General features: G+C 31.0%; 4 protein-coding genes across 12 annotated transcripts; 2 read left to right on the plus strand and 2 right to left on the minus strand.

Moving 5' to 3' along the window:
* The first annotated feature begins 3,028 nt into the window (after positions 1–3,028).
* Positions 3,029–7,720, plus strand: LOC113873413 (protein NRT1/ PTR FAMILY 5.2-like). Its single transcript, XM_027511520.1, has 4 exons — positions 3,029–3,143; positions 5,696–5,913; positions 6,188–6,753; positions 6,841–7,720. Exons 1-4 carry the CDS (start codon positions 3,029–3,031, stop codon positions 7,718–7,720), a joined length of 1,779 nt encoding a protein of 592 aa, XP_027367321.1.
* Positions 7,721–9,993: 2,273 nt separating this feature from the next.
* LOC113872396 (NADH dehydrogenase [ubiquinone] flavoprotein 1, mitochondrial) lies at positions 9,994–14,931 on the minus strand. 4 transcript variants are annotated; one of them, XR_003505870.1, is made up of 5 exons: positions 14,748–14,886; positions 12,737–14,211; positions 12,589–12,649; positions 12,440–12,488; positions 10,185–10,430 (listed from the first exon to the last, which is right to left on the minus strand). XR_003505870.1 is itself a non-coding variant. In XM_027509923.1 (3 exons), the coding sequence occupies exon 2, from the start codon at positions 14,198–14,200 to the stop codon at positions 12,749–12,751; it is 1,452 nt and encodes a 483-aa protein (XP_027365724.1). In that variant the 5' UTR covers positions 14,201–14,211; positions 14,748–14,931; the 3' UTR covers positions 9,994–10,430; positions 12,737–12,748. The 4 variants fall into 4 exon arrangements, 3 of the variants coding, with proteins under 3 accessions (XP_027365724.1, XP_027365725.1, XP_027365726.1); XM_027509923.1 differs by lacking the exons at positions 12,440–12,488; positions 12,589–12,649 and having other exon boundaries at positions 9,994–10,430; positions 14,748–14,931; XM_027509924.1 differs by lacking the exons at positions 12,440–12,488; positions 12,589–12,649 and having other exon boundaries at positions 10,120–10,744.
* Positions 14,932–27,785: 12,854 nt separating this feature from the next.
* On the plus strand, positions 27,786–37,902 carry LOC113873761 (casein kinase 1-like protein 10). 5 transcript variants are annotated; one of them, XM_027512065.1, is made up of 14 exons: positions 27,786–28,553; positions 28,678–28,718; positions 29,999–30,068; positions 31,461–31,609; positions 31,702–31,797; positions 34,363–34,433; positions 35,394–35,455; positions 35,555–35,618; positions 35,702–35,786; positions 36,057–36,183; positions 36,274–36,347; positions 36,468–36,528; positions 36,778–36,890; positions 37,057–37,699. In XM_027512065.1, the coding sequence occupies exons 1-14, from the start codon at positions 28,502–28,504 to the stop codon at positions 37,333–37,335; spliced, it is 1,344 nt and encodes a 447-aa protein (XP_027367866.1). In that variant the 5' UTR covers positions 27,786–28,501; the 3' UTR covers positions 37,336–37,699. The 5 variants fall into 5 exon arrangements, with proteins under 5 accessions (XP_027367866.1, XP_027367865.1, XP_027367864.1 ...); XM_027512064.1 differs by having other exon boundaries at positions 27,787–28,580; XM_027512063.1 differs by having other exon boundaries at positions 27,788–28,580; positions 36,778–36,908.
* Positions 37,903–45,395: 7,493 nt separating this feature from the next.
* LOC113871232 (serine/threonine-protein kinase tricorner-like) lies at positions 45,396–57,662 on the minus strand. Of its 2 annotated transcripts, XM_027508186.1 has the most exons (14): positions 57,442–57,662; positions 56,248–56,625; positions 55,762–55,936; positions 54,881–54,964; positions 54,567–54,808; positions 54,202–54,421; positions 51,274–51,353; positions 51,072–51,156; positions 50,305–50,436; positions 50,101–50,214; positions 49,956–50,003; positions 48,912–48,996; positions 48,336–48,392; positions 45,396–46,050 (listed from the first exon to the last, which is right to left on the minus strand). In XM_027508186.1, the coding sequence occupies exons 2-14, from the start codon at positions 56,466–56,468 to the stop codon at positions 45,950–45,952; spliced, it is 1,644 nt and encodes a 547-aa protein (XP_027363987.1). In that variant the 5' UTR covers positions 56,469–56,625; positions 57,442–57,662; the 3' UTR covers positions 45,396–45,949. The 2 variants fall into 2 exon arrangements, with proteins under 2 accessions (XP_027363987.1, XP_027363988.1); XM_027508187.1 differs by lacking the exon at positions 57,442–57,662 and adding an exon at positions 57,173–57,210 and having other exon boundaries at positions 45,478–46,050; positions 55,762–56,625.
* Between the last annotated feature and the right edge of the window lie 9,215 nt (positions 57,663–66,877).

The following is a 66,877-nucleotide window of genomic DNA, read 5'->3' on the forward strand; positions in this document are numbered from 1 at the left end:
TAAGAAGAGGAATAAGGTGTGTAGAGAAGTCGAAGTATCTCAAGTGTGGAGCATAAGGCCTCTTTATATAGATTGTGCCCTAAGTTTCCAGTCAGTTGAGCTCTATCTTTTCAAATCAGTTTTATCCATAATTAGAATCGCTCTAAATCTTCATATCTAAGTTTAAATTTTAAATTCAAAATTCAAACTCAACTTCACATAGCACTCCCAAGGACTAAAAATATCTAATTTTTATCCGGAATATTTCCATAATGCACTAATAATAACTTCCAGCTAAATTGCAATAATTAATAACATAATTAGTGTAAATATATATAAAATAGAGTTTAAGTGTATAAATATAAGTTATAAACTATATCAAAATACGAACTTATCAGCGAACATTTCTTACTCACCTTGACCTAAATACATGGAAGAAACCCATGAAAACCCAAGAAAATCGAGAAATCAGAGGATGCAGATGAGAAACCAAAACCCTAACCATTCAAACTCACCTCCAAGCGTTCTCTATACAAATCTAACCTTCAATCTTGCTCCCAAGCGGCTTGGAGGCAATTTAATCAGTGAAATAGGATTTGGGAGTGAGAGAATTGAAGAAATCTCAAAGGGAAAGTGAGAAATGAAACTTCTCCAAACCCTAACCCCTTTAAATCCTTTTCTAGTTTCGACACTCTCGCTACAATAAGATATTCTCGCTGCAACGACACTCCTTATCGCTACAGTGAAAATATCAGAGAAAATTACACCCTGGTTTCTGCATATTCTTGCTACAGCGAGACTAGCTATAGCAACAAGGCGACAATTTCACCCCTTTCTCCCAGTGTCTTCTCGCTACAGCAAGAACGACACAGTTTCATGCCTCATGCCTAGAACTCTCTCAGTACAGCGATAATCCTCTCGCTACAGCTAGAATGCCCTACAGCAGCATCCGCACTTAGCCTGTATAATACACACACACACACACACACACACATATATATATATATATATATATATATATCATCCTCATGTCAATTAACACACCTCATAGGGCAAATTGACACACCAATATATATACTTTAATAATTAAACAATATTACAAAATTTGGGACGTTACATTGCACCGGCGATGACTCTCCACCCTCGTTTAGAAGCCTGCCAGGAGCCGCTCATTATTCGTGCCACAATGCATTGGCGATCACTCCCCACCCTCGCCTAGCGACTAGATATTACACTTGAGGGCTTAGATCTCCTCACTATTAGGTAATAGAAACTTTAGAAAAGAGAAATTAAAGAAATAAGAAGTTGAGTTGGAGAAATCCCAAAAACTCACCTAGATCCGCACTAAATAGAGGTTCCTACTTGGATCGGGAAGAAGTATCGCCTTGAGAAAGTTTTCTCTAAGGGAAGAAGGTGAGAGAATAGAGAGAAAATGAGAATAGAAGGTTGTCTGGTGAGAAATGAATGTTTTTCTACGTTGGGGATCCTTAAATACCTCTCCAGGTCCCCGCGCTTTTGCTTAAGCGAGCCCTACTCTCACTTGGACAAAAAAACCAAATATTGAAACTACCTAATTTTCTACTATTCTCGCATGAGCAAGAGACATCTCGCTTGAGTAAGAAGCATTCTCGCCTGAGTGAGATTAAGTATAGAAAGCTACCTATTTTTCCTGTGACTCCTTACCTACACAAGCTGCTCTTACCTGAGCGAAGTCGCTTCTCACCTAAGCAAGATCCCTTTTTTTCCTGGGTGAGAGGACAGCTAGGTAGGTCTTATCATGTCTCGCTTGAGCGAGATTAATCTTGGTTGAATGAGAATACTCCAAAATATCCAATTCAGCACAATTCAATCTTGCTTGAGCACACTTGCATCCAAAACTCGTGATTCTTCCAAGAATGAGGCAATACAAGTCCTGGCTATAATTCTTAGGTTATCATTCACATATCACACCTAATGGTTGATCTCAAATCCTCACAACTAACTATATCAAACATAGCAACCTCTCAACACTGCAAATACACAGCTCACACATACATAATCCAAGTCATTTCATAATGTTATTAACATACTACATCACATTCAACATACACCTAATGCTCGATTCTATTAAGTATCGTTCTTAGAAGTGGCTCACAACAGGACCTTTGAAAGCTTGATTGTGCATGTGAATTAGATTTACGATCCCTTAATATGTCTTATTAATTCTTTTTAGAAATGTAATAGGTTAGAGTACCTTTGTATTCTAATTTTATCTTTAATAAACATTAATAAATGTTAATGTTTAATTAAAAAAATAATACATATAGACTACTAACTAATATAATTTAATTTTGATGCACTTTCAATATAAAGATTTTCATATTGTTAACCAATTAGAATATATCTTAGATGTAATCAATATTTATATTATAAATAAGCTATCAAAAGTATTTGGTATAATTACTATCTTAATTAAGATTAACAGTGAATAATTTTACTGTAATGATTTCATTTTTATTTATTTTTTAAATTTTAAAAATAAAAATTATTATTTAAATTTCTTTATTATTTTATCTAAACTTTCATATTATTTATGAAAGTTTATGTTTATATTTATAAAATTTATGTTATTACTTTATATAAACTTTCAATTTTTTGCATAAAAATTTATGTTTACATTTATAAATTCATAATATTTAATGTATTACTTATTATACTCACTAAAAACTATAATAAGTAATATTCATAATATTAAATATTATTTATTTAATGTATTACTTAATGTTGGTATTCAATTTAATATAAATAAAAGAATAAATTAAAAAAATATCACCATCAATTTGGGGAAAAACATTTGTCATAAATGCTATTTTACTTTATATATATAAAAATGTATTGGTGGATAAGAGCAAAGCTTGACATATGGAATAGAAAATTTGAGAACTAAAACATGAGGCCTTCTCTATTAAAGGTGGGTTATTTGGATAATTTGAAAGGAGAGAGGAATAGCATTAGCATAGTTGTTTTGGGTGAGAAATCAAATTGCTTGCTTTATTAATTGGTGCTCTCAATGGAAGAGGGAAGGGTGGTGAGTGAGTACACTCAAGATGGCACTGTGGATCTCAAAGGGAAACCCATTCTCAAATCCAAAAGCGGTGGTTGGAAAGCTTGCTCTTTTCTTCTTGGTACCCTTTCTCTCTCTCTCTCTCTCTCCCATGGTTTCTCTTTCTCAAATCCCATTCTCAATTATTTGTTCTCTAATAATCTTTGTGAAAGAGAGGATTCATCAATCTTTGTATATATATATATATATATATAATCACGATAAGATCAATTCCTTTCATATGCCAAATTCTGTAAAATGATATTTTAAAAAAATAAAAATTTTAATCTACTAATTAATTTATAAAATTGTTTAATATTTCATTGTATCACCTTATTTAATTTTTGTAATATATAAGTAGACTTTTTATTATTAAATTATATATTTATAAATACTTAAATTATTTAAAACTTCGTATAAATAATTATTAAAATACTATAACATGACACGATTAAATATTTAATGAATAAAATTTAACATATTTAATAAGTTCTTAAAGGTATTATTTTATAAACATTAATTAATAATATTTCATTTTTATATATTGTTTTCTGATGGCTGTAGTTCTGAATATTGCATAGGTATTAACCCATTTTGTTACAAGAGTAAAGCAAACTTGTTTATTAATTGAGCCTCGTTATTTTATCTTTTAAAATTGGTTTTTTTTTTTCTTTGGGTGTTCCTTATATTTAGTGTCACAAATTAGTCAACTCTTTGTCATTAATGTGTTTGGCGCTGAGTATTTATTTATAGTAAGGTTATCTAACTTTTGCACTTATTCACATATAATAAATAAATAAATTTTAACTCTTTTCTTTCAAAAAATAAGGTTTGACTAGAAGTCTAGAATATTGAAATAAGGGATTGAAATAAAATTTTAATTTTAACAAGAGAAAAATAAAAAAAAATTATAATATAATACTGTATTAAATTTGGTCAATAATAATAATTTTTCTTTTCCTTGAAAGATAACAAAGATATACAAGTGGGGGGGAAAAAAAGTCAAACATACACAAGTTTATTATATATATACATTCGTTCATGCAAAAATCATATTATAATATACTAGTACATTCAATAAAAGAAATCAAAATAAGGTTCATAGCATAATATTCATCGTAGTCTTATTTATGCATTTAATTACACATAGTAAAACTCAAAATCAAAAGAGAAAATATTTCTTAACTTGTATTATGCAAGAGTTAAATATATATTTATATGTAATTAATATATAATAAATATATTTAATAAAAGTAATATAAAACTAAAAGTGTATTTTATATTAAATATTATTTTATGTGCAATATATTTTTAGTGATATTAATATTTTTATGGAACCTATATATTAATGTTTATACGTAAAGATTTTATTTTCATGATTATTAATTTATTTTACGTGTAAGCTTTTCATTACTTATGACACAAATTTATGCTAATAAATTTTGTAAGAATTTTATTTTAATGAAATATAAATAGTTATATTAGTAATTAAGTATTAATATATTTTTAATTATGATCCAATATAGGTAAAGTTTTAAGAAATTTTTATAAAAAAAAAAAGTATAAAAATAAATATATTTTTGATAAATTAGATATAATTTATATTTTTTTACGTTTTTAATAATATTTCTTATTAACTTTTCTAAATTTTGCAAAAATAAGTTATTTTTAACTTAAGAGAAAATTTTATTTATTTTTATATTAATTTTATAAAAAATTCTTTAAAATTTACTCAAACTAAACGAAATTTCACATTTATGATATTTATATATTTTTTCCTGAATTAAATGTGCTCGATATAAATTTTTATATTGAGCGCATTTATATCACAAATGCTTTGGTGATTTCTAACTTTATAATGCAGTTATTAATATATTATAATTTTAATTTATATTGAAAGGTCCGCTTTACGTGTGCTTTGATTAAATGTTTGTATTGCTATATTATATAAATATTAATATTAATGTCTAAAATATTAATATAATGTTATGTAAAGTTTTTATGCATGCGTAGTATAAATATTTTCTCTTCTAAAATTCAGTTAAAGAATTCATAATTTATTTAAATTTCTATATATAAATTTTAAAAACTTGTAAAGTTTAAAAATTATGATTAATTTTTAATATTATTTTTTCCTAATTTCTAATTTAAATAAAGGAAAATTTTCAGTTTCCAACAAAAATATTTGGATTTTTTAAAATATAAAAAAAAAATTCTAAGTTTTCACATATTTTATGAATCGTACTTGTAATAAAATAGTGATTATATATGAATGTAAAGTGATCACATCTCTCATTTAGATGACAATACCATTTATTAATATGGTTAACTTTATAAAAATTTTGGTCAATATATATAAAAATATCTACATCTTTTTAAAAACTTATGAATCTAAATATTATAAAATAAACATTTTATAATGAATAAATAATAAAGGAAAAAGGGTTAATAAATTTTATTTGAATGAATAGTAAATTGGGTGAATAAAATAATAAAAAAGAGGAAAAAATATAATTTAACTTTAATGAATAATGATTCTTGAAGTTTTCCTTTACAAATAATAGATTTCTCACAAGGTTGTGAATATGTACTTGATTGGATTGAATAAATTCATGGCATGCATATTTCATGCAGTATATGAGGTATTTGATAGAATGAATTATTATGGGATTTCATCAAATTTGGTGCTGTATCTTACAAAGAAGCTTCACCAAGGCACTGTGACTTCTTCTGACAATGTCAACAACTGGGGTGGCACCATTTGGATTGCTCCCATATTAGGTGCTTATGTTGCTGATGCTCACCTTGGCCGCTATTGGACTTTTGTCATTGCTTCTTTTATCTATCTATTGGTATGTCTTTCTACACATTTCAATTCTCCCATTGTGATTGTAGTTTGTTTCTTGTCACATTGGTAAGGATATGGTTATCATATCAATTAAGACTATTTACATTAATAGAATATTACAACTATTTTTTTAAAAAAAATTATTTATTTATTATAATAAATAAATTTTTAGGAGTCCAATAATCTTGAATTGTGTATTGTTAGGGATGAGTTGTGATGTTAAGTTGTTAATCCTTTTAGATTGGTTGAAAAGTTTACGAGTACACTGGCATTGGCAGGGTATGTGTCTGCTTACACTGTCAGTTTCTCTTCCAAGCCTAAAGCCACCAGAGTGCCATGAAACGGATGTGACAAAATGCAAGAAAGCCTCCACACTGCAGCTAGCTGTGTTCTATGGTGCACTCTACATCTTAGCAGTGGGAACCGGTGGAACCAAGCCCAACATTTCCACCATTGGTGCTGACCAGTTTGATGATTTTGACCCCAAGGAGAAGGCACATAAGCTTTCATTCTTCAACTGGTGGTTTTCCAGCATCTTCATAGGGACCATATTTTCATTCACAGTACTAGTTTATATACAAGATAATGTGAGTTGGAGCCTTGGTTATGGAATTCCAACTATTGGCCTAGCAATATCAATCATCATATTCCTGGCAGGCACACCCCTCTATAGACACAAATTGGTCTCAGGGAGTCCCTTCACTAGAATGGCCAAGGTCATAGTGGCTGCTTTAAGGAAAAGGAAGGTAACTATTCCTAAGGACCCTACAGAACTATATGAGGTTGATCTTGAAGAGCATACAAATAAAAGGAAATTCAGGATTAACTCCACTCCCACATTGAGGTACTAATTCTATTCTAGCCTATTTTCTCATCCATTTGATGTGTGATTTTACAATGAAATGATGTTTGATACAAAATACATATGCAGGTTCCTCAACAAGGCTTGTGTCAAAACTGGTTCAAGTACTAGTGAATGGATGTTATGCTCAGTTACTCAAGTGGAGGAAACTAAACAAATCCTACGGATGATCCCCATCTGGGTTGCTACATTTATTCCGAGTACAATGCTTGCTCAGATAAATACCCTTTTTGTAAAACAAGGAGTTACTCTTGATAGACGCATTGGCAGCTTCAATATTCCCCCAGCAAGTTTAATTGCATTTACAGCTTTGACCATGCTTATCTGTGTTATACTCTATGACCGTCTCTTTGTCAAGATTATGCAGAGATTGACTAACAATCCAAGAGGGATCACACTTCTTCAAAGAATGAGCTTGGGATTCATTACTCATCTTGTGATTATGATAGTGGCATTTTTTACTGAAAGATATAGACTTAAAGTGGCCAAAGAACATGGGGTAGTTGAAAATGGAGGACAAGTTCCTTTGACCATATTCATCTTGCTTCCTCAATTTGTGCTTATGGGAATAGGCGAAGCCTTCTTAGAGGTTGCCAAAATTGAGTTTTTCTATGATCAAGCCCCAGAAAGCATGAAGAGCCTTGGCACTTCATATTCCATGACTACAGTAGGGATTGGGAGTTTCATCAGCACTTTTCTTCTCTCCACAGTTTCACACATCACTGAGAAACATGGTCACAAAGGGTGGATTTTGAACAACCTCAATGCTTCTCATCTTGACTACTACTACGCATTTTTGGCTGTACTAAACTCTCTGAACTTCATCTTCTTCATGATTGCTACAAAGTACTTCGTGTATAGGGCTGAAATTTCAGATTCCATGAATGTTCTTGCGGAAGAACTGAAGAAGACAGCCAATGTGTCAAATCAAACGAATCTAAGGGACTAATTGAATAGAAATTGGTAAGTGAATGAAGATATAATAGCTATGTATCATAACTGATATAAAACTGTGGGATTGGTTGTGGGCTTTTAACCCATGTTGACAGATCTAGCGATCATTTTACTTTGCCCTATCACTCCTTGAGAAATGTTAACATTCGTATTGACAGGAGAATAAAATTGTATAAAGAAATATATCTTAATGAATTTGTGTATGAAATTTTTTATCATGAAATCTGGGGTAAAATTTTATCATCCCCCATCTGCTCCATGCAAGGAAAAACAATTTAAATCAGTGATGAAAGTGGCTTTAGATCTTAGTAGGAACTAAATTTTCGAGCCAACGATGACTTGAGCATCACCAAGTGTTTGTGTTTGATTCCTTGACTGAATCTGAATCCCAGTTAGGCCTCCTTTGTAACAACACCCTGGTCTACGGGGAAAGAGAGAAGCAAAACCTTGTTTAATGCACCTGAATATTCGAAGATAATTTGTAATGTTTCATTCAAAATAGTTGGCTAAATTGCACTTTTGATCTTCCAACTACTGTGTTTGATCAATTTTAGTCCTCGTATTTTTTTAATTTAGCAAATTTCATCTTCTTTTAGGTTAGGATCTAATTTTGACGGAACTGTCTCTATCCGTAGTTGGATAGATTCCGCTGTTACTATCAGAGCTCTACTTCCTTCTCTCTTTCTTGCGGTACTTTGTCAGTCTTCTTTTCCTTTCTCCAAAAGCTGGATTCCGTCATTGACATACGGTCTTCTTCCTCGTTCTCCCTCATTCTCCCTCACCAGAACTCTACTATGCCTTCTTCTTCCTCCTCTCTCACTCACCGGATCCAATGGCAGATGTTTGACTCATCTTCCAAAGCGTTCGTTTTGTTGCAAATGCTCTGGCCGCCGAGAGTGTGCGCCTCATCATCCACAAAACACGTTTAATTCTCACGTGGGCACTCCTCAAATTTCACAGACTCGAAGAAGCAGAACAATTCATGAACACCCACATGCACATCACCGAATCTTCCATGTGAGATTCTCTCATCTAAGGTCTCCGTGTGACCATGGTGTGTTACCCTCTCCGAAAGCGCACTCAAGGGACCATGGTGTGTTACGCTCTTCCTTCACTTTCTGTTCCATTGTTCACAAATTGAGGTGTTGGAGTTGATAGCTGAGGATGGTGTTAAGTACCCTTTTGATGATTTTGTGTAGTTTTACGATTTCTGGGTTTTGCAGGATTGAAAAACCGAAACTTTCTTTGGGGTTCTTCCAGAATGCTAATGTTTCTGGCTTGTTGAGGCCCAATGTAGTGACTTGCACGGCTCTTGTGGATGCTCTTTGTAAATTGTGAAGGGTTGATGGTGAAGTGTGTGATTTGGTTCAATGGATGGAGAAGGGTTGGGTTTGGATGTTGTTTTGTATTGTGCTTGGGCTTATGGCTATGTTGAAGAGAAGGTTCTGGTGGAGCTTTGCAGGAGAATGAGAGAAATGATAGACAAGGGTATTGATCATGATGTTGAGTTATGGCATACTATAGATGGGTTTTCCAAGTTAGGTGATGTGGAAAAGTTTACTTTCTGCGGTAGGAAAAGCTCTTAAACTTAGTCATGGAGGAGTGGGGGCAATAAAGAAAGAGTAGAGGAGGGAGGTAACCGAAGAGGGAATGTATGGGCAGCAATGCAGAAACTCGGCCACCAACGGTAAACTCCGGCCAAAGAGATAAGAGGAAGAGGAAAATCATACAGTCCTCGTTAGGGACAAAATTTGTTAAATAAAGAAAATATAGAAATTAAAATCTGCACAATTTTAATTGAGAGACTACAATTGAACAAACACTGAAATAAAAATGTAATTGAGTAGTTCTTCACTCTAAATACCCATACCTTGAATCAAATCAATACAAACAATTTCACATTATAGCTTATCAAAAGTTATCTTTGCTTTACAATCTTGACGTTTAAAGTGACATTTTTGCTTGTTTTCGGTTGACAGCATCAAAGGCCGAGACAGCCAAATTAGGAATAGGAAAAAAAAAATGTTGCCACACAATAATCATGGGCGGTCAATAATATTTTACGAGAAAAAAACAAGATAAGAAGAATTTTGGCTGCTACTGAAATATAGAATAGCAAGAATGCAAGATCTTGGTGAGGTATTCAGGATAAAACCTACATTAGATGAAGTATTCAGGGAAGGGGCGGGAGAAACTAATGAAATTGGAAGTACACTAACAGAAACTTCTTGGAAGGCAAACTTGCTTGGTGCCAGGATACTAACTCCAGCTGAAAATTATGAAGGTTCTATCATTTATTCATGAAAATGTTTTAGCGCATGCATGGTTCAACAACAGACTTCATATAAGCAAGTTGAGGCTGGTTGTCGAACAGTGACATTCAAAAAAGTTGATCCAAATGAATCATATAATCATAGATCATAGTATCCCTCATCATTCATTGACAACAACTAGGGAATTGTTTTTCAAAATTAAGAACAGTATACAGATATTATTAACAAATTGCAAGAAAATGTGCCAAATAACAAGCAGGTACACAGTTTAAACTCGCCCAAATGGCTTCTCAGGTATGGTCCAGCCATAGTTGCTACAGCATAAAGTAAATAAGAGTAGCGATAAAGCTACAGCAACCTGTGTCTCCATCTTACAAAATGACTGGCACTGTCTTATTGTGATTCTCGCTATCCACCAGTTCCGTCACACCCCTACAATAATACAGTTCAAATGTAAAGAACGATCAGACGTTATACAATCAAACACCTTCCATTGCAAAGATGAAAATTTTCTGCCTTGTTAAACATGTTGACGTTGATATTTGAGTTTCATATTGTAGGGGTGTGACGTTGATATTTGAGTTTCATATATGTATAGTTTCATGTTGACGTTGATAGATGAAACCAGTCTAACCAAATGCCAATTGCAAATATGCTAATATTTTGAAAAATAATGAATGAACCTAGCATTATTTTCAGGTTAAATTTTCTGGTCAATAAGCTTCTCAATCTCGCATATAAAAAGACTGCACAACATAAATAGTAGTATCAATCTTGGTTAGTGACCAATGCCAAAAAATGCTAGTAGACTAGCACATTGCGAGATTACCACTATTTAGATATTTTACATCCAAATTAAATAATTTATACTATACATATAAATGCTTCTAAAATATACTCCAAATTCATGACATATTCATAATTAATAAAATGTCATAGGTTTTAAGCAAAACATACAAGTAAATAACAATAAAAGTTGTAAAAACAAAATGATGTTGCTACTTGCAGTGTGGGTGTTGCACAACAGATAGAACCATGGGAAACTATATCCTATTATGGGTTTTTAAATTCTGAAAAGGGAGAAGGAAATATCAATGTTGCCCAAAAAAATCCCCAAAACAATGCTTTTTTCAGAGCAAAAATGATTTTTTTTAAGTTTTACTTCAGCACTGCTATGACTGATATTTTGGCCACTATTTGAAAATGCTTCACTCGGCTATAGCCTGCTATCGCTAATTGTGAATAGTAACAAAGAGCTTAGAAAAGGCACCTATAATGAACTCAAGTATAGGGAAAAAAAAAAATGAAATCATAATGGTATTAGGCTCCTCTTAATGTGAGAAAATGCATAAAGTGAAAAAGGGTGTGCCAACCCTTGTTATAAAGTCGGTTGAGTTTACAAAGTTTTTTTAATTCAAGTCAAGGAGATATACACCCTTACCTCCTCAATTTACACATTTCCTATGTTATATGAGGCAAATCCATCATAATGTACTATATATGCTATCCTCAAATAACTTCTGATATCAGAATTCATATTCCTACTAAAGAATATGACAAACATAATTCTTTTAGCAACATATTTCAATGAGAAGTGAGAACTGAATGTTGCACAAATCAAAGCTAAGAAAAACAAATATCCAACCTAAATATCAAAAATAGACCCACATGCAAGTAGTAAGAAATCCAAGCCTCTAAATAAAGGAAATTTGTCATCAATTCCAAATGAGTTCATTAGAATTTCATGTTATAATAAGCAATAATCATAAAAATAGTCCATAAAAAAAGGGAAAATTACAAAGTCCTCTTTGGAGAGATGAAACGTATTATACTTTAGTCCATTTTAGTGTAAACAAGCCACTTAGCCATGGTAAGCAACTACAAATGAGCCTCCCAACAACAATTTCACTGTCTCTACAACTTTCAACGTCACTCTCAACTAGTTTTTAACATCATATTAATTATTTCAGGACTTTTAGAAGATGAGATGAAGTTTTAAACGTTCCTCTGTTAATGGCTTTGAAACTACACAAAATTTTCCTTTCATCTTCTAAAGTCCCAAAGTTGACAGTAGTGATTCTAAACTTGTCAATAATGTGGATAATCACAGAAACAGAAAAAAAAATCCATAATCTTTCTCATATTAAAATGAAGTGTAGTGCATACTAGTCTCTCACGGATAGGGAGTGCAATTTACCCAAAAAAAGTTTCAGGTACAACTCTCAAAATCACAATTCGAATTCACCAATTACAATTAACAATTAACACACTAAAGCATATGATTAAAAAAGTTTCAGGCACAACTTTCCACTTTTTCTGACAAATCTTTGATTTTATCAAATTATTTTACCCATAAGAAATGTATTCATTAGTCAGACACCAACTTTCTCTAAGCTATTTAATTTAACAAGCAGCATCCATAAAAGTGGTTTCAACTATACCTAAATATTCAGCAATCAGCATCAATCACTTTGTTTGAATAACATACTACCAAAGTTTAACACTCTGAAACCTGGTTATGTAGTTTCATACTACCTCTGAAATTTAAGTTTTCCAAACATGTCTCTCTCATAACTCTTTAAATGTCTAATATATTCGTGTCCAACATTTTATTCATCTACTTCACTTATGTTTACTGACTGTTTTCAAGCCTGATCAGATGTAAAATCAGGCAGGTCCAATAAAAATTCTTTAAATGATTAAAAAGTAAAATGAGAGTACATATTTCGAGAAACAACCTTAGTATAAGCCTAACCAGTGGCCTGCAGCAACTCCCTTTCCGCATGCTCTCTAATTCTTCTCTCAAGCTCAGGCCTGAAATGCCTGATAAGACCCTGCACTGGCCATGCGGCAGCATCACCCAAGGCACAAATTGTATGCCCTTCAATTTGCTTAGTCAACTCCTGAAGCATATCAATTTCTTCTAGCTTGGCATTCCCAACTTTTAATCTTTCCATGACCATCCAAAGCCATCCCGTTCCCTCCCTGCATGGAGTGCACTGCCCACAGCTTTCATGCTTGTAAAAGTAGGAGAGCCTTGCAATAGCATCCACAACATCAGTTGATTTATCCATCACAATTACAGCTGCAGTCCCCAACCCTGACTGGACAGCCTTTAATGCATCATAATCCATCATAACATCATCACATATATGCTTTGGAAGCAGAGGAACAGATGATCCTCCTGGAATCACTGCAAGTAAATTATCCCATCCTCCTCTAACACCTCCACAGTGCCTCTCTATCAACTCCTTCAGTGGTATACTCATTTCCTCCTCAACAGTGCAAGGCTTGTTCACATGCCCAGACACACAAAACAACTTTGTCCCGGAATTGTTCTTCCTACCAAAACTGGCAAACCATTCAGGCCCACGCCTTAGAATGGTTGGAGAGACAGCCACAGTTTCCACATTTGTTACAGTGGTAGGACAGCCATACAGCCCTGCATTGGCAGGGAAAGGTGGCTTTAGTCTCGGTTTACCTTGTTTCCCTTCAAGGCTCTCCAAGAGGGCTGTTTCCTCTCCACAAATATAAGCTCCAGCACCATAGTGGATATGAACATCAAAATCATAGCCTGAGCCACAAGCATTCTTACCCAATAAACCAGCTGCATAAGCCTCTTGCCTAGCCTTTTCAAGATTCTTACGTTCATTCACATATTCACCCCTGATGTAGATGTAAGCAGCACTAGCCCTCATTCCCACTCCAGCAATCAAGCAACCTTCTAACAATTTATGCGGGTCATGCCGCATAATTTCCCTGTCTTTGCACGTTCCAGGTTCACTTTCATCAGCATTAACAACAAGATAAGAAGGGCGGCCGTCAGATACTTTTGGCATGAAAGACCATTTAAGGCCAGAAGGAAAACCAGCACCCCCACGCCCACGAAGGCCAGACTTCTTCATTTCATTCACAATCCAATCAGCACCCTTGAGTACCAAATCTTTAGTCCGATACCAATCACCACGCTTCATGGCACCTTTCAGAAAAGGATCATGCAGGCCATATAAGTTAGTAAATATCCTGTCCTCATCCTTAAGACCACCAAAATGGGTTTTCTCAGGAGGAGGAGGGGGTGGTGGAGGCTGTGGTGTACTAGCAGTTGAAGCACCTTGAGTGCTAAACAATCTCAAACCAAGGCCCCACTTCTCACTATGATGATGAACCAAGGCTGCCCTCCTTAAAGAAAGAATGCCCCTCATGGTTGCCTTACCTAGAAACAGCAATTCCAAGTTTTAGAATAAAAAATTTTGGTTTAATCAAATTGTCCATAACTAGATATCATCAAATAAAATCGGCAATTAACTTTGGCACTAACGATTAACACAGAAGTATATGAATCAAAACTCAAAATCACGATTCCAAATTACCAATTACAATTAACCGTAATCGAACCCTATTCAAATGCAATCAAATATAAACAAAACAAAAAACCACACACACACACACACAAAAAAAATCAATTTAGTGTTCATCACAATGTCCACACAATAATTTCATCCATAAAAAAAATAGCGTTTCGGAAAATTGTAGAAAACCCTATAAAAACTAAGATGCGTGATTGGTCTCACGCATCTGCAAATCTGGGAAAAAAGAAATGGCGGGTGAGATTGCATTGCACGCGAATCGTAACCCAGAGTGTGTTCGGAGGTAAAATTGAAGTAAAAGTAAATTAGGGCACAGATTTGAGGAGGTATGATAAGGATGGATTTAGAAGAAGAGAAAAGAGGGAAACGGAAAAGAACGTACCAGTGGCGACGCAATTGATCAGTGGGATCTGGTGAGTGTTGAAAATGGATCACCTTCTCCTGCTGCTTCTGTTGTGGGTGTGCTTATTGAGCTGAGCTTCTTCTTCTTCTTCTTTTTTTCTTAATTCTCAATTTATTTTTTTGGTACAAACAATTTGGGTTACACTACGGGCTTTTGTGTAGCCACGTTGCATTTTAGGAAAAGAGAATTTATGGTTGAAACTACATCGAGCACTAGTTGTGACGAAAACGAAATTCTGCCCTAACTTTCTTTCTTCTGTATGGAATTAGACAAAATTCAAAAGATAAAATTATGATTTCCTTATAAAACATTTATATTACTAATGAAAAATTAATAATTTAATTTTACTAGACATTTTTTTACTCTTATATCCTATCACATTCTCATTTATTAATTTTTTAAATTAATGATTATAAATAGATTTTTAACGCGATACACTATATACTCTAAGTGTGTCTGAAAATATTTTTAAAAAATTATAAATATAAATTAAATGTAAAAATTCACTATTAATGATATTTTAGTAAATTTGAATCCATATGTGAATATTTCATTATTTTTTCTTATCATTACATGTGTTTAGTATAAGTATATATATTATGTGAATATTCTTTGACATACGTCTTTTTGATAAGGAAAATATTTTAGTAAATTTATTTATTATATGTTATATTTTGTTAATTTATTTTATTTATTTTACTTAAGTTATTTGTGGTGATTGATGATTGAAATATTTCATAATAAATGATAGGAAGATTAGAAAAAAATACTTATTATATTTTTATTATAATTTACACTCATAATAGAATTTTGATGGTTTATCTTTTTTAAAAAATTATTTATAAAAAAATATATACTTATAATACATATTGTTTCATGTGTCTTATCTTTGTGAAAGTTAAGTAACATACTATTAGTTTATAAGAATTCTTACAAGTATTTTTTTTCTTCTCTAAAAATGAGTGATTAACCTAAATTCATGCACTTTTACAATCCCAATTCCCATAAGCATCTACTTATGTTACTTTGTTTTAAATTTAAATCCAATTCAAGTAATTTAAGTGTATGAAAAATGTATCCCTTATTCCTGCATATAAAGTGGTCATGTTCATCTTCGTTCTTATTTTTGCTTATTATCCCAACATGGCTATTTCCTTTCTTTTGCCCTCCTTCCTCACTTCACCTTCACTTAGAGCATGTGGAATACATAACATCTTTGTTTTTATATTTATTATTATAGCATTGAATGTTGGTTGTAATTATGAAGTTATTTGAATTTTAGAGAGTTTAAATTATGTAAGTTGTAGGATGTAACGAGATATCTCTCGCTGTGGCGAGAAAAAGCGTCCAGAATCAGGCTCTCTGATACTCTCTCACTAATGTTCTTGCTGTAGCGAGGAGCTCTCGCTGTAACTAGAATGACAAACAGCAAAGTAAAATTTTGTCTGATTTTTCACTACAGCGAGAGAAAGGTGATGAACAAAAGATTGTCGCGAATCCTCGTCAAAATATAAACAAAAATTAATGTAATACTAGGGTGCTAACCTAAGTCATCCTTTTTTGAATCATTGAGTATGTGACTAAATATCAAACATTTGGTGTGCAGTGTATTTAGAAAACAAGTAAAAAGGGAGAGTTTTGTGATTTCAAGTTCAATACAAAAAGCATGCAAGAATTCGTATATGCTTTCAATTATCTGTGTGTCTATTTTATTGATTGTTGAATCCATATATATACATGGCTGAATTATTCTAAATACAGAAAGGAGGGAAAAACATATAAACAATAGCTACCTAAAATAAGAAAGGAAAACTAGCTGCATATTTGTCCTAACAAATCTACTCAATCATTAATTAGAATAATCCTTGATTATAGCTTTGATATGATTGGATTTGCGCCTGATATGGAGAGGATTCCGTATTACCCCCCTCAAGTTGGAGTGGGTAAGTTGTGAACACCCAGCTTGGCTAGAAGGGAGTTAAACTATTTACATCCAAGGGATTTAGTAAAGATATCTGCCAGCTGAGTATGAGTGGGAACATAAGTGGTAAGAATAAGATTCTGAAGGAGAGCATCTCGAACCAGGTGGCAGTCGACTTTGATGTGCTTAGTTCGTTCATGAAATACCGAGTTTTTGGCAATGTGGAGCGCTACCTGGCTGTCACATGAGAGGCGCACAGGCTGTTTCAAAGGAATGTCAACGTCAGAGAGAAGTGGTTTTAACCATTGAATTTCACAAGTGGTTTAGCCATGGAACGATATTCCGCCTCAGCCAAGGAGCGAGACACAGTATGTTGTTTCTTTGTCTTCCACGATATCGATGAGTTGCCAAGATAGATAAACCAACCCGTGATGGATCTGCGAGTAAGGGGGCAGCTTGCCCAATCGGAGTCACACCAACTATGGAGTATGAGGCAATTATCCCTTCTTAACATAATACCTTGGCTAGGTTTCCCTTTCAAGTAGCGAACAACTCAGATAGCTGTCTGCAAGTGTTCTTCTCTCGGTTGCTGCATAAATTGTGACAGAACGTGTACATTGTATGATAGCTCTGGCCGAGTAAAACACAAGTATATCAACCTCCCCACAAGTCGGCAATACTGACTAGGATCAGACAACAGTGGACCGTCTGCCAGAGCTAGTTGATGATTCTCTTTTAGAGGTGTTGAGGCTGGCCTTGATCCTAGAAGCCCAGTTTCCATGATAATGTCCAAAGCATATTTATGTTGGTTAAGAAACAGTCTAGTGGGAGATCGAGCCACCTCCACTCCTAAGAAGTACGTGAGTTTTCCCAAATCTTTCATATGAAAGCATGTGTAAAGATAGTCTTTGAATTATTGAGTAGCGGAAGCATTATTACTACCAATAATGAGATCGTCAACATACACACAAACAACAAGCTGTTTGTGTTGGTGACTGAGCACGAACATGGAATGATTTGAGGTAGATTGCCGAAAGCCATATTGAAGAAGGGCAGTTGAGAGTTTGGCAAACCAGCAATGTGGAGCTTGGCGCAATCCATAAAGTGATTTTATTAGTTTGCACACCATTCCTTGGTGTTGAACAGCGAAACCAGGGGATAATTTCATGTATACTTCCTCGGCAAGATCACCGTGTAAGAATGCATTGTGAATGTCCATTTGGTGGAGATCCTAGTCTTTGGCAACAGCCACTGCTAACACTATGTGAATGGTAGCCATTTTCGCCACTGGTGCAAATGTTTCATTGAAATACATTCCCTCTACTTAATGATTTTCAAGCACAACTAAGCGAGCTTTGAATCGTTCAATGCTCTCATCCGAGTTGTACTTAATTCGATAAATCCACTTGCATCCCAATGCTTTCTTTTCGGGAGGCAAGATGGTGACATCCCATGTCCTATTGTCTTGCAGAGTCTAAATTTTGTTTGCCATAGCTGCTCGCCATCGAGAGTCCAGAACGGCTTGTTTAAAATGTATAGGTTCTTGTTCAGCTTCTATTGCTACAAGGAAAGCACAGTGGTTTCCAGAGAATTTATCATAAGCAATGTAATTATCTAATGAATAGAACTTACCTGAGGATCGTTGCGGAGAGAGAGAATGGATGGAAGGGCTTGTTGATCTGATGGCATTAGTCACATACTCTCTAAGACATATGGATGGGTGCTTCACTCGGTGCCCTCTGCCCAATAGAGTTTCGGGCGGTTCTTCGGCGATGTGGAAGGTGGAAGCATCATCAACATGAGGTGGAGATGTCACGATGTCTTCGGTTGCAGCAGGTGGATTGCCATCACTTGAGTTTTCTTCATTATGGGCCAAGAAGGGACCCCCCTGTCAAGTGAGGTGTAGTCCTGAGGAGATGCATTGTCCTCAAAAATCAAGTCAGCAGTAGTTTGAGTGATAACTGGACCCGAATCCGGTGAGATGGGTTGAGAAAGAAATGGAAATTCATGTTCCATGAACCTAACATCTCGGGAAATTAAAAAAAAAACATTATTTTCTAAATGATATAATCTCCATCCCTTCTTTCGAAAAGAATACCCCACAAAGACACACTTTCTAGATCTGCTTTCAAATTTGTCTCCCTTTATGAGTTGATTGTGTACGTAGCAGAGAAAGCCAAACACCCATAGATGGTCATAGCTAGGGGGCTTTCCATATACCATTTCATATGGAGTTTTCCCTTGAAGAATAGATGAGGGTGTTAAATTAATTAGGTGTTCGGCGGTCAAGATACATTCTCCCCAAAAACTGATTGGCAGACCTCTTTGAAATCTAAGAGCTCTGGCCACATTTAGAATATGTCTACGTTTCCGTTTCACCCTTCCATTTTGTTGGGGTGTTCCAACATGTGATGTTTGATGAATGATACCGTGTTGGATGAAATAAGACTCTAAACACATAAACTCTGTTCCATTATCACTTCATACCCTTTCGACAAATTTGTTGAATTGGCGCTCAATGAAAGCAAAGAAATTAATGAGACTTTTTGAAACTTCTTTCTTTTCACGCAACAGATATATCCATACTGATCGAGAATAATCATCCACTATTGTTAAGAAATATGAAGCTCCACAAAATGAGAGAGTTTTGTAAGGTCCCCATAAATCACAATGTATTAAATCAAAAATAGATGCAGCATGATAATTGCTTAAAGGAAATTTTCTCTTGTTTGTTTTAACCTCTCATACACTTCACATAATTTATCCAGGTTTTCAACTTTACAATCATTAGATATACTAGGTAGCATTCGAACAACTTTGTGAGATGGATGCCCCAGCCGCTTATGCCAAAGAACAAATTGATTTTCCACACTGATTTGACATGCTATATGAGGTCCTCGAAATAAATAAAGTCTATCCTTCCACTCACCCGCTCCAATCAGCATCCTCAAAGTGAGGTTCTGCATTGCATAAAACCTATTAGTAAATAACACCACACAATCCACTTCATCAATTTTAATTGTGATACTGAAATAAAATTGCATTGCAATTTTGGGATATATAACACATTCTGCAATTTCAGACCCCCTTCAAGTATCATAGTTCCTTCTTTATTGGCAAGAACTTGTTCTCCGTTTGGCAATCCCACTGCATATGCTGCCATACTGTGCACATCTTGCAAATTTCTTGAGTTTCCTGCCATGTGATTAGAAGCTCCATTATCGATAATCCACATTGTCCCTTACCAGTCATTCTTTCTGATTCCTTTCCTTTGTTGCCATTAATTAGTTCGATCAGAGTCTGCCATTACTCATCACTGAGTCTTGTCATGGCATTACGACGTTCTCCTCCTTTATTACTGCACACTTCAGTAGTGATGCACGCTGTGTTCGCACGTGTTGTCTCGGCCTTTCCACAGTTGTTCTATTTTTTAGCACCTTTCTCATTGGTTCTTTCACCTTGTGGGCGATCGCCCCACCACTCTGGATATCCCACCAGCTGGAAACATCCTTTTATATCATGCCCAGACCTGCCACAGTGAGAACAAACCAGCTATTTGGTTTCAGTCCATCCCTTGTTTTTGTACGTCGTCTATACTGACAACCCCATCACCACTCCCTTTTCTTCCTTTGCTTTTGTAATTACGTTCATCCTTTCTTCTTGCACCAAAGTGGCATAGACTTTGTTGAGAGAAGGCAGTGGATCAGTGGCCAAGATGCTTGATCGGACAGTCCCATATCCAGCTTCATCCAGACCCATCAGGAACTGATGAACTTTTTCTTCTTCTCTCCTCTTTTCTAACTTTAATCCAATGCCGCACTTGCATCCTTTGCATGTGCATATTGGGATTTGTTCATAGTTCGCCAATTCATCCCAAAGGGTTTTCAGATTTCCATAGTACGTGACCATGGCTATTCCCTGTTGCTTGCATTCCGCCAGTTCAGCCTTCAGGTGCTGAATCTGAGGCCCATTGACTATGGAAAAATGTTCTTTGATGTATTCCCATAGATCCTTCGCATTTTCTGCATAAGAAATGGTGGATCGCAGGGTTAGTTCAACAGTGTTCAAAATCCATGAGATGATCATGGATTGCACGGTCCACCAGTCTTCAATTTCGCTCGTGCTTTCATCTGGCTTTTTATAGGTTCCATCGAGGAACCCCCATTTTCTTCTGGTACGAAGTGAGACCTTCACAGTTCGTGCCCATTCCTCATAATTTTCTCCACGGAGTTGTACTTAGATTGTCACTTGCATTCAGATCATAAGGTGACGGGTCCTTCTTGCTCCCATCCCTTTTTCCTTCCTCTGTCTGAGGTGTCTCATCTCCATCTGCCATTGCTGCAGTGGATGTTTTCTTGTGTACATTGTTTCTCAGAGCCAGAAGTTAACCCGCTCTGATACCATACAAGAATTCGTATATGCTTTCAATTATCTATGTGTCTATTTTATTGATTGTTGAATCCATATATATATACATGGCTTAATGATTCTAAATACAACAACTATCTATATACAGAAAGGAGGGAAAAACATATTAACAGCAGTTACCTAAAATAAGAAAGGAAAACTAGCTGCATATTTGTCCTAACAAATCTGCTCAATCATCAATTAGAATAATCCTTGATTATAGCTTTGATATGATTGGATTTGCGCCTGATAAGGAGAGGATTCCGTATTAGAGCAAGAAACAAAATTATAAAGTCCAATTAATAAAATATAGTAACCCCTGGTTCATTCATGTAAACTTTATCCCTATTCCTCTCAAGATTTAATATTTTTCCCCTTCTCCCAGAATTAGGTTAATTTAACAAGCGAAAATTAACTTTATGTTTTCATACCAATTAAGCAATTCAATGGACTCTAATTTCTTATCCCAAGATTACATAACCTTAGAAATAAACCCAAAATTAAGCAATTCAAGTTAAGAATCTCATTAAAATGAATTAGGATTAATTAAGTATGGTCCCCCTCATTCAACTATTAATTCAATTCAAGAAATTAGGAAGAAGAAATTCATGAAAGAAAAGAAATTATATTAACATTCAAAATTAAGAATTTAAGAATCTAAATGAACTCACTTGGGATTACAAAAAGTTTAGCCCTCCATGAGGATGGGTCTCATAATTATAAAATAAAAGTAAAGAAAAATCAATAACATTAAGATGAAAAATCAAAGAAAAGTGAAGAAGAAATAAAATTCAAACCCTAAGTTGGACCCTTGACTGCACCCAAGGCCACCCTAGGCTCTCCAAAAGTATCCTAAAACCCTAAAAAATCTAAAAGAAAAAGTTCTGCAAAAGTTCCTAATCCTAAATGGTAAAAATCTATATATAAAAAAGTTGACTTGACTAGAGTAACTACTATCGTATGTGATAATAGCTATGTGCAGCTTCCAGAATTTTCCTTCCTTTCTGTAGTTGTCACTATTACAGGTGATAGTAGCTACACGTGCTCCATAATAACTATTATCGTTTACGATAGTAGCTACGCGCAGGTTTGCAGCATTCTGGGCTTCTGTAGTATCCATTATCGCTACTGAAAGTGGTCACTTTGATCTTCCTTTTAGGATTAGCTTGTTGTAGTGGTCACTATCACTTCTGAAAGTAGTTATTTTCACCTCAAATTTTCTCAAAGGCTAAAAATTCATAGAATAAGTCTTGAAATTCCTGCACAATTATTCAAATGATCAAAATTGCAAAGTATATCTATGTAAATCAATGTGAGTTAAACAAAAATTAAGAAACCTATGATATTTGACCTAAATAGAATTTTCTTATTTACACTTTCTAAGTATACTTTTTATATTAAAGAACACTAAAAAGGCTAGTAAAAATTCAATAAAATATAGATTCATCAAAAGGCTCGCTGTAGTGAAAGATGGCTTGTTGTAGTGAGAATATTGTGAGTCAAGGGGTATTTAAGGGTTTTCAAGTTAGAAAACTTAGATTACAATCCAAGTTTCGAGTTCTCCCCTGTTCTCTTGACCTCTAACCCTCTTTTCTCAGAAAAATTTTCCCAAAATCTTAACTCTCCTTCAAATCCAAGCTTGGAAATTACATCAATTAACTTCAAGTAAGTTCTTAGAGATTTGTTCTCTCTTTTTGGTTATTTTCTATGTCTTCCCCTTCTCAAAATGTTCACTTTTGTGATATCTAGGAAGATCTTGGTTCTTTCACCAAAATCCTTCACAAACCTTCTTTCAAAACTTCGTTTAAAGGTAAGAAGGACTCTATTTTGTGATTTTAAGCATAATAAATATTTTGCACCCATGAGAGTATTTTATGTATGTGTTCTTGTATGATTTTCATGATTGATTAACATTGGATTGTTGTGAAAGTATGTTTGATTGATTTTGAGTGTTAATGATATGTTCGAGTAGTATACTTGCTTGGAGCTTAGTCCGAAAGTGCTTTACGAAGAACGATCTTTTACTTGAGCAATAGATTTAGTATGAAAGAGAATATGAGATAAGTGCAAAAAGCTAAATGGATCTAGTATGAATACTTACAGAGATACACTACGGGTATAGAGTCCGGAGATGATGGAAAATCTAGAGGAAACGTTGGGTAGTTAGCGGCATTCACGCATGTGTACACATTCTTTCTAAGAACGAATGTGTCACATGGCCTTACACTCGTTTCCTGACTAGACTCCTGACTATAACTTTACTAAGGGGCCCGTTATTGTATATATTGTATCTGTATGCATGAGCTAACCGGCGACTATTTACCTAGTTGTGTAAGATCTCAACAATTGGTGGAAGCATCCTATATTTGTGATCATAGTGCACTGGGAGTGCGTATATGAAAAGAGAATATAATGATTTATAATGGAATATATGTGTATATAATACATTGTTGTTGAAATTGATGTTATCTTTGTTCCATAGTTATGGTTATGCTGCAATGTTAGTCTTTAAATTAATGTTATGTTTAAATGATAAAATAAAAGCTCATCTTTATTAGCATTTTCAGGGAATAAGGATGATGGAACATCTGGAAAGAATTAAGCTAATAGATAGTTCAAAACATAATAGACTTAATTATATATTTAATAAATATCAAAGAACTTGTTATTTTAAGTTTGTTGTCCTTGTTAAAGATATACTTAGGAGTTTTATCATGTTAAAGATGGATTTCTTTTATAGTATTCCTTTTGATTTTTTTATTGGTAGAATACATCATATCCTATGTATCCATATCTATAGAAGTATTGTTAGAACTCCAGCAGCCTTCACATATCTATTTACATACCACAACCATCTCAAAAAATGGTCTAGATGGACTTTTGAATAAGTTACTGACACAAAGGTTATGACTGATTCAGTTGATCATTATCTTGGATCAGACAATGATATTGACTCTAAAGATCAAGCAGAGATTGAGAGTTGGCATGAGAATCAATAGTATCAAGTTCTCATTGTTGGAACGTATTTTGGGGCTGCTCTGGGACTTCAATTGCTTTTTGTGATGTAATTATTTTAGTTATGTAAATATTATTTTAAGTCTCACCTATTTTGACAAACAGTTTGTAAATTATTTTATGAAATATGTATAAATGTAGGCCTTGTACCAATGTATTTAAAAATTTATTTTGGGTAATTATCACTTATGTTTATTGCTATTTACTTATTATCTCTCGGATTGGCAAACTTTGTAAACAACCTTATTCACAAACAAATATTTTATCTATTTATACTTATAATATTTGCCATATACGAAAATTTTATGCATTATGTCGAGCTTGTATAAGTGGAATAAGCAACTTTTAAAATTTAAAAATTTAAGATGTTACAAAATATTCATTCCTCTTCCTCAAAAGTAAAGAAAAATTGAGATTCATCACCCCAAGGAAGCCAATAAAACTTAAGGTTGACACTTTCCCTTTATAGTTTTCTTTATGGATTTGGAGTTGTTCTTTGTTATTCTTTGCAAGTTTGATGGGTTTAAGTTCTCATACTATGTATAGGCATTTATGCATATGATGTATTAGTTCAAACTCTTCCATTTTTCTTTCTTAATTGAATTTGCACCACTTTCTCTCTCTAAGTAGTCCATGTCTATTGATTTTCTTTTCCTTGGATATATTGATGCATGTTACATGCAAAATTAGATTTATGATTTAGATTGCTCAAGCTTTGTAACACATCCTTCTAATTATAAATTGTTTATTCTATTAAGATAGTTCTTACTTTCTCTCTCTTCATGAATGTCTTTGAATATGATTTTTTCACAAAATGTGTATTATTTAAAAGATATATGTTTTGAGACCTTTAATAATTTATTTGGACTTTGTCATATCTTTCCCCTTCTTTCTACATGTTTTGAAATATTGTTTAAGGGAAACGATATATTTTAAACAATAGATAAAAAAAGAAAATGATCAAAATGAGATTTGTCTTATTCTATATGTCTAACTAATATATATTAGAAGACATTTGTAAGAATATTTTTCTAACTATCTTACTAAATTTTGAAACTCAAGTGATTAGTTTTTATATAGTTTTTATATATTCACCTTAGTGAAGGATACCTAAATTTTATAATTGTGCTTTTATACATACAAGCTTGAGTTTGAAGTTAGATTTTAAAAGTAACTAATGTATATGTTGTTTTGAGATTTGTGTTTTCGTCGTTAAAAATTTGATGTTTAAACACATGGTTGTGGATTTGATGTTTGCTTAAAAGATTTCCAAATGTCCTAGTTTGATTTTTGTCAAAATAAATTTGCGCATTGAGACATATGCGTAACCATACATGCTAGTGGTTAGAAATATGAAAATAGTGGTGATATATTAGTGATAGTGAAATGTAAAGTCTGACATCAATATATACAAGTGTGTGAATCTATCTTTGAAATGATTTTGAATTTTTAAAGTATTTTAACTAGTTCAAAATCTATGGTTAATGTTTAATTATGCTATTCAATAAAAAAAAATATATAAGTATTACTATTATTTTGATTCTTTAACATAAAATTGTGAAAAATTAAGAAAAAATAATCAATGAGAATAATACTTGTGATTGAGTATCTACTATAAGATTATGAGAGAAGTGTTACATTTATATAAATGATTGGTTTTTACTAACCTATCTTGAATGTTAAAATATTATATTGATTTTTCTTTAGCAAAAGAAAAACATCTTCATTTTCTATTTTAGTGTAGTGTGTTTTTGCTTATATAAGTGATTATATAAATTCTTCTTTGTAAAAATAAAATTAGGGTGTTCACCTTTTTTTACTTAACATTAAACCCATAATATGATTTATTCTCACTCTATATAAATGCAAACTATCAACTTACATCTTATCTGCATCACCAAATGCATAGTTTCTAGGCAGCAAGTGGGCATAATGTACAAGAGTTAATTTATGTTTGTGAGATTCTTCAAAAATCACAACTTTTCACGTTGAAGTCTTATAATTTACATGATCTTGAAACTTGGCTTTGCAATTGGTTCGAGTCGTAGGCTTGTATACTCTAACTCAACCCACTCTCTCGAGTTTCTTTTTTTTTTTATCCTTCAAGTCCTCTTTATTGCAAACCAATTGTCGCATGATAATTTTGCCTCTAGAATCATGATCATTATCATTCTTTCTAGTAACAAATCCATGATATTTTGCATAATTCTAATGAAATTCACATAATTTAAACTCATGCAAATTCAAGACTAAATATATCTTTAATTGTCAACTCATTTAATTTTTTGTAAACCTTATCTTCAATATCATTACTAACTTCAATGTTCTTCACACAATTATCAATTACAATGATATATTTTTCACAATGTTCTGATCATCATTATTGTTAATAAAAGTCAAATTCAAATTTACTTCATCATTCAAATTAATGTAATCCTCATCATGATTTGTCATTTTTAATAATATACAAAAATGTTGGTCATAATAGTAAGTGAGAAGAGAGATCAATGTATTTCTAAGAAATCGAACAAGTACAAATTAGAAAACATAAAAAGTTGTTAAAATAGAGTGTAATAATTTACTTCAGAATGTTATGCAAACATGACATTAACTATATGTAACTCACTAACTCTACTGCTTTAACACAAAACTTGTATTTTAAAACTAACTTTCGTATAATTTACAATCAAATAAATAAGTAGTCTTTACTAATTGAATTATCAAGTTGAGAAAACATAGAAGACAATGTTTTAAGATTCAACTCTACAATGAGACAGTCTTTTTTGCATAAGATCAGTAGCAAGATCTTGAGAATTTTGTATTTGTTGATTGAATATTTTGTCCAATTTATTAAGAGTAAGATATATTGAAGGAAATAAATCTTTTTCTTGTAGCCTATTTATTTTTGTAGAATAATCAATCTCCTCATTTAGTTAAAGTTTTTAAATCAATAATTTGCTATGAAATTATTTTGTTGCTCTTAAGCATTGTTTGAACCTCGATCAAGTTTGGTGTCAGATGGCATTAATGAATATTTTTAATGCAACTCAATTATTTTTTCACAATTTTGTATACTTGTTCAAACAAGTAATTTGTTTTTATTATTTTCTTTTCTCTTATTTCAATCCATCCAAATATCAAATATTTTTTCACTTTATTTCTCATATTTATATTTCTTTCTCCTTTATTTCTTTCCTATCTATTTTACTTTACATCCAAACATAAATTCCTTGAAAAAAATCAAGTGAATCTACAATATTATATATTTTACATCCTTTTAAAAATTAAAAAAAAACAATTGAAGAAATAATGTTTCTAAAGTAATGCCCTCGAAAAAATAAAGTATACATCTAAATCAATTAAAACCATAAATTTTACATGAAAAATAGATTAATAATGTAGAGAAGACTCCTTGACTTATATGTATAAAAAAATTCTAATACAAGACAAACAAATCCTTATAATCTGTTTAACATAACTAAAAAGTAATGCCCTCGAAAAGAACACGTCAAAAAATAGTTATTTTGTCTTTGTTTTGTTATCTAGATAAAGTCAGATATTGCTGTGTTAAATTAATAAAGTTAAATTACACATAAGATTCAATTAATCTAAAAAAATATAATAGGCAATGATATACTGTCCCGACAAAGAATCATTGAAGGAGGACTCGTGCATACCATTTATTCATTGATAGACAGAGAAAGCATTATCTTTATGCGATATGTCAAACCAAAGTATTCGATAAATAATCAATCTTAAATCTTTAATATTATATTTTTACTAAGATTACTAATATGCTAATCTCGCTAATTGATCTATGCATTGAGTACTTTTTTTTAATTTATTGTTTTGATAATAATAAGTTAATAACAATTATTGTATAACTTCTTTTTTTTGGTTACCATACATCAGCTTCACAATCATCCACTTTTTCATGCATTTTGTTTCCAAGAATCTCAAATTTTGGTGAGAAAACTCACTCACTCTCTCCTTTTCCACTCACAGATCCAAAGGGTCACTCCAAAATCGACAGTCATATCTTCTCTTTGCGCGAACATCGCAAGCATTAGATCCTTTCCCGGCTTCATCGTTTTCGCGTTTCTCTCTCTCTCTCTCTCTCTTGATTATTCTTATTATTATAAATAATTTCTTTTTCTTTTTTTTTCTTTTTGTATTTTTTTTTTTTTTTTTGTATTGGGAGTAGAAAGCCTAAATTTCTTCGTGATTCAATACGGCATCGGGTTGATGGATCTGAAGTGAAATATCCAAAAAAAGAAATTTTTAATTTTTAATTTTTTAAAACCAATTTTGTATTTGGTTGAGTGGTTTGTAATTTGGTAAGGGACAAGGGGTTGATTTTTGGGTGTATGTATGTTTGATTGGGTTTGTGATGATGGATCATGTAATTGGTGGAAAGTTCAAGCTTGGGAGGAAGATTGGGAGTGGATCTTTTGGCGAGCTTTATTTGGGTGGGCACTTAATCAAAGACTCTCTAGCATTGTTTGTGCTTTGTATATTTTGGAATTCACCTCTTGTGGCTTTTTCTGGTTCTTTTGTTTGTTTCAGGTGTTAATTTGCAAAGTGGAGAGGAAGTGGCTGTTAAGCTTGTGAGTGGACTCTTTATGCTGCATGCTTTGGCATTTCTGTTATTTTGTTTTTGTTTTTTCCATGGTTGATAGATGCATTGTGCTGTTGTGGAAGTTAAGTGATTGGTATCTTCTTGTTTTATATTTCTGTTAACATCACCCATGTCACCTAGGCTGTGTTAGCTGCTATGCTTTTGCATACTGATTCCTTTAGTTAGGGAAATATATGCAGATCTGTACACTTTCTTTCTGAGCAGATACATCTGAAGAAGTTGATTTAGATGATAACTATAGAGTGGGAGATTTTGTTTGTTGAAAAACTTAAAAGCGGAGTGGCAGATTACATCTGACAATGGTGAAAATTCCATATAGATATATATGGAATTAAACTGTGGTATGCCTTAGTAGGCTTATGATCAGACACTATTGGTAAATGTAATTATATTCTATTTTATATGGTCTAGGCATAAAGCTTATATTATAGTTTGTTCTATTTTTATAAGGGTGGTCCTCGAGCATTGGATGTTGTGATCATTGGAATATATTTTGTTTGAGATGTGATATAACACCATTTGGGTGTCTTCACTCAATAGCTTAAGCATTTGGAATAGTTGGTTAATGACAAGGTACTGAGCTTCTCTGACCAATTGGTCTAGAGTTCAATCCTTTCTGTTCTCATTCTCTTGATAAAAAGTTAAATATCAGTGCAACGTTGGTGTGCCTGTGCATTATCCGTGCTCCAAGCATAAAGATCTCTGCTTTGAAGGGGTGTGTTAGAGGTGTAATGTATAACCATTCACGTTTCTTCACTCTTAACATAAAAGTTTAAGCTTCTTGATAGTTAGTTTCTGAAATATTTTGTATTTCTTTTTGGAGTTGGCCCCCTTTTCTCAATATGTATTTGCCACGTAAGTATTCACTTCCCATCAGAACTGTGGCTTGCCCTTCAGGTCTATGAAAAGTAAAAAATGTTGAATAATGATCTTTACTTTGTCAGGGAAAGGGTTTTTATGTTATTTGGCATGCTGTTCCTTGGTTCAAGATTGATACACTTATATTAGGCATGCTATGACATTGTCTCAACTGTCAAAGTTGGGTTGCTATCCTTAATGCAAATATTGGCTTTGTACTTTATGATTGTTATTGTTAGTGACTCCTTAGACTTTTGTTTTGAGAGCATAACTTAATACACGTGGTTGACTGTGTACTCAGTCATTCTAGTTTTGTGACAATTTGTTACCTAGTCATTTCATTATACTAGTGCCAATACTTTTCCCTGTATTTTCATTGGCTCTCGTCAGGAATCTGTGAAGACCAAGCATCCTCAACTTCTCTATGAATCCAAATTGTATATGCTTCTTCAAGGAGGAAGTAAGTATTTTTTTTATCCCTTCCTAATTTATACTTTTTCAATTTCTATTTATGCAGCCAAGACATGCATTAAGGGTGGGCAAAAAATCCAGATACAGAGATCCAATCTATTACCTAAACTAAAGTGGATTAAAAAATCCAGATTTAAAAAAAAAATGAGATACCCAGGCCACTTTATTTTTGGTCTGAACATAATTTAGATTTTATTTTATAAAACTGGATTTAGTTCTATTAAAACCGGTTTTAGTCTCTCCTCTACGTTATCTTTTCAACGGGTCCTAATCTCATTCTCGGCGTAGAATTTTACTTCTAGCTTGAGGAATTGAAAATAATTGACAATTTCACGTTGATTTTTTTTGCCTTAATTTACATAATTAATCCACGTCATGTTGGGCTTAAAACAACAAAAACCACATGTTCGGGGTTAATAACCTTATTCATATCACCTTTAAACTTTTTATAAAACCTGCATAGTTAAAGTCAAATTTTAATTATGCTATTCAAAGTCTTTTAAATATAATAAACTACGTGTAATATAATCAAACTATTTTAAATAATAATTTAAAAATTACTGTAATTTAATTTTATAATCATAAATAATATGTATTTAAAATAATACAAATTCAATCATTTTAAATATAATTTATTAAATATACACGTAAACTTGTTTGTATTTTTAAAACTATAAAATAAAATTTTATAAAATTATTAAAGTATAATACTTATTTCAAAAATAAAAATTATATAAAATGTAATTTTAAACTGGATTTAAAGCTAAATTAATATGAACTAAATTTAAAATTAGTTTTAACAAAAACTAAATTTAAAATTAGTTTTAACAAAAACTAAATTTAAAATCAATTTTAAACTAAATTTAAATTTTAAAACTACTTTTAAATTGATTAAAAAAATAAAATACAATAGTTTAAAATTTAATCCATATAATTAAGTTGTGTGGTGGACAAATGATAAAACGAAGAATATATATAAATATATATTAATTTAATAAAATATAAAAATAAGAAAAATTATATTATCAATAGATTAAAATATATGTAAATATAATTTTATATTAGTTATTATAAAATTTTAATATTTTTTAACATAATAATTTAATAACAATATAAAAAATATTTATAGTATATTTCCGATTTAAAACCGATTTTAAATCAAATCCAAATTTTAAAACTAAATTTAAACTGGTTTTGAAGAAAATTAAAATGGATTGGTTCAAAATCCAATCCATATAAATAGATTTTAAATGAATCTAGATTGGTTTTTTAAAAATCCAATCCATGCACACCCCTAACATGCATATGTATGCTTACTTTCCTGAATCAAACAAAATAGTTTATGAGCTCATCTGATAAATGTGTTCATTGTTATTTGAAGCTGGAATACCCCATTTAAAATGGTCTGGAGTTGAAGGTGACTACAATGCCATGGTTATTGATCTTCTTGGACCAAGTCTTGAAGATTTATTTAATTTTTGCAATAGAAAATTCTCTCTGAAGACAGTTTTGATGCTTGCAGATCAGCTAGTAAGTATAGCTATAATTTCAAGGAAATCATACTTTTAACATATAGCTGAAGTATTTTTATTGATTAATTTACCTCAATCTGTTTTACCTAGATAAACAGAGTTGAGTATATGCACTCCCGAGGTTTTCTGCATCGTGATATAAAGCCTGACAATTTTTTAATGGGTTTAGGTCGCAAGGCAAACCAGGTATATTATGCTTTCCCATGTTTATTTAAATTCAGATTTATATGCTTGGGAGTTTATGTGTGACCTATCTCTCTCATTGGTATTCTTGAAGTTCTGTTTTAAGAATCTGATCAAATTGGGAGGGACAATGGGTATACAGTGTCCTGAATGTTGTAAATGCAGAATGAGCTGCAATGTGTAGTAAGCATGAGTAGGTGATTATACTGTTATAAAGGGATAGGTATTCTCTCTTGGGAGGAGTGTATTCTCTCTTTTCATCTCTTCTATTGTTCTTGTAAATTCCTTATGAACTGTAGTGTTTAGTAGTCATAATTACGTGGTGGTTTTTCCTATACTTAGTCAAATTCGTCTGTTCAGAATCCATAACAGATGGTGTATTTTTGTTGTTTAGAGTACATTTGCATTCCCAATAAATCTGCATTGCATGTCCTTTTTCATATGATTGTTTATTTAAATTATATTTTATATTGTCATGTGTTTCTATTATTCTATATACCATCTTCAGAAATAGTGAGTCTGCATCCTTTTTTTTTTGTTTTCTAATTATACATTCTATTCAATTAGTATCTTAATAATTTGTGATTTAGTTTAATTGTGTGGATTTATCTGGAAGCAAAATAGAACTTTGAAGTTTGTGCTGTAGTGGACATACACTAAAATCAAGCTATCATGTAAATTACAATATCAGTAATAGACAAAAAAATTACACCTTTTCATTCTAGAATTATTTTCTGGATGTGGAGTATTTTAAATGGCAGCAAAACACTGTTTGCAGATTTTAGGATATGTACCACGAATTTGTTAAGAGAGTGTTGGCTAGATGGTTCAAGCTTGGAAGTTGAGCCCTAGTGTTCATCAGTATTAAAAAGGGGTTTAGAAGAGAAAAAAAGGAGAGGAATGTTGAAGCCTTTTGTTAGCATTATCATTTTCTTAATGGACAGTATTTTACTGTTGCTCCAATCAGCCAATACCTACAACTTTTAGGCCAAAACTATTTGTTCAGTGTGTTCACTGAACCTACAAACATCTCTTCTATCCAAATCTGATGCAAATGTATATCTAAGTTTGATATTCATTTCTTGAACTTTGAACCTAACTCTTATTTGTGGTTTTTATAACATTTTTCTCTTAAAAACATTTGACTGTTTAATTTTTTCCCTTTACTTCTTTTACTACTTCACTGTATTTTGAAATTCTGTGCATCACTACCATCAGCTATTGCACCCAAATTTGTATTGCTAGTTGTTAGTTTTGGCCTGTGCCCCTTCCTGACCATATATGCTTTGACCAATGACCAATGATTTAGCAATAGAATACATTAATAGCTTTGACGTGTTCTTCACTTTTACTATTCTCGTTTGATATGCCTACAAATACTTGAAATATTATTATGTAGTTTAAATTTTCAAAGTTGGAGTCAACTAAAGTACAAAACTTATTCAAATATGTGGTGTTATTACTAGCTTATTAGAAAGCTCTTCCTATAAAAGCATCTGTTAAACTCACTCACAGATAGGTCCCATGTATACAAAAAGGGAAAAGTTTGTTGGATTTTGCTGCCAAATATTATGCTTTGTTTTTCTTGGCATTCTCACAATACTGAGATCACCTATGTAGCATCTCAAGTGGTATTTTACTAAAGCCTAGTCCTTTGGTTTTAAGGACCTATTTAGTGAACATGATATGATAAGAAAAAATAGGATGTTAGAGTTGGATAAAGATAGGTTAGGATAAAAAGATAGACTCATATCTTATTCTATGTTTGATGTTTATTTAGGACAATAAAGTCGATAATAACATTATGTCTTTGTTCAATGTTTAAGAAAAAATAAAATAATAGAATAAGATATAAATTATATTTGAATGACAAAATGACTATTTTATCAAAATTAATATACATTTTTAAAAATTATTTTTCATTTAAATATTTGATTTTTCAATAAAAAAAACATATTAAAAGTATTAAAAATTAAAAAATTAATTTTGTGTAAAAATCATATTAAAATTTTGATATTAAATAATAATAATTTAATTTTTTCAATTAAATTTTTTTGTAATAAATTATAATTAAAACAGAAATAAGTTATAAAAAAAATTAAAATTATATTTGACAAAACGAGTAAAATATCTTTTTATAAAAATTATATTTTTCAAAACTACAACTAAAAAATATTTTCTATTAAAAATAGTTTAATATAATATTTATATAAAAGCATTAAAATTATATTTTTTAAATGATTTTTTTTTATAAAATGAAAAGGATATGAAATGTGAGTAAGAAGGGAAAGCAAAACAGTTATTCTATCCTCCTAGTGCTTATAGGATAACTCAATAGGATAAGTTACCTTATTTTGTTAAACAAGCATTGAATGTATAATAGGATAGGATAAGTGATTATTTTGTGCTATTATCTTGACTACTAAACAGGCCCTAAGGGTATTAATTTTTAAGAATTTAATCAGTTTATAGACAGGCATGTCAAGTTGACTTAGATTTATTTTGCTAGCAGCTCTGTTTAAGACATCAATAACTGAAGTTTTCTGCAAAATTTTCTGTACACTACAGGTATACATCATTGATTATGGCCTTGCAAAAAAGTATCGTGATCTTCAAACACATAAGCATATACCGTACAGGTACCAAATTTCAGATTTCGTATGGAAATCTGCAGCTTGTTTTCTTTTGTTTCTCGCACATATTTTCCCTGTCTTTCCATTGATTCTCTTTTGGAAGTTTACTGATTTAAACTCTTTCCCTGTTATGGTGCTTGTTATCCTTTATTTCTTGTTTCCTTGGGTTGTCTTTTACCTTGTCTTCAATGAATACTGTTAGTTGTGTTTTTAGGATAGGTAAAGAGTTGGATTTTGTTAGGAATATAGGCCCAGTTTGAGTAAACTTGTAGACAAGTACTAATGGAAGAAGAAAATAAAGAGGTAAGATGAATAAAACTTCTTTAACAAGTTAAAATTAACTTATGCACTCCAAATTTTGAGAAGTTAAATGAGAGAATTTCTAAAAAAGTAGAAGAGCATAAGATAATTTTAATGAGAAGGATTTGATTCATTTTACTTGCTTATTTTTTCCTTATATAAGTAGTCACTGATAAGCTTGTCCAAACTGAGCTATAAACTCAGTGCAGCTCGAGTTTTACTAGTTATGAACCTATAGTTGAGTCTGCACCTGCCACCAGAATATGCATGAAAATCTTTCTGCCTTTTCATTGCTAACTCTTTCCAAATTTCCATTCACTGAATGTGTGACCAGAGGCAAATGTTATTTCTCCATCTCCAGTTCTTGTTAATCAATTAGGGCAGGGGTGAGGGAGGGGTGGATAATGGCAGGGACAAAGGTTTCCAATTGTTTCATACATGTTAATTTTTCATTTATCTATATTCCCCTCATCTTTCATCAGCTTTTTGTTTACTTATATTATGTGCCAATGGATGTGCAATAGTGGGTAGAATGAATTTTTCTAACTTGTGGCAGTTACGTTAGAATTGCATTCCTTTATTTCTTTAACTTAGTAAAATAATTATTGTCCTACGTATTGCTCTGCTCTTGTTTCATAAATGGTTACACCACTTTTCTCACAACAGGGAAAACAAGAATCTCACAGGAACTGCACGATATGCTAGTGTTAACACTCACCTTGGAGTTGGTTAGGCAATTTATTGCAGATACTGACGAATAAGCTTTTATTGTTTAAATTAAAATTCTCATATTCAAAATGGGTGTATTGTTTTGGTTATTCTTGCAGAACAAAGCAGAAGAGATGATCTAGAATCACTTGGTTATGTGCTAATGTACTTTTTGCGAGGAAGGTTCGTTGCAATGTCCCGAGATTCTTACTTCTCTAACGGTCTTTGTCATTATATTTTCTAACATGCTATGGAAATTATGTTAGCCTCCCTTGGCAAGGCTTGAGAGCTGGTACTAAAAAGCAGAAATATGAGAAGATAAGTGAAAAGAAAATGCTAACTCCAATAGAGGTATAATTATTTGCTTGCGAGCTGGTTTTGACGCAAATAGTTTGATGATTTGAATAGTTGGTTGTGTTAGAATGATGTTTGGTCTTCTACTGAGTTTGGCTTCCTCAGTATATTTTGTTTGTTCATTAGTATTTTTCTGCATCTATAAAAAAATATTTTTTTTCAGCATCATATTGTACTCAATTTCAATTGACTGAGAAACAAATTAATCAATTAATTCTATTGCATATTTTATCTGTTGCAAAGAATTTACAGTGGATTTCTGGGCAGGTTTTATGCAAGTCATATCCATCAGAGTTCACATCTTACTTCCACTATTGCCGATCATTACGGTTTGAGGATAAACCTGATTATTCATATCTTAAGAGACTCTTTCGGGACCTATTCATTCGAGAAGGTTAACTTGTAGAAACATAAACTTGATTATTCCTCAGTTGAAAGTTATTTCAAGGCTTTGAAAGTACCTTAACATGTGTGGGTTTTGCAGGTTGTCAGTATGACTATGTATTTGATTGGACTGCATTGAAATACTCATTAATTGGATCCAATTCTAGGGCTCGAGTGAGTACTTCAAAATTCTAATAGCTTTCATCTTCATCTTTGATGAGGCAAAAGATATGGTTTAATTGCATCTTCAATAATGGTTCTTGTTCAGTAAACTTTTTGTTGCATTTTCAACAGCCAAGTGATAAACCAGCCTTAAACCCAAGACCATCAGGAGAGAGATTACAACGGCCTTCAGGTTTACACTCGGCAAGCTCTGGAATCTGTTTCATTCTTAAGCAATTTACTGCTATGCAATAGATAGTTTTGATTTCTTATGGATTCATTGACCTTTAGTTCTATTATTCTCATTATGTATGCATGGGCTTTATTCTCATATCAGTCTGTTCGAGAACAAATATTATTTCCTTTTGTCTTAATAATTTGAATGTTTACATGATACACCATAAAGACTGTCGTCAGCTAACTTCTAATACTTATATTTTAGTTGGACAAGAGATTCGAGAGAGATTATCAGGTGCAGTGGAGGCATTTCAAAGAAAGAATGGCTCTGGGCATGGTCTGCATAATGATCATTCCAGGCATAGATCTTCAGATGATGTGCCATCTTCCAAAGATGTGGTTAATGTCTTCCTCCTCTCATTATTTTCTTTTATATATATATATATATATATATATATATATCTTGTCTTGTTTTTAGGTTCAACTTTTAGGTTCTAGTTGAATGCTAAAACTTTTCTTGTTATCTAACACTCAATCTTTGCAGCAACCTGATTCTGATAGGGCTCGCAGTTCTTCCCGCAATGGCAGTGCCTCAAAAAGGCCTGTCACATCAAGCAGCAGACCAAGCGCATCTGGTGAACCCAGTGAAAGCCGTTCCAGTAGATTGGTCTCAAGCAGTGGTCGTCTATCTACCACTCAGAGGATTCAACCAGGTTTTGAGTCCAAATCTCCATTTACCCGTGCTGCAGGGACAAGAGGAGGTCGTGATGATGCACTCAGGAGTTTTGAGCTCCTGTCAATTGGTACAGGAAAAAGGAAATGAGGATACTTGTGATCAGAATACTTTGTAAGGGCTGCATTCCCTTTTACTTTCTTGAGACACCGACTCTTATTCATTTACTCTTGTAAATTTCCATCCTATGTTGTGTCCATTCAAGGCTAAAAGCTAATTGAAGCTTCTTAATGAAGCTTTGGCAGACTCCTCTTATACCCCTTCAGATGTTCTTCCATGATTATTTCGGCATGGATCCACTCATGAAGAGTCTCTATCTTTAGGAAGAGACGGCTACCTGTAATACATACATTATCTGTATTTTTCTGTTGGAGTAATGGAAAAAGAAACTGCAAACTCTAACATGCTTGCATAATTGAGACTTGTCTTTAGTTTTGCTCCCTTTCTATGCATTTGGGACTTGCCTATTTTGCCTCTACGTACTTTGAGGCAATGAAGCTGTTCTCAGTAATAGTGGGTAACTCCTACTATGGATTAAGAGCAAAACAAGAGACTGCTGTGCAACACTGCAAGTGGAAATTATGAAACTTTGGTTCAATATATTATTGAGATGACCTTTTATTTTATTTGCAATATATGGTAAAAAATTGATATTTGTTATTTTTGTTGGCCTGTACGCATGCTCACATACTTAATATTTTCTTTATTAGTAATTAAGAGGGTTTATAGGAATAAAAGGTGGGAAAATATAAAATCTCATACAATAATCAACAACAATAATGGTAGCTCTTCCAAATTCTTTCTACTTTATCAAACATGTATCAACAGTCATTAGATCCTAACCATCCTTAACAATTAATTCATCTGAAAATGGCTGTGTTTCTTATATCTAAGACAAGAAAATAGATAGTTATTTCTTATAAATAGATTACATAACATACAATATGCCTAGTAATATCTTGTGTAAAATAAACATAATATTAGGACTTTTTATTTATTTACACTTTAAAATTATAATTTTTTAAATTATTGACAAACTTCAATAACTGATATTGGTAGATTGAGTTGTATTCATTGATGGGTTTGGACATTTTAAGATAAACAATGTTAGCGTGATATGTATTGTTTAAATTTATTTATTTATTTATTTTTTCGCCAAAGTTGAGCAATTTTAGTAAGAAATTATTAAAATAGGGAGGTTTTGAAACATTTTTTTTGTTTGAGGTAGAATGTTGTACATGGTGCAAATATCATCTTACTCATAGACTACTTGTAATTTTTTAAATAAAATGATTACATGTGATATTAGTATCGTCTCACTTATATGTCAAATCAGACAAAATATCATATGCAAACAAAGAATAATATTTAATGAAAAATTTGAAATTCAAAATGAACGGTTTGAGAAAGCTTTATCCACATATTTAAATCTGATTATATGTAGGCTGTATCAGGGATTACATAAATAGCGGCACTCACATAATTGCAACACATGGCAATCCAAATGATCCATAACAGGTACCCTCCTTCCCCTTCCTATTCTCCTTCTTCCCTTCATTTTTTCTCCCCTTATGTCAGAAACTTCCATATCTTGCAGTGTTTTTGCTTCCTTCTGTCTTCTCAGTTCATTAAAAGGCTATTTCTGACATTGGGAAAGGTACTATAAATGATTATTTTATCAAAAAAATTTCTTCCTAGATTTCAGATTTTAAAATGTTAATGAAAAATAATTGTAGGTGTTGAGTTGAAACTGCAAATCATTCCACCATTACCGGTTCTCCCTCATTTGGTGAAGTGTTCTGCTAAGAGATTAGTCCTAAATAGATTTTTGTTATAATTTTTAAGAATAGTTAATGTAAATTATTTTACTTTTGTTAATTTTAGAGTATTTTTATAGTGAGGTATTGTCAATTTTATTGTAATTAAAATAATAGTAATTGAATGTAATTGTAAAATTATTCTGATAGGTTGTACTTGTGTTACATGTTAATTAGTAGGTAATTTACAGATTTAATTAATGAATTAAATTTAACTGTTAGTAAATTAAAAATGTAAAATAAAGAAGGTAAAATAATTTCGATAATGAGAATTAAGAATAATTGAAACTTATAGTTTTTGAATGTAAATTTTTAAGTCTTCTCATAAATAATAAATTACTAGAAATTGATTTAAATGTTAATTGCTATTAAATTAAAAATGTAAATTTGAAAGGTTAAATTTTAATAATAATAGGTACTGTTACATTTAGAGTAATTATAATAAATAATTTTCATAGGAAATTATATAAATAATATTTAGTAGGTAATTATAAGAAAAGAAAAGTTTATATAAAATTGATATCAAAATTAATTTTTATTAAATTAAAAATGTAATATTTGAAAGGTAAAATAAAATTTATAAATATTAAATTTAGAAGAAATTAATTAATAATTATTTAATGTAAATATTAAACAAATTTCAATCATAGTTATTGAGTAGATTATTTTAATAAATAATAAATTATTAAAAACATTAGGAACCAAAAGAAGGACGTAAAAACACTAGTTAAAAAATAATATATCAAAAGCAAAAAAAAATGACAGTAAAATTATAAAGAATATATTAATAATACTTTTTATAAAATTTATTTATTTGTTAGTTTAGACTTAATTTTTAAAGAATAATTTTAAAAAATTAAAATATAGACAGTTAATCATAAAAATAAAAAACATAATTCCATATTTACATACATAAGAAAACATATTTATTAGTTGACTTTATTTTAAAATTTGTAATATATTTCAACTTGGTTTTCAAATAGGAAGATTCGAAGAAAAGTTTCAATGTTTGAAAATGATCGTAGGTAATGTTAAATTTAGAGTAGTTAAAATAAGAATTATTCAAAATCATAGGTTCTTATTATGTAAATGCAATATAATAGGTTTTTTTTAGTGAAATAATTATTTAATAATAATTGATTTAAAATTTATGTTAGTAAATTAGAAATTTAATATTTGAAAGGTCAAATCATTTTCATAATTATTCAGTTAAGAATAATTAAAATAATTATTGTTGAATGTAATTATTAAATATTTGTCATAGATTATTATTATGTATATGTAATTTAATAGATAATTTCTAAAATATTAGAATTTTTTAATAATTGATATAAATTGAAATCCTATAACCAAAAATGAAATGAAATATTATTAATGTAATTATTAAATATTTAGCATATGTTGAATTTCATATGTTGAATGTAACTAAAAATTAATTGTGATAGGTAACCTAAATTTTATCACTCAACAAATTAAATAATAATTATAAAATTTAATAATAGCAACAACAAAGATTAATCTCTCTATATATATATAATATACTAAGTACATTAAACACACTTTTCTAGATACAACTAAAGAATAATAATTTAAAAAAAAAATTACAATGATGCTATATTAAAATTTTAAAACAAAATATTAAATATTCTAACTACAATTTTACAATAATATTCTTAATTTAAATACTTCAGAAACCAAAATAAAAATTACACATTTAATTTAAAGAATTAAGAATGATAATCAGACTAAAGTTCTTCTAAATTTGCTTCTGTATTGTTAAAGTTTTCATGTTCATTCATACAAACATCTAAAATTGGATAAAAGATTGTATTGTATAAATACTTTTCTTAATATTTATTGTAATACACAAGTATTGTATCTAAAGTGGCCAACAAAAATCTTGTTCTACATTTGTTGACACAAGTATCAGCAAATATAAACGACACATAGATATTAATCATTCTTAATTCTATAATATTATAGAATTAAAATATTATAAATATTAATCATATATAATGATACTACTTATATATGATTAATATCTATAATATTAGCATGTAGACGATACTAGCTAAGCGTTTAACACATATCATAAATTTGACTTTCTGATGTGTCTTTTAAAGAACATGTTAGTACTAATGAAAATAATACTAATTAAAAAATTACAAATATCATTAATGAGTGAGACAATATAGTTGTATGTATAATATTCTATTTAAGATAAAGAATATATTTTAAAAATTCTTTATTTCAATAACTTTTTATAGGAATGTTATATATTCTAGCAAACTTGTCAATATGCATACTTTGAAGTGCTAAAAGTCAATTTTTGAAAACAATAATATTTTTAAAACCAAATAAATCATTAAACCTATGAATGCATTGGTTTATGATTTTGTATCTAATTGTTTGTAATTAACCTAGTAATAATTAAATTATATATTAAATAATATTTCACTAAAATATATATAATACGTATATATATATATATATATATTGTAGCCACAGATACGGAAAGAAAAAGTCAAAGAAAAAGGCACACGCTTGTATACCAAAGAAAAGGGCACCTCTTAAGAAATAAGGCGTTCCAATTTAAGAAAGAAAACTGAAAAAATAAAAAAAGGATTCAATCACCGTTTTTTACAAGAGATTGAAATAGAACACTACAAGTAACAAGTAGGGATGGAAACAGGTCAGGCCTTTTGACAGGGGCTTATGGCCTGGTCTGGCCTGACCTTTTTAACAAACAAACCAGACTTAGACTTTTTTTAAGATCTGTTTAAGTAAATAAACCTGGCCTGAACTGTTTATAAAGCTTGTTAAGTCTGACAGGTCGGCCTGTATAAATAAATAAATATATATATATATATATATATTATATAATTTAAAAATAGAACTATCAAAATATATTTAAATAATAAATTTATTTAATCATAAATTATTATATTTATTATATTTAAACAATTTAAAGAATAGTTAAGTCTTTGAATAGGAATAAAACGTAATTAAAACTAAATGAAATAAAATTTAAAAATAAAATAATAACATTATATTAACATATTTTTTATACTCTTAAATTTATTATTATTAATTTAATTATTTAATTATTTAATTATTATATTAATATCTTATGTTATACTTCTTTTTATTTATAATAAGTAGAAATTGCTTAAATCTGAATTATATTTTATTTGAAAGTAAAAATTTATAAAAAAAATAATAACAAAATAAAATAAAAAACTTATTAATATATATATATATATATATATATATATATATAATCAGACTATGTAGCAAATAATTTAAATAATATAATTATAGATAAATTATATAATAATATATATTTTTGTAACTTGCAGGTGTTTTCATTAAATTATTAGTTAATTTATCAATTTATATGTAATATATAAGTATGTATTTTAATTTATTGTATCAGTAATATTTTTTATATTACATTAATGTTATAGTGTAGTTAATTTTATGTTTATTTGTTAATTTAAAATAACAAATTAATGAAACAAATAAAATCAAATGTTTTATAATTATTTTTTTAATTTAATAGTTATTATTGTCGTCATTATATATATATATATATATATATATATATAGTACATTAAGTTTAAATTTTTACATTAAGTTTTATCACATATTTTTTAATTAAGATAAAAATTTAGAAATATAAGTTATTTTAATTGAAATATAAATTTTAATAATTTATTCTATGCTCATATGTTATTTTTCTGCATTTATAAATTTTATAATATAAATATTTTTTATCTACAATTTTTATAATGACAATATTTATTTACTTTTTATATGTTTACTGTAATTTTATTTATTGAATATAAGATGTCTTTATACAAACAAAATAGAATTATCATGAAAAATAATTAAAATATTTAATAATTTTATAAAATTAAATTGAGAAAAATAAAAATATAAAATTAATACTCAAATAATATTTTAAAAATTATTTATAAAATTGTATAAAATTTATTACAATTATTTAATAATTATAAATAACACAAATTAAAATTTGAATATATGTAAACTAATTTGATAATAAAATAATTATATTTTTATTAATATTATTCAATAACAATAATCATTATAAATTTTTAATATTATACAAAATTATTTTATTTTTTTTATCTTTTTTCAAGCAATTTTATTGGTATAAAATTTATAATAAAAAATTTCATTAATTGTATTAACTACATCACAACAAATCATAAACCTAGCACAACTACATACATTGGAGTCAAAGCTGCTATCGCACTTATTTTTTATTTTTATTTTATTATTATCTATAGTTACTTTGGATATAAATATAAGATAAATTATTATATTTGTTTGAACAAGCTGAAAAGCAACAAAGTCTTCGAATAAGATTAGAACGCAATTAAAATTAAAGAAACTAATATTTAAAAATAAAATAATAATATTATATCAAATTTATTTTTTATATTCTTAATTTTATTATTATTAATATTTAATTATTATATTAATATATTATGTTATAATTTTTTATTTATAATAAATAAAAATTATATTATATTCAAAACTAAAAATATTTATATACGATTACACATATTTAAAAAATAAATTTATTTAATCATAAATTATTATATTTGTTATATTTAAACAAGTTGAAGAAGAATAAGGTACGATTAAAACTGAATGAATTAAAATTTAAAAATAAAATATTAATCTTTTTAATAAATTTTTCATATTTTTAATTTTATTATTATTATTATTTAATTATTATATTAATATATTATGTTATAATTTTTTATATTTATAATAAATAGAAATTGCGTAAATATAAATTATATTTTATTCGAAAGAAAAAATTTATTAAAAATGATAAGAAAATAAAATAAAATAATTATTATAATATATATATATATATATATATATAATCAGACCATGTAGCAAATAATATAAATAATATAATTATAAATAAATTTATATAATAATATATATTTTTGTAACTTACACATGTTTTAATTAAATTATTAGTTAATTTATCAATTTATATATAATATATAAGTATATGTTTTAATTTATTATATCAGTAATATTTTCTATATTACATTAATGTTATAATGTAGTTAATTTTATGTTTATTTGTTAATTTAAAATAACAAATTAATGAAACAAATAAAATTAAATATTTTGTAATTATTTTTTTAATTTAATAGTTATTATTATTGTCATTATATATATATATATATATATATATATATATTACATTAAATTTAAATTTATTTATTTTTTAAAACATAATAATTTTTTTTAATTGATTCAATAAATTGTGTGAATGTTATTTTTTTTAATTAATTTTATGTGTTTACTATAACTTTATTTATTGAAAATAAGATGTCTTTAAATAAAAAAAATATGTTTCTAAAATAAAACTAAAATATTTACTATTTATATAATTTTTAAAAAATAAATCAAGAAAAATATAAATATAAATTTTATTAATATAAAATACTTATAATTAATACTGAAATAATATTTTAAAAATTATTTATAAAATTATATAAATATTATAATTATTTAATAATTATTAATAACATAGATAAAAATTAAAAATATATATAAATTAATTTGATAATAAAATATTTACATTTTTATTAATATTAAATTTTTTTTTGTAACAGTCTTTGTTAATAAGCTTAAGATCAGATCAAGCCACTTAAATAGGTCATGTCAGACTTAAAATAAAGTCTTTTAATAGGTAAGAAATCAGACTCAAATCTAATAATTATGTTACAAGTCAAGCCTGTTTAGAGTAAAGCTTAACTTAACTTCACTTGTTTCCATCCTTAACTACAAGGCAGAGACAACAAAAGCATCACCATAAATTCTGAACAACGAGGTTATCCTTCATGCCTTCGAGACTTCTGTCATAGCACTTCATCAAACTGAAAACTCAAGTGCTCAGATTCCTTTTAAATTAAAAAGATACAATCTCGAATCACATTAAGAACCGAATCTGAACCATTAAACAATCAAACATTTACCCTTTTTCTTGATTCATATATATTTAGCCGACTTAACCCATTATTGAATCATCCAGTTTTGTGAGCCACTCACCTCTTGGCATCCTGTCCAATTTTTGAAATCATAAAATAAGAGACGACAAAATTTTTGCATAACCCATGTTTAGAATTTGTTTTATTTTTTTTGTATAATAACAAATGAAGATCTTGATTTTTTATTTTTTGAATTTTCTAAATCTATGGCTTTTGGTTTCAAAGACAAATGAGAAAGGGAAATTTAACCAAATAAAGTACAATCTTTAGACATTAGACAATAGACATACAGCTGCCAAAAGTGACATTAGGTATATATGCAGGAATTGTGTACATAACTAGGACCAATCATAAAAATCTGGAGATTTTGTCAAATATAAGGCCCAATACTCTGCAACTTTTTAAACTTCTATTATGAATGTCATTAAATAAAGATACAGAAAAAAGACTAGAATGTGAAGGCACGATTTCAGTTGTTAAGTTTGGACCCTGATGTTAAATAACAGAATGTTAGCCTACAGACAAATCAATCTCTATGTATAGTACAAAATGTGTGAATTGCACATCCTTATCAGTGCTTCAACTTCATCAGTAACTTAATTACAGGAAATAACTATCATATTTAACACATTGCAGCTTGATAAAAGGTGAATTAAAGAATGTACACCTTTAAAGATTTTTCTACACAGATAATATCCCAGTCAGCCAACCAAAACCAGAAATTTCAGGGCCCTGGCTTCAAATCTAACAAAAAGAATGTGAGAAAGATCAAAACAATCAGTAGTCATCAACATTTGATCATGTCCATGGCCATCAAGAAGTCCTGTAAACTATTAGAGTAGATCATTGTGATTCACTTTTTTCAGGAACTTCCGTTTGAGGAGGTAAGAGGTTTAAGAAGCTCCCTCTGACAGGTTGATTGGCAGCCATAGCTGATTCATCATCTGTGTCATACAATAATATAATTCATTAAAGAATGGGACTACCTAAACCAGAAGATACATAAACCTAAGCCATAACATCTTGAGCTTGTTCAATAGCCTATGGTGCCAAAAGGTAATGGCGACTTTGTATGAGGATATTATCATGAGTAATAATAATACTGGGGATACGGCAGTTTCAAAAAGCAGGATACAAGTGCATGATTAGCAATTTTTATAAACGCATTTTAAAAGGCTATTAATGCTATACTACTTATATGCACTTAATAAGATCAAGTCTGACAAAATAAAGCATATCAATTAGAAATATTTTCCTAATAATTGTTTCTCTATTTTCGTTGCAGGGAAATTTAGGGGGATAAATAAAGACTTAGGTAATGTCTATCGATATAAAACCATGAACTATAGATAACACTGAGGTCTATCTGATCAGTACAGGGCCACGGATAAGCAATACACACTTGGCATCCATTCGTATAGCAGACGATATTGAAAGTGGGATCTTTAGCATCCAACAATTAGTGAGTCCCCAAATGCTAACAAGGGATATCCTCACTGAGGAAAAATCTAATCATTGAAACAACATATGAATTAAGAACAAAAGTTAGATTGTATGGTAATGGGACACAGGAGTTGGCTACTTCTAGTTTTCTCTATTTTGAGGCTTTGCTAATTTTCTTATCATTTTCGGACTGAGTCTCTACTTCCTTAACAACCCACCCCCCAAAAGAAAATCCACTGTGTCGTATGGTTTTTTTATTTTCTGTGGAACCTACATGGGAACAAAATATTTGTACTTTTCTCCAGCACATCAACTCAATGCAGTATCTCGTCTTTCCCTTTCTACTAACAAATTACTCTGTGCCTCCTTATCTTCTAAATTGGCTATACGACGAAAGGCTAAGGAAAATTCAGATGCCAACTGCCATCTAAGTTAACTCATAACTTGAATTTTCATCAGAGTCTTTAAAGGTTGTGAATATGGGGAAAAAAGATTATGAATCACTCAGTCAATTCCTGTTCAGAAGTTGTTTAAAGTAATAGCACTGATAAAAACAGTTGAAAAACCACACCACAAAAGCTAGCTATTGTAATTGGAGCTTAAGGTCTTATAAACCCCATACTAGAATCCAGTATTTCCAAATTGGAACTCAAATCCCATACCTTTAATTGGATCCTAACATCACACAGCTTAAAAGCTATAATTAATATCCATATTTTTTAAATTTTTTTCAAATTAAAAATGATTTATTGGTTCAAAGACCTAATTATTAACTTTTAAAATATAGGAACCTATTAAAAAACTCCCAAATATTTTTTGTGCTCTGTTTTGCACCTCCAAGGAGATCCCTCGTCATAAGACTCTGAATCATCATTGTGCTCTTCAACAGGTTCCACCTTCTTAATCACTTTTTAACTCCAGCCTAGTCCTTCGCTATCATCTTTATTTCTGAGACCTGCAACTCCAAAGATTAAAGGTGGACGATATGCACATTGGACACCTTTTCCAATGCATCAATTCGTTGCTCCATCTTCTTTCTCCCCAAATTTGGATCCACCAGATCAGACCAAATATAGAAACCCAAAGAAAATAAGATGGGAACTATAGAGAAAAAAAAGAAAGAAAAGAACAGAGCTTTCCTGAAGAACAGAACAGAAAATGGAGAATCCCCTTAACAAAGGATCTCTCCTTTCACTTGCACAATCCATCCAATTCACAGAATTCCTCCCCCAATCTGATTTCTCCTATTTATAACCAATCTCTTCTAACTAACTAGTCCAATAACTAACAAGTGGACTAATTGACTAAACAGCTGTCATTATTCACTCTCATTTACAAAAACATCACTCCAACTATCAAAGGGACGTTATGTACATAATTAAAATAATTATGAATGGCCATATTGGGATTTTCTATCCATATATCATAGAAACCACAGAAATTGGGATTTGGGACGGAAAAGGAGAGAAAGGAAAATTTTGTTAGATGTCAAATGCTCAAGCTTTATTTTTTCTTTTTTTTTTTGCTCTTTATCTATTTCCATTTTAAGACAACATAAAATATATATATATAACCTTCTAAAATGTCAGAAAGTAGCTACCATGTAATGCAAAGTAGACAATAAGTATGTGGAGTTCAAGAAATAGAACAGAATCAGTTGGTACCACTATACTACCCTTTAGTGAAGTGAACCATTGCATCTAAAACATGTTAAACAATACTTCAATTGGATAAATAGAAAAACAAATATCTCAAAAAGAATAGGAAAACAATACGATATTCTTACCAAATAGGGACTTAATAGACGGCCTTTTAGGTTTTGTGCTCTTCTTCTTCAATTCAGCTGATGAAGTACACAATTAAAATTACTTGTGAAGAGTAGTCTAATCAATTATAGACAGTTATCAAAATGAAAATATAAAATACAAGGAAAAAATAAATGCTCTCTTTTGGGTTAGCCAGTTTCACCAGCATGATCTTCAGCAAAATTACAGTATGTTGAAATTAAAATTACTCAATGCATCAGCACCCAAAATTAGTTATTAATATTTGATTCTCATATAAGCAATTGTATATAACCGAAGAATAACACAACCTTTAGAAAGAAATCTCTGCCATTTTTTTCCAAGACATGTTAAATTAAAGGGCTTAGTAAAAGTGGGCTCAAATAAGCTTAAGGAAACTATAAAATTAGTAGCAAGGCGAAAGATTTTTTTTATTGCATGACAATAAATATCTCAACAGAGTTAATCCGTTGAGATATAAACTGATAATATATATATATATATTATTGTGTGTGTGTGTGTGTGTGTGTGTGTGTGTGAGAGAGAGAGAGAGAGAGAGAGATGAAAGATGTAAATACCAATTCCAGGTATTTCATGATCATTCACGATTTCAAAATTCTTGTATGTGTAACCAACGAAGTTAATATCTTTTGACGGCAACATCTGCAGCAAAAGACACGACTACATAAGAAACCCAGACTTCAGCAAACCATAACAATAATTGTTCCTTATAAATGCTGATGGTCCATGATTTAAAATCATGGGGCAATTGTATTTAGAGTTACAGTTAACAAAACTTGTGTCAAATTCCAGTGTCATCCAAGGTAAAATTCATTTGCAAACCAAATGCTTTTGTTCACAATCTAATACAAGCATAATAACAGATTCCATCATTCCAAAGACGACAAATCAACCTACTGGAAATCACCCAAACCAATTCAAAGCACCTTATTGTCTCAGTTACATCACAAGTTCAATGGCCAAGAATTTCTGTCTCATCACAAGAGAAACCAATGGGAGAATTGTAATAGATAGATTACTGGATAGGTAGACATAAAACACGAGTACAGAGAGGAACATATGAGAGCAGCTTTACTTGTGATAAATAACCCAATACACTGATTACGTATCATCTAAGCTTCATAGAAGAAGAAATGGCCTAATGGAGAGCCCACATCATAAAAGTCTGCCTTTGATTGATGTAGGACAACCCAAGAGTAGTCCTCTTGGCAGGGTACTCCCTGATAAACCTAGAGTACTCCTAGAGAGCTCCTCTGACTCAAATATGTACACACTGAAGGAAGGAAATTCAATATCATATATCAATCAAAAGCTTCTCAAATGTTATCCTGAAAGTCTATTCATGGACCCAACATAGCCAAACACCTTAAGTAAGCTATTCTTATTGAAAGCTGGAATAAGATAATCCTAAACAGAATAAGATCCCTAAATAAAAAATGACTATAAATAATACCAGATGAAAAATAGTAATTGTGAAATTAGAAACAACAGTAAATAACAAAACTAATAGCCTGATCTACAGCAGTGATTTTAACAAATGGTACAATTACAGCAACTCCTGTAGACCAACTAGATACAAAATTTAAATAACAAGAACCAACCTTTCTCCACGGCCCTGCCTTTGAGGAAGGTGCGGTTTGCTTGTCCACCTACACATCATTAGTATAACAAAAGAGCATATCACTAGTTCACAATGAAAATTAACTAACTCTTCAATACCCATGAACATAAAGATATGTATTATACCTCTTCAAACTTCTCAAAATTTTGAGTATCTAATTCATCATTGACCTCAGGTATGAAAGCAGCTTTCATTTGGTACAATTTGTCCCATTCAATACCTATGAACCATGGGTGAGCCTGGACACAAGATGCAAACCACTTATAGGTTACTGTGCAACTGTATCCCTAAGTAAATTGTAGAATTTAGAAAAGAACACACCACAACACCTTTATTTCATCAGCTCCTTTGGTTCCAAGCCTCTGCTCCACATTACATAGGAGTCTACAAATAAGATCCTTAGCCTCTGCTGATAGTTTAACTTCTTCTGGAAATTTTAAAAATGTTCTCCAATTTACTATCTGCATAATGAAGGTGAAATAAAAGAGATCATAATTGACAAAGATAAAAGATGATAGAATAAAAAAGGAAGCCACGGAAGCAATCAATATGGACACATTACAAATAATGGATATCTATGAAATGTCATCTCTTACTATAAAATGCCAAAACTGGCTACAGAAGCATATGAAATACAAAAATAATTTACATGAAACAATTACACAAAGGAAGAAAAGCATATAGTAGCATAAGAAAAGCGAAAATATTCTCTACATCAGGAAACCATCTCATTTTTTTTTCCTGAAACTTATTCCTCATAAATCAATAATAAAAAATTGCAGCCTACTAGCAAATTCAATAGTTCAAAGCCTTTCTGAACCCTATGCAGTCTGTTAGATTACTTTTTATCAAAAAAAGATGCAACCACAAATTTCCATTCAAACCAGAGCTACATTCTCAGCTATGGTCATGTTTTGTCAAGAAATATCAGTAATTTCTAAATGTACTTAAGTCCAATATAGCAAGAAGGCCTTTTTCTAAGGACAGGAGCCTTGCAGAGGTCAATGGACTCACTGTCCTACACAACATACTTGCAACCCATACAAATGCATGATGCATTGGAATGGAATACATTAGCAGTTGGTCCAGATGTTACCTTTCTACAAGTCGTCATTGGATCATCTGAATAAAAGGGTGGATACCCCACAAGCATTTCATACATGATAGCTCCGAGAGACCACCTGGAAGAATTGAAACAATATCAGAATACATTGAATTTGAATCAATAATAAGTATATAAAACTAGGGTAGTCTTAGGGAGTTTGAAATGAAAAAGTAGAAAACATATTCTAGAATACCAATCACATTCCACGCCATATCCTTTCTTCAGCAGAACTTCTGGAGCAATATAATCAGGAGTTCCAACTGTAGAATAGGCCTGTAGTATTGCAAAGAAAGAAAAGCTTAAAATTACATCAATCTATAATAGTCACCATACAATCACAAGGCAAAAGAAAACTTACTAACACTAAGGAAAAAACCAGTGGTCATCAAATTTATAAGTTGAAATAAAGGAGGTAAGGTAGAGAAGGAAGAAAAGACCGAAAAGAGACTCCTAATAACAAAAGAGTAGACTGATATATACGGTATGAATAAAGGGTTCTGGAAGACAAGGCACTAACCCTTATTTATACTGGGGCTTATATTAAGTGCTACACTCCTAATCCTAATCAAATAAGCATACAAATAACTATGGAAGATAAAATCACTAGAATAAGATAAGGTTGCTAAGATAAGATCTATAAGACAAGGTAACGCAATCATTTATCCAAATCTATTATGCATTATTCTCTCCCTCTTGAGATATTTTATAGACATTCTAATAGCCCCCTCAAGATAAAGATAAGCTTTAAGGTTATAAATAAACACTTTAAAAAGAAAAGTAACAAAAAAATAAAGTGGGCTCCATAAAACCTGGTTTGAAAAACAACTTAAGGATGTTAGAAATGTTAGAGAAAAGAGTATTGGTAAAAGATAACTTAAGAAGATGCCTGGAACAATCATCAGCCTGTCAAAATTTCTTGGCAAGCAATCATGTATAGCAAGGCCCAAACTTCTCCAAACAATATTTGAAGATTCCAATGGTAGAACAAAGCTGGTGACCCAAAACTTTGTTATTGAAACTTAGGCTGGTTAGTATTACAGTCATGGAGACTTCATCACTGGCATGACTTATTAGTGAGATAGGGAAAGTATTCCTTGGTATGATTCATAAGGAGAGGCTGACATGAATCACAATCAATTCATAACTATACAACTTGTTGGTGAAAATACAAGTCACAGGAATTAACTTAAATGGAAGAAAAGTCACCATTGGTATGATCATCAATGCACTGTTGGAAGGACCATTGGTATAACTTACAAACAAAACTGTGTTTGGATGGAATGGTAATAAGGAGGGTAGTGAGTTTCTTTCTTTGGTTGAGGGGAGTTCTTTTGTGGGCCCCACCCCCTTATAGATTAAATAATCAAAATCATTTACATGATATGAAAAAAAAAATTAAAAAAGTTATTAAGAAAATATATGATAATAAAAATTACATTTTTTGAATTGTTTTAGATTTTTTATGACTATTTTTTATATAATCTACTCATTTCTTTTTATCCTCCTTTTTACTCATCCAAACAAGGGAAGAGAATTATTTTCATTTCTATTTTCACCCATCCAAACAATACATTTTTTCCACTCTATTTCTCACCCTCCTTTTTCTTTCTCCATTTTATTTCTTTCCTTTCTATTTCACTTCACATCCAAACAACGTGTAAGGGTGAAACATGGGTTTCAGTATTCAGAACATTGTGTGACTCAAAGCAACCATGGTTCAGAATAAAAAGTCCAAAAACCCAAATCACAATATACCTGAATGCTATTGAGCAAAGGTATTCAACAACCTAGTCATAATTGGACCCAATAAGGACAAATCTGGGTAGAGAGCCTGACAGCAATCAAATGGTGGCGATGGCAGCCAGAAACATCATTGAACATGAAGCCGATAGATGCTAGCTGCAAAAAATAGGCTCTGACAGTGGTGTGATTGCAAGCACTGGTTGCTCTGAACATGCTGGAGCTGGTGGCAGGTTCAAAGACACAATGACAATAGAGAATTCACACAAACAGGTATAGTAGAGAAATGAAGGGCTAAAAGGAGAACGCGGCAAGAAAGGTGGCAAATTAGAAGGAAGAAAGTCAGGGGTTTTGGTGGTCAGAATTTGACTAGTCAAAGGGATGGAAAAAAGCATGGAGATAAAGTTTGAGTTCCAGATTTTAGGGAACACAATAGCAAGATATAACAAGGATGTCACTGATTTAATACCATGTTGAAAACATATGGTGGTTCAAGGTATAGGAGAGAAAATATAACAACAATAACAACAGCCAAGTTTTATCCCATTAAGTGAGGTCGGCAGAAAAAGAGAACAGACATTGAATAACAAAATTGAAAATGGTATATGGTATTGTTGAAATATCTCATGATATCAATATTATATCTTATAATTATGTAAAGTATCCAAAAATATATAGATTTATCCTAGCATATTTTAGGATATCTTAGAGGTTAGCTTTCAGGACTAGTTTTCCTATTATAGTTTCCATATTTCCTAATATCTCATGATTTGTTTCCTTCTTTAGTTAGAATTATTGGTATAAACAACGATGAGTTCTTTAAGTTTTATTATCACATTGCATCTTATTGTAGTACATCATAGTATACAAGTAAATATTATTTAGTGTCTCTTTTCTCCCTATTCTCTCCTTAGTGGTCAATATTGTGTGTTAAGACATCCCACATTAGTTGGGAACAGAGTCAGAATATTTCTTACAAGGGCTAGGCCTAATAGAACTAGCTTTTAGGAGTGAGTTAGGCTCAAGTTTCTTAACATTTTGCACAGGTGGCCCAACAGGACTAAACATCTTTGGGTAGCCCAACAAGAGGATGGCATTAGCAGCACAGAGCAGTGGCTGAGTTGCAGAACTAATTTGCATAAACAGTAACTTTCAAGGACCAAAGCAACACAAGAAAAATCTTTCGAGGACCAACATGTATATTTAGTCCCAAAAATAAAACATAGCAATCAAAATCTAAATCAGATGACACTGTAAGGAATTAAGGACTAATTGTTTATTTTATCCTAAGAAGGGGGAGGGGGGGGGGGGGGGGAACTGAAAATTAACAAGGGATAAAATAGTCCTGTATGTTTAAGAATACTAATATTGAGTGGCTTACAAGCATTCGTCGATTTTTCTGCCAATGCTGCAGTTGTTCTTGTTGTGTTCGTTTAGGAGCAGCAGGACGTCCATCACTTTGGAGGGCTCCACTTCTGTTAATTCCGACAGAGAAGTCCTTTTCTTGAAGATTACTGCAGTCTAGCGGTTTACATAATCCAAAATCTGATAATTTCATGTGACCATTTTTATCTAGCAGCAAGTTGTCAGGCTTGATATCTCTGGAATGAATTTAAAAATCAGAATATCACATATTTTATTGATCCAAAAGTAGACCACTGCAAGTGTCATTGATCCATGTCAATGTCATAGAAGTATACTAAAAGATTTGATCATTTGATGTTATTGTTTCATCTTTGAGTTTACCTATGAATATAATTATGTTTATGAATTGACTCTATGGCTAAGACAGTCTCTCCAACATAGAACCTGGCCTCATCTTCTGTCAGTATATCCTTCCGCATGAGCAACGTCATCATATCTCCACCAGGTAAATACTCCATTATGAGATATAAATACTCTTCATCTTGAAAGGAACAATAAAGTTTTACAATGCAATTGCTGTCTACTTCAGCAAGTAAGTTTCTCTCAGCTTTGACATGCTCAACCTAACAAAATAGTCTCCAGTAAGAATAAGAAAACAATACTCCAATCATGTGATAATTGCAAATTTTCAATACCTGGCCTCTACGAAGCATCTCTGATTTCTTAAGCTTCTTCATAGCATATACATGACCAGTTGCCTTCTCCCGGCATATTCTAACCTATACAAAGATGGAATTGAAAAATTGTAATGATTCATGTGATAAATTTCCTATGAGAAACAAAAAAGATTTGAAGTTACAGATGTGACAGAAATCTGAGTAATTTCTGCAGCAAGAGAAATTAGAAAAAATCATTACCAGCCAAAGACTCTATGCAATATATATACTCCCCATAGAACTGCACAGGTGACAGTATGATGGAAACTGCTAATATGCATAACAAACTGGAGTTTCTTTGCAGTGAAAAAAATTCATAAAATTCATTGTTAAAATAGATAATTTAAACCACAAGGGTTCAAAAACAAAGGTTTAAATTAGAGGTTCTTGATGGTGAAACTCCATTACCACTAGTAATTTTGAAATGTAACGATCCAGTGCAATGCAACTACTTCTCCCTAGCATACCCTAAGTAATATCCTAACTCTACATTTTTCTCACATACGAATAGAAACCTGTTGAATACATACCACCAGAGTAAAATAACAAATATGATTTTACTTGATACAATTAGAAATCTTTGGACTCCAGTCCACCTCTAAATATCCGGAACAGCCATGCCAATAGAAAAGAACAAGGATGATATGAATGTCAGAGAAAGCTATAAACTCATAGAAAGAAATTGTGATTTTAATCAGCATCTCCAGTCTCCACACACATATCATTCAAGTCCTTTTAGTCACTGGGGGAAACAGTAACATTATTGCCAAGATCTGTTGATATAAAAATCATTAAGATCAAACATATTGGAAAAACTTTAAAGATGGTTTTACTTGCATGCATATAAAGGTAGAGGATACCTCTCCAAATGCACCCTTCCCAATCATAGTTAGGGGCTCAAAGTCATCAGCCCCCATCTTATGTCTCTGAAGGCGCATGTATTCCGTCTCCTTTTTCTCCAAATACTTGAGCAAGTTGTTTTGCTCTTCCTCAGAGACTTCAGCATCAGCCAACTTCTTTTCAAGCATATTACGTCTACAAAAACAATCAATTGAGGCCTAATTAAAGACTTAAAACATTCCATTTGCATTAGGTATTTGCACATAATATATCACATCAGAGACAATAAAAGACAATGTCATACAAAACTATATTCCAGAATCCATAGTGGAAGAATACTTGTTTGGCAACAAAAAAAGCAAGGGCAAGAAGGAAATCACTTATTTCAACCAGCTCAGATCACAGATGACAATAAGCCTGTTACTATTACTTCATCTGGTACCAAACTATTAAAGAACATTAGATTGGATTGTCATCATGACCCAAAATATATAAAATAAAGATACCTTTCCTTCCTCTCCTGCAGGCTTTGCATCTGCTTCTTATAATGATTTTCTATGTACTGCTTTGCAGCTTCAACCTTCTGTTTGGTTACATTTGAAGGTGCTTCTTCATTTGTTGGGGGTTTTGACCCTTCTTTGGTCATGCCAGCAGTTTCCTTGTTTTTTTCAGACTTCATTTTATCATTTGACTTGAACTTACAAAACCACCGCCTTGTAGTTTCCATTCTATTCGTTCACCTCGTAAGCTTCTGTATTATATGTCTACTTCACCAAACACTAAAGACTAAAAGTTTTTCCAAACAAGGACTTCATTTTTACCAAACATGAAAAGCATGGCACTATTGTTCACCAAAAGAATACAAGGGATGCCAACTTCTACTTCTGTCAAGACAAAATAAATGAAAACCAATCAGCAAACTTTAGCATCAGCCATATGGTTAATACCTGATCAGAAGTAAAACTTCAACAACACACACTCGAGTATAGAAGTGTTCCAGAAACATTAAATTGGAAGCGCAAAACAAATAAATAAATAAGCAAAACAGAAATAATTTAAGGACTCAATTGTTTTGTGTGAATCAAGAAAAAAAAGAAGAAAAGGTCAATCCTAACTAACCCAACCTCAAACAGAGAACTTGTCTGAACAACCGCAGTACTGAGAGTGACAACCAAACCTAAACTTTCCCTAAAGTGGAATAATCAGTCACAAAATTTCATAAAACATGAAGCAAGCACTCACTAAGATCCTCATTTTGCAACAAGGTTCCAGCAGCATTTAAGTCAAACTAATGTAAAAAAAAGAAATGAATCATGCTCTCCAAGCAGTTCAGAACAATTCGAAAGTGCAACTTAAAACTTCTAGATTTCTTCAAAACCACACACAAAACACTCACATACACACGAACAACGGAATCAAAAGCCAGAATACCTATCCAGGGCAGTGCAATTCAACAATTGATAGTGCATGTTCAAAATCACTTTTTTGGGCAGCAAGGAATATGGTCAAATTACAATTTTTTTGGTCCACTACAATACCCAATCACCCAAAAAAAAAGTTCATGTTATTTTCTTGCACCACATGTTCCTACCGACCCAAAAACAAAAACAAGACACCCAAATGAAAAATAAAAACTGTAAATCGAAGTCAAAACTAAGCAGGCAAGTTGAAATTTGGAGCAAAAGGGCATTATGGTGAACCTTGAAGTGAGATGAATCTGAGAGAGAGAGAGAGAGAGAGAGAGAGAGAGAAGGGAAAGCGGCGAGATTATCGGTGGCGGAGCGTAGAGGAGCAGTTTGCTTTGTTGGTGTTGATGATGGTGAAGGTGACAGTGATGTGAATGTGATGCCCCGATTCAATTCGCTGCTTTAGCTTTTTGTTTTCTTGTGAGTTGAAAGTTCTTAATTGAAAGTTGGAAGCCACTTTAGTATAAAATTTATTTCATCATTTTATAAATGAATTTTTTTGCGTTTGACACATTATTTTACGACTATGAATAAAATATAAAATAAAATCATTATAAAAAGTCTTTTACTTGTAAAACAATCCATTCTATGTCAGATGTGAAAAAATATCGACATGTGTAACTGTTTACAGGCAGCTTTTTTTTACTTTTGTAACTATGTTACATTAAATTATCACTATATTACACTTTAATTTTTTATATTTTATTTTTATACTTTTTTCTGATATTATCTTTTTATAGAAGAATTAAATGACACAAAAAATATAAGAATATGAGACTCGTAATAATAAAATAATTTTATCCCAACTCATTTCACATTATAAGATTGATAAATGTTATGTATCACCATCTATTAGAAAAAAAATCTTTTAACATTAAGAAAATTATATGTCGAATACTTAAAGATATTAAAATAAAGAAAATAATACATAAATAGCTTGGTTAACGTGGAAAAATTATAATTTATAAAAATAGTCACACATGGACACGATAGGTGATGGTTTAAGTTTAATATATTATATTAATAGATATAATTGATTTGATAGATAGATAAGAAGAAAGGGTGGAGGGTGGACGCGGAGTCCCTTCACTCTGTTCATGACAGCTTTACCCAACTTGCGGAAAATACAATTCGTTGGTCCATTCTTCTGAGATGCATGCATACATTCATTCAATTTTTTATTTTTAATGTGACCAAGTCCTATTGCTATAATAATAATACTAATATGAAAATCAATACTACTCCTCTTTTCTTTTTTTTATGATAAAAAATAACGAAAAATTAAATATGGTAACAAATATATAGATATGCAGAAAAATGAATTAAAAATATAAAATAAAAAATTTGCTGCTATGTTTTGTGTAGATGATAAAAATAAATGAGATAAAAAATAATTAATAAAATAAAAATGTATTAAAATCAGTGCATATTTGAATAAGTAAATATATTAGATGAAGAATACACATTCAAACATTGTGATATATTAATTGTTAGATAAATTATCACAACTGACATCCGAGAATGCATGCAGAGGCATTTTGATGTATAACTACAAGAAAAGACATATATTTTGCTAGATAAGAGGAAATAAATATGAACAATAAATAATGAAAGTGTGTGAGAAATAAAGATGTATTGAAAAGAACTTAGAATTTCTTTATCCAAAAGATGGAAGCAAGCTCTTTATTTTGTTGTCTTTCATTTCCTTCCTAACCAAGAAAAGTTGGATATGGACACACGGTTTTAAAGCGAAAAACTTTAAGAACTTTTGAACACACAATTTTACATACGCAAAAGAGAACTAAATTTGCTCTGCCTTGCACCTCTGCAACATAGGTATTTGTAAAAAGGGAAAAGATTACCAGTTGTTGCCTCATTTTGTGGGTCACGATTTTTATGATTGAGTCTTAGGGATATGACTTCTAAAATGTTATTTTCATGGTATTCTAAGACGCTTTCTGCTATTGCATATGGTTCTGTGCGCTGCTGCTCTGTTGCTACTTGTGGTTCCATGTGATGCTGCTTCTAATAGTTTTGCATGTGTCGTGTGACTTTATCAAATTAATTTGCGTATGTCATGTAACTCTGGTAGTGGTTCTGCATTTGTTATGTGAGTTTGGTGGCTCTATATTTATCATGTGACTTTGATGGTTCTATGCTAGGAACTAGGAAAAAGGGCTTATGCCCAAGGAGATAAAAATGCGCAAATTGGAAACCTCTTGACCTACGAGAGAGGGTTGGCCACTAAAAAATTTATTTATATAGATATATTTTTTTCTGATCTTTTTTTTATTTTTTATGGCTTTTTTTATTATTTTTTAAAAGTTAAATAAAATACAATCATAAATATTTAAAAACAATATTTTATTTATTAAATTCAAGCCCATTTATAAGATAAGAAACACATTATATTAACATAGATATTTAAAAACCTTAACTAAAACTTAAGTAAAGAATTATTTTTTTTATTAAGCCCAAGCCCATTTATAAAATAAGAAAAGCATTACATTTTAAAAAAACTTAAAATAAAATATAATCATAAATATTTAGCAACATTATTTTTTTATAAAATCTAAACTTATTTATAAGATAAAAAAAGTATTACTTTAATAATTGAGTAAGATAGACTTCATCTAAAATTACAATTGAGACATTACATAATTGATATATTTTATTATTAAAATTTTAAAATATAATTAAACTCTTAAAGTTGTATTATAAATTAACAAATATGAGAAATTTAAAAAATTATCACTTGATTGATACGTTGATTTGTCTTATTTAACATTTATAGTCTTTAAAATAAGACTTTGAAGCAAAATGAAATGAATTTCTTATAAATAGTTTAGTTATTTACATTGAAAAGGTATTGTTAGTCTTTTAGTATAGAATCAATTATTGATGAATTTAATTATATGAAGCGTCATTAATTTTAGCTTTCATATATAATTATTGTAAGTTTTTTTTATTTTGTTGCTTTATATTTAAGTGTTAATTATTCTAAATTATCTAATTATTAGTTAAGTTTAATATATTAATTTTAAAAATATTTTAATTTGTCTCTCTGAGGAAAATAGGTCTAGTTTTGTTTTTGTGAGTGTGTGTAGCATGTGAAGGGCTAGTAAGGAGAAAATGAGGATACATAGAAGACAACATTTCAAAAAGAATGCATAAAGTGTAACACCCTAAATTTTGACTTCTCAAATACATTATAAATTACTATTTTTAGAGGACATAAAATAAATTTCAATTAAAACAGACAATATAAAATTGAGAAGAAATTAAAACTTTCTTGCGGATAAATCCATTCACAAAATTAACCAAGGGAGTAAAATGTAAAAAAAAGAAAAAAGAAAATTGTGACTTAAAAATTATATTATACTGAAATAGTTAATGAATATACGATATTAAGTCCCATTTACATATAAACAGTGTAATAATTAACAACTTGTTAATCAAAAAGTTGTAAGACTTAGAATAAATAATTACATAACTAAAATAACTAAGTCCTAATAGAAGTCCCTATCCACCTCCATACACTTAAAGACCCAGTTTTAGTCATCAATATTGTGTCAACCTTCTATCTTAGCCAAATCCTTAATAGTCAATTCTCCATTCTCTCTGAGGCAGGCATTACCAAGATCCGCCACAACCTCTATACTTAAAAATCTCTCAAATGTATACCGATTGGGTCTCACAAAAAAGTCATGATCGTGGAAAATAAAGACATTATTTACAACAACTTTTAAGAGCCTAACTGTTCCTCAGTAGATATAAAAACTAAGGATGTAATGAGTATGACTGACTATTTACAGGGAACTCAAAAGAAACATCATAATTTAAATTTATTTCTATAGTCCATATATTATCGTCCTCACAGTTTATATTAAAGTTAAAATATACAAAACATTGATACTCCCTAAAGTCATAGTTCATTTTACCACTAATAAGATAATCTACTAATCTAATTATGGAGGTGCTTTTAGAGTTTTCTCTCTTACGACTTGGAGGTGCTCTTAAGGTTCTTTTTGAATGCCCATCTTAGGTTGCACAACCGAGGTTCATCCTCGTTCCTTATAAGACTTGTGTTAGGCAGCATGCATGAAGGAAGATTTTCCTTGAGAAATCTTGATTCTAAGTGAGTTAGGAAGAACAATGATGGAAGACATAGGAAGAAACATGTTGGTGGAGGAAGATTTAGTTAATCAAAGTATAAAGAAGGTGAAGAAAATGAAAGAAAGTGATAAAGAGATAGAGAATGACCATAATTCACAATCTTCCTGTAATATTAGTTGTAATACTAAAGCTACGTCTTATAAAGATGGTCTTCTGGTATCATGTAACATGAATTTATGTTTAAATCATAAAGAAATAATTTCTTCTTCGATAGAGGGGTTTAATATACCTATTAAGGAAGATGAATTTAATGTTGATGTTGATAATATTATTTTGATGTGTCCTGATTTAGAAATATCCTTAGATAACTGCAAATCTTGGTGTACTCCTTGAAAATAAACATTAATAGTTAATTTATTAGGGAAAAGTGAGTTTGAAATTTTTAGAACAAAAGATTAAAAAAAAAAAAAATCTATTGGGGGGTGGGGAGGTTAGTGGCTAGGCTTGAATAATAAGTTTTTTTTTTTTAACATGACAAACTATAGTATAACATTATTTAAGGGTTTGTGGTTAGTGCAAGATCATTATTTGCTTGTTTAAATATGGAGACTTTTTCTTAGAACTAAGAATTAATCATTTAGAAGGGTAGTTGTTTGGAATAGGATCTCATACTTACCTTATATGAGTGGATATGGAGAAGATAAAGAGAAGGGTATTGTCCAAATTGGATGCTTTATGTTCGATGGGCAAGTGTACCGTCAAAAAGTAATATAGAATTCTAAAATAAGTTTCCAACATTATCATCTCACAAGGATTTGTCTTCAATTACTAAGAAATTCTTTATTTAATTGTTTGAACTTAACGGATGCAAAATCAAATAATAGGATTTAAAATTTAAAACAATTATCACCAAATCTCAAAGCAAGCATCACAACTCATACCTTCATAGAAATTATAGAAGAGGAACCTAGGGTATAGGGATTTACTCATTTAATCTTTTATGTTCTTTTTCTAATTAACTCTAAATTTGATTTTCTTATGATCACTGATCATTCATACAATTACTATTAATTTCTAATGGTCATACAATATTAATATTATTTTTTCTAAATTAACATACACAATGGTCATGCAAGACATTAATTAAAGAAAACATAAAAAACTTATGAACTTATTAATTTGATAACGATTGGAAGAGAACGGTTGATTTAATCCACTTAATCCTTTGTCTCATTTTATCTTATAATTTTATTAATTAATTGAGGTACGTTCACCTGACAATGTAATTAATTAGGATTATGTTGCAATAGGCCAATTCACAACACAATCAAATACAATAGGATAAACTCTAATCACAAACGAAAATTGAACTTAGATTTAATTATCAAAACCCCATAAATTCATGATCAAGGATCCCTATAGCTTGTAAATAAAGTCATAAACAAAAGGTGAAAAGCAAACTAGGCATTTTTTAAGTTTGATCGCTTGAAGCTCCAAGTCTCACTAGGAATGTGCCTGAGATCCTGTGCAGAAGAGAAGACGTAGTAAAAGTAAAAACTCAAAAATAAAGTGTAAAAATTAGATCCTTAGTCACTTCCCTCATGCCTCCTTTTACAGGGTTTGAAGATCCTAAATTATATTGAAAGTGCGGTTCATGCATATGAGCATAATCGTGTCAGCCACAAGCACGGCTATGCTAAAATCAGAAACATGAGAGTGCTATTAATAAGCATGACCGTGCATCATATTGCAGCATGGACATATTGATAGTTGAAGACTAGATGTGCTCTATCTTAAATTGGCATACTTCTCTTGAATTTGCGCCCAAAATATCCATAAGTCCTTTGAATCATCACACACGTTCATCTTCAACAATTAATAGGGTAATTAGTGTAAAAATCCATTCAATTTAACAATAAGCGCGTATGAACATAATAAAAAAGTGTGTCAAAATACAGACTTATCACTTTGGATGGAGGATAATCATCATGAACAAAGACACTATATTAGCATATCAGCCTTCTCTCTATTATTAGTTACAATCTTGTTAAAAATCAGTTAGTTTGTTTTGTTATAACTAATTCTTGTATATAACCTATAATCTCTACTGCAATATTGAAATGAGAAGTATTCCTTTCTTTTTTTATTCATTGTGTTCTCTGTTTTTCACCCCTTGAATATGGTATGCTATGAGTTTTACATGGTATCAGAGCTCTTCAATTGAAAAGCTCTGCTGCGCACTCTTTTGTCTTCTCTTAATGCAAGCATCGTTTCTATTCTTCCATGGCTTTGACCAGTTCTTCAACGCAAGATGAATCACTCAACCCTCACAATCCATATTACGTACATCCAAATGAGAATCTATTGATCTCACTTTCCTGTTCTTGATCCCACAAATTACAACTCATGGTGTAGATCAATGTCCATTGCACTCAGTGCGAAGAATAAGTTGGAATTCGTTGATGGTTCTTTGCCACAACCAACACCTAATCATGCTCTTCATGCTGCATGGAAAAGTTCCAATAATATGGTTGATACATTCGGTATCATCGTCAATCAGACAAAGTATATTGTGGATGGATAAAGCTGATATTTGGAAAGACTTGAAATCAAGATATTCACAAGGGGATCTATTGAGAATCTCACAATTACAGCAAGAAGTTGCTTCCATCAAACAAGGTGATGTCTTTATTACAGAATATTATACGAAATTAAGGGTGATGTGGGATGAATTAGAATCATATAGACCAGATCCAATATATAATTGTGTTAAAAAGTACTCATATGATGCTCTTGTAACTGTAAGACAAAGGAAGGTACAGGACCAAATTATGCAATTCTTGAGAGGATTGAATGATCAGTATAGTAATGTAAGGTCTAATATACTAATGATGGATTCTCTTCCCTCAATTAACAAAGTTTTCTCATATGCTACTTAATAAGAAAGACAATTCAACAGAATTATTAATATAAATAATCTCAGCATGGTTAATGCTGCTAATGCTCTCATTTGAGAAATCTTTGCAATTATTGTGGAAAGAATAGACATATTGTTGGGAAAAGAATGGTTATCCAAACAATTTCTCATTGAATAGAGGGAGACGGGGTCAAACTTCTCATGGTAATGGTAGAGGTTCACATGCTGACAGAAGCAGCAAGGTATGCAATTATTGTGGAATCACAAGTCATGCTGAGGTGGAATGCTTCAAGAAACATAGATATTTACTAGTGCATCGTTTGTACAAGGCACCTGGTGCTAATATTAACAACACAACTACAAAAACGACTACTAATGAGAATCTAGCAGCCACATCTCAAGAACCATAGAATTCATAAATGAAATTAATTCCACAGCAATATCAAGCTCTAATGAATTTGCTGCAACAGACATCCACTGCAGGATCTTCTTCCTCTGCACAAAGTGCTTATATTAATCAACTTGGTACAGTTCCTAAAACTAATTCTATTGTAGGAAGTTTTACCTATAGTTTGCACCATAAACAATGATTCTAATCCCAATACATGGCTCCTTGACTCGAGGGCTACTGACCATATTGCATCTTCCCTTGACTTATATAGTGAATATAGACAAATTTCTCCCATCATTGTTAGTCTCTCCAATAAAGAACAACTAATTGCTACATATTCTGGTATCATATACATTTCAGAGTTTCTTGTACTGACTGATGTGTTATATCTACCCAATATCAATTTTAATTTGATCTCTATTTCCAAATTAACTAATTCTATGCATTATCAGCTATTGTTCATGGCTAATAAGTGTCTGATATAGGACATCTCCACCAAAAGGACGATTGATACAATTGATGTTGAAGCTGGTCTATACAAATTCAAGCCAACCTTTAGCCTTCCCAATAATGCATCCCTTGTTATATTCAATCCTTCCAATTATGTCAATTCTTGTAATAAAATGCTTATTGATATATGGCATTGCAGATTAGGACATTTGTCCAATGAAAGAATGTTAGCTATGAAATAGCATAATACCACTTTGAATTTTGCCAGAAATATTGTTTGAGATGTTTGTCACAAGGCTAAACAAAAGATATTGACTTTTTCCATTAACAATTCTCAATCTCTTTCTCCTTTTGTCTTAATACATGTTGATATTTGAGGTCCTTGCTCAAATACATCTATACATGGCCATAAATATTTTCTTACTGTTGTTGATGATTATACTAGATTTGTTTAGGTTTTTCTAATGTCTTCTAAGGCTGAAACTCAATCTCTTTTACAAGGATTTGTTAATTCTATTGAAAAGCAATTTGATACAAAGGTCAAATTTATCAACAGAATGGTGTTGAATTATTGTGTTGAATTTATCATGAGTCATTTCTTTCAATCTACTAGTACTATACATCAAATCACCTGTGTTGAAACCCCTCAGCAGAATGCCATTGTTGAAAAGAAGCATCAATATTTACTCAACGTGACTCGAGCTCTCCTATTTTAGTCTAACCTTCCTAACTTCTTTTGGTCTTATGCTTTACTTCATGTTGGTACCTTAATAAATCTTATTCCCACACCTTTTCTGAAAAACATGTCCCCATATCAGGAGCTCTATTCTGAATTATATGATGTTACTTTACTTCGAATGTTTGGGTGCCTTTGTTACACTAGCACTCTTAGTGCTCACAAGAGGAAGTTGGATCCTAGAGCTTTACCTTGCGTGTTTTTAGGGTTCAAGTCTCACAAGAAAGGTTACATTGTGTACAACCTTCATACATGAACCATTGAAGTCTCTTGAAATGTTATTTTCCATAAGAATTGCTTTCCCTTTTCCACTATCACCCTTGGTCACCTTTTCATCACTACTCACAATCCATAGACCTTTCCTTCACCTATTGATTCTCTTCCCCTTATTCCTTCCTCTCCTTAACCTGAACCTATATCCATTGACCAGCCACATATAGAACCTATTTCTTCTGGATATTCTCTTTGAAAATCTAACAAAATGTGAACTAGACCCACAAATACAATGATTATCAAACCAGTTTTGCATCAACCACCATGACTAATCCTCCTAGTACTAAACATTATATTTCTTCTGTGATTTCATATAACAAAATTTCTTCACATTATCACAACTTTATTCTTAATATTTTTGCTCAGTCTGAGCCTAAATCATATGCTGAAGCTTGTAAACATGATTCATAGGTTCGAGCTATGAATGAGGAAATTTTTGCTTTAGAAAAGAATCATACATGGGTGCTTACGGATTTACCTCTGAATAAACATGCAATTAGGTGCAAATGGATGTACAAGATCAAACATCATGCATATGGTTCTATCGAACGATATAAGACTCGTTTGGTTGCTAAAGGGTATACTCAAATTGAAGGACAAGACTACTTAGATACCTTTTCTCCATTAGCCAAAATTACCATAGTTAGACTTTTGTTAGCACTAGCTGCTTCGAATAAGTGGTTCCTCAAACAACTTGATGTCAATAATGCTTTTCTTCATGGTGATCTCAATGAAGAGGTGTATATGGTCCTACTTTCGGGAGTGCAATCTACCAAACCTGGTCAAG

This window comes from Abrus precatorius, unplaced genomic scaffold (genome assembly GCF_003935025.1).
Source record: "Abrus precatorius isolate BTA unplaced genomic scaffold, Abrus_2018 Scaffold7, whole genome shotgun sequence".
Lineage (NCBI taxonomy): Eukaryota > Viridiplantae > Streptophyta > Magnoliopsida > Fabales > Fabaceae > Abrus > Abrus precatorius.

Bases quoted from the DNA above. Each gene is read 5' to 3' on its own strand.
- LOC113873413 (XM_027511520.1), top strand. From the start codon at position 3,029: ATGGAAGAGGGAAGGGTGGTGAGTGAGTACACTCAAGATGGCACTGTG. The intron at 5,914-6,187 runs GTATGTCTTTCT...TGGCATTGGCAG, and splicing joins CTTCTTTTATCTATCTATTG to GGTATGTGTCTGCTTACACT. The intron at 6,754-6,840 runs GTACTAATTCTA...ATACATATGCAG, and splicing joins AACTCCACTCCCACATTGAG to GTTCCTCAACAAGGCTTGTG.
- LOC113872396 (XM_027509923.1), bottom strand. From the start codon at position 14,200: ATGAGGGGCATTCTTTCTTTAAGGAGGGCAGCCTTGGTTCATCATCAT.
- LOC113873761 (XM_027512062.1), top strand. From the start codon at position 28,502: ATGATGGATCATGTAATTGGTGGAAAGTTCAAGCTTGGGAGGAAGATT. The intron at 31,610-31,701 runs GTAAGTATAGCT...TGTTTTACCTAG, and splicing joins TGATGCTTGCAGATCAGCTA to ATAAACAGAGTTGAGTATAT. The intron at 35,619-35,701 runs GTTCGTTGCAAT...AAATTATGTTAG, and splicing joins ATGTACTTTTTGCGAGGAAG to CCTCCCTTGGCAAGGCTTGA.
- LOC113871232 (XM_027508186.1), bottom strand. From the start codon at position 56,468: ATGGAAACTACAAGGCGGTGGTTTTGTAAGTTCAAGTCAAATGATAAA. The intron at 55,937-56,247 runs GTATCTTTATTT...TTGTTTTTGTAG, and splicing joins CTGCAGGAGAGGAAGGAAAG to ACGTAATATGCTTGAAAAGA. The intron at 50,004-50,100 runs GTATAATACATA...AATGATGTGTAG, and splicing joins ATTTTGAGAAGTTTGAAGAG to GTGGACAAGCAAACCGCACC.